The sequence below is a fragment of the Microcaecilia unicolor genome, chromosome 3 (genome assembly GCF_901765095.1).
Source record: "Microcaecilia unicolor chromosome 3, aMicUni1.1, whole genome shotgun sequence".
In the NCBI taxonomy this organism is placed as follows: domain Eukaryota; kingdom Metazoa; phylum Chordata; class Amphibia; order Gymnophiona; family Siphonopidae; genus Microcaecilia; species Microcaecilia unicolor.
In genome coordinates, this window is record NC_044033.1 from 214,999,351 (window position 1) to 215,069,836 (window position 70,486).

General features: G+C 44.2%; 2 protein-coding genes across 2 annotated transcripts; both read left to right on the forward strand.

Annotated features, from left to right (window-relative positions):
• The first annotated feature begins 9,604 nt into the window (after positions 1-9,604).
• On the forward strand, positions 9,605-40,379 carry LOC115466297 (E3 ubiquitin-protein ligase TRIM39-like). Its single transcript, XM_030197462.1, has 7 exons — positions 9,605-9,970; positions 11,885-11,980; positions 17,095-17,310; positions 24,445-24,467; positions 25,836-25,945; positions 29,496-29,525; positions 39,191-40,379. Exons 1-7 carry the CDS (start codon positions 9,629-9,631, stop codon positions 39,916-39,918), a joined length of 1,545 nt encoding a protein of 514 aa, XP_030053322.1. The 5' UTR covers positions 9,605-9,628; the 3' UTR covers positions 39,919-40,379.
• A 1,854-nt stretch (positions 40,380-42,233) lies between these two features.
• On the forward strand, positions 42,234-55,377 carry LOC115466302 (carbohydrate sulfotransferase 6-like). Its single transcript, XM_030197467.1, has 2 exons — positions 42,234-42,289; positions 54,105-55,377. Exon 2 carries the CDS (start codon positions 54,119-54,121, stop codon positions 55,268-55,270), a length of 1,152 nt encoding a protein of 383 aa, XP_030053327.1. The 5' UTR covers positions 42,234-42,289; positions 54,105-54,118; the 3' UTR covers positions 55,271-55,377.
• Positions 55,378-70,486: the final 15,109 nt, after the last annotated feature.

Sequence of the window (70,486 nt, forward strand, 5' to 3'; positions counted from 1 at the left end):
CTAAGCCACTTAGATTACTGCAATGGAATTTATGCGGGATGTAAAGAACAAACCTTAAAGAAACTTCAGACCGCTCAAAACATGGCAGCTAGAGTTATATTTGGAAAAACGTGATTTGAAAGTGCAAAACCCCTCTGCGAAAAACTACACTGTCTCCCAATCAAAGAACGCATCGCCTTCAAAATCTGCACCCTGGTTCACAAAATCATCTACGAAGAAGCCCCGAGTTACATGACAGACTTGATCGACTTACCAATTAGAAATACATCCAAATCAACACGATCTTATCTAAATCTGCACTACCCAAGCTGCAAAGGACTTAAATACAAAAAACCTTACGCATCTAGTTTTTCCTACATAAGCACAAAACTGTAGAACGCACTACCAAAAGCCTTGAAAACGACGTACGACCACCTAAACTTCCGGAAATCACTAAAAACCAACCTGTTTAAAAAGGCATACCCTACCTATCCAACTTAAATGCCTGATCTCTGCAACACAACCAAACTAAAGCACGTAATGGACATAACACAACTCTTCCATTGTACGATTCCCTAGTGTGGCTGTGCCACATGAACTTGATCTTACCACAACATCACCCTGTATTTGTTCACACCGGAGCCTGTAAGGCCTCTCTGGTACTATGTAAGCCACATGGAGCCTACAAATAGGTGGGAAAATGTGGGATACAAATGTAACAAATAAATAAATAAAACAGCAGCAGCATAAAATACTATTTGCTTGTCTTTGGAGTCTCTGAGAAGATAAAGAGTGGAGGAAATATAGGTAAATTCTCAAGGCTGCTCTCTGCTCAGTGGCTAACAACATGTGCATAGGTTTCAGACCTCATATAGGTTCAGGGAAAAAGGAAGGGCAAGGGGAGATACCAATCAGAAAGGTATGCTCACTACTCAGATTTCTTCCTACTGGTAAGGCCAGTTGACTTCTCGTCTCAGGCTCACCTCTCATGAATGTCCAGATCAGGAGGTTGTGGTTGCAGTGAAAGAGAGAAGGGGCTGGACAAGTGTGAGAGTGAGAGAGCTTTCAAATGAGTGTGACATGCTCCTAATGAGAGGCTGGGAGAGGAGACCATGAGTGAGACAGCCTTCAAATGACTGTGACACATTCCTCATGAGTGAGGGAAGGGACTCACAGAATGTGAGAATGAGATAGCCTTCATATGAGTGTGAGACACACACACTTCCAGGGGTGTAGCCAGACACCCAATTTTGGGTGGGCCTGGGCCCAAGGTGGGTGTGCAGAAGAACTCCGCCTTGTCCTATTTGGCCTCTCTCCCTCTCTCGCCTGCATGCCATATGGTCTCTCAAACATCCCCCTCCCCCACATACCTTTTAAATAGCAGATTTTCACAGGCAGCGAGCAGCAACTAATACCAGTGCTTTTTTTGTGCCGGTACGCAACAGTATGGCGTACCGGCACCTTTTTCTCCTCCTGTCCTCCCCTCCCATAATTTCCAGCGATTCTCCGCCTCTCCCCTGCCCTCCCATCGACGTGCAGCGATTTTCCGTCCCTCCCCTGCCCTCACCTCTCCCATATCCAGCGATTCTTCGTCCCCCAGCCGTCCTCCTTCACTGCCTGCCAGCCAGCATCGGACTCAGAGGCGAACGGTGCAGGCAGCAATTGGCTGGCAGTGTCGTAGCTTCCCTCTGCAAGTCCTGCCTATGCGTAAACAGGAAGTTGTAGGCGGGACTTGCAGAGGGAAGCTACGACGCTGCCAGACAATCGCTGCCTGCACCGTTCGCCTCTGAGTCCGACGCTGGCTGGCAGGCAGTGAAAGAGGACAGCTGGGGGACGAAGAATCGCTGGATATGGGAGAGGTGAGAGCAGGGGAGAGACGGAGAATCACTGCACGTCGATGGGAGGGCAGGGGAGAGGCGGAGAATCGCTGGAAATAATGGGAGGGAAGGGCAGGGAAGAGAGAATTGCTGGACATGGGATGGGAGGGAAGGGCAAGGGAGAGAGAATTGCTGGACATGGGATGGGAGGGAAGGGCAGGGGAGAGAGAATTGCTGGACATGGGATGTGATGGGAGGGAAGGGCAGGGGAGAGAGAATTGCTGGACATGGGATGGGAGGGAAGGGCAGGGAAGAGAGAATTGCTGGAAATCAATGGGATGGGAGGGAAGGGCAGGGGAGAGAGAATTGTTGGACATTGATAGGAGGGCAGGGATGAGATAATTGCTGGACATGGAGGGGAGAGAGGAGAATCGCTGGATGGGGAGGGGAGGACAGGGATGAGAGAATTGCTGGACATTGATAGGAGGGCAGGGATGAGATAATTACTGGACATTGAGGGGAGAGAGGAGAATCGCTGGATGGGGAGGGGAGGACAGGGAAGAGAATTGCTGGACATGGATGAGAGGGGAGAGAGGAGACATGCTAGAAATGGATGGAGAGGAGAGCAGGAGATAGAGGAGAATTGCTGGACATGGATGGATGGAGGAGTTGGCTAGGAGAGAGGAGAAATGCTGACTTGGATGGAGGAGAGGGGAGAGAGAATTATTGCTTTATATGGATACAGAGGAGGGAAGAGAGATGAGAAATGCTTGGAGGGGAGGAGAGAGAAGTGCTGGACATGAATGGAGGGGAGGAAAGAAAAAAAAAAAAGATGCACATGGACGGAGATGAGGGAAAGGGAAGAGGAGAAAAACTGCACATGGATGGAGAAAATAGGCAAAAGCTGGATCCATGTTATACCTCCTCCAGTCAATTCCATGGAGGAGGACCCAGCTTTTACTTATGGATGCAGGGCAACAAAAGAAGAAGAAAGGAGGAAAGTAAAGAAATAAATGGAAAGGAAGCCCTGGAAACGGAGTTAAGAGAACAGATAGAGAGCAGCAGAATCAGAGACTGGGACCAATATGGATAGAAAAACAAAGTCACCAGACAACAAAGGTAGAAAAAAATCATTTTATTTTCATTTTAGTGTTTGGAATTTGTCTTATTTTGCACTGGGTATACTGGAGCTGTAACAGTTTACAGAAATTATAATGAAAAAAAATCACATTATTTTTTCTCCTATACTAGTATAATATTTTCAATGATGTCTGTTTATATGCAGAAAACGAATCCAAAATATCAATGTCTCTGGTAACATTCAATAACTTGTACATACAAACCAGGACTTCTAGCCACCAACTTCAAGAGAGTGCTGTAAAACAGTTCACACCAGTATAATGTAATACAAATATTATATGTGTGTATAGAGTACCCTCAGATATTTACCACTATAACTGCAGTCAATAATGCTGCTACAAAGTGGCATAGCACTTCTTTCATCAGGTAACTCTAACAAATTTTTTGGGAGAGCAACATGGATTGTCTTGTGGATTGCTTGAGAGAAAAGAAAAAAGAAGGAGGAAGAAAAGATTTATGCAGCTTTAACCCTTGTCCCTGAGGAAAGTGATTGAAACCCCGCGGAGTCGGGCGGTTTCAGGGGAAGGCAATTGACGAATGTTTCAGCAAGGCAAGATAGTTTTGCCTGGGAGGCAAAAACTCAAGAGATAAGTGCACAGTTTTCACCTAGTATATACAATTTTAAAAGTGATAAGTGATTTTATAGCACTGAGGTGATTGGGAAGCATAAAAAAACGAGCATATGTTGCTCTCCCAAAAAATTTGTTAGAGTTACCTGATGAAAGAAGTGCTATGCCACTTTGTAGCAGCATTATTGACTGCAGTTATAATGTGTGTATAATATTATACACACATATAATATTTTTATTACATTATACTGGTGTGAACTGTTTTACAGCACTCTCTTGAAGTTGGTGGCTAGAAGTCCTGGTTTGTATGTACAAGTCTGTTTATATGCGCCATGGCTGGTATAAGGGGTGTGGCTAATGTGGGTGTGGCTATAATAGGGGCGGTGCCATATGTGGTGACCCCACCCACAATGACTACCGGCACCTTTTTTTCTACAAAAAAAGCACTGACTAATACATACCACTTATGTTGGTCTCACAGCCTTCTCTCTGATGCAACTTCCTGTTTCCGCAAAGAGAGAGCCCTGTGTCCAAGTCCTTGCTCTGAAGGGAGCGAGACCTGTCTCCAAGCACCTGCCCTGAATAAAGAGCCTGTACCTGACTGCCACATCAGTCTGGAAGCCTGCCTTTGTATGAGTGCCTGTCCATAATATATAACACTAGTAAAAAAGCCCCGTTTCTGATGCAAATGAAACGGGGGCTAGCAATGTTTTCTTCTGTGTGCATGTGGGAGTGTGTGTGTCCCTGCCCTCTCTCCCCTCCCCCCTCTGAGTCCTTCACTGTTACAGAGCCAGCGATTTGATTTCGTGCTCTGCTGTTTTCCTTCACTGACTGTTTGTGTTACAGAGAGGGCGGGGCAGACACTCATGGGGAAACCGGATATCTCTCCCCCTTCACACTTCCGTCTGGAGGCTTCATAGAATGTTGGTGTTGCCTTTTATATAGAGAGATATTTTCTCCTAGTTAAATCCCTCTGTTGAGCGGAGTTTATTTGGGAAACCCTCTTGAACTGTGACAGTTCTGTAAGTGTAATACATTACCCCATCACTAGGGAGTTTATACTAAATTATATACTTGTTAGAATAACCAAGGGGTCCTTTTACAAAGGAGTGCTGAAAAATGGTTTTGGGAGTGTGTCGATCCATTTTTTTAGCACGCCTGTAAAAAAAGACCTTTTTTTTCCCCCGAAAATGGACATGCAGCAAAATCAAATTTGCCGCGTGTCCATTTTGGGTCTGAGACCTTACCACCACCCATTGACCTAGTGGTAAAGAATACAGGTGGTAATGACCTACGCGCATCAAATGCCACTTGGCGTGCATCCGTTATGCGGGTCCGAAAATAAAAAATATTTTTTTCAGACGCGTGTATCGGACGTGCGCCAAAAATGAAATTACTGCAAGAGCCACGCGGTAGTCAGGCGGTATCTCCGTTTTGGAGCTCATTGGGCACGCGTAGATGCTTACACAGCTTCGTAAAAGGGTCAATGTTAAACTTCTGATAAGTGTGACACACTCCTAATGGGTAAGAGAGAAGGGGCTCACAGATTGAGTCTTCAAATACGTGTGATACATTCCTGTTGAGTAAGGCTTGGCGTCTTCGCTTGCATAGAGAACAACCGATCAGTCTGCATTAGGGGATCTCCTGTCTCAACAATGATTTTCCATGTGGTGTATTGATCTCTGGGTTTCAAGGAAGCTGAAACAGAACCTTCTCACCTTTCACCTTACTACTACTACTACTACTACTATTTAGCATTTCTATAGCGCTACAAGGCATACGCAGCGCTGCACAAACATAGAAGAAAGACAGTCCCTGCTCAAAGAGCTTACAATCTAATAGACAAAAAATAAATAAAGTAATCAAATCAATTAATGTGAACGGGAAGGAAGAGAGGAGGGTAGGTGGAGGCGAGTGGTTACAAGTGGTTACGAGTCAAAAGCAATGTTAAAGAGGTGGGCTTTCAGTCTAGATTTAAAGGTGGCCAAGGATGGGGCAAGACGTAGGGGCTCAGGAAGTTTATTCCAGGCGTAGGGTGCAGCGAGACAGAAGGCGCGAAGTCTGGAGTTGGCAGTAGTGGAGAAGGGAACAGATAAGAAGGATTTATCCATGGAGCGGAGTGCACGGGAAGGGGTGTAGGGAAGGACGAGTGTGGAGAGATACTGGGGAGCAGCAGAGTGAATACATTTATAGGTTAGTAGAAGAAGTTTGAACAGGATGCAAAAACGGATAGGGAGCCAGTGAAGCGACTTGAGGAGAGGGGTAGTATGAGTAAAGCGACCCTGGCGGAAGATGAGACGGGCAGCAGAGTTTTGAACCGACTGGAGAGGGGAGAGGTGACTAAGTGGGAGGCCAGCAAGAAGCAGATTGCAGTAGTCTAAACGAGAGGTGACAAGGGTGTGGATGAGGGTTTTGGTAGAGTGCTCGGAAAGAAAGGGGCGGATTTTACGGATGTTGTAAAGAAAGAAACGACAGGTCTTGGCGGTCTGCTGGATATGAGCAGAGAAGGAGAGAGAAGAGTCAAAGATGACCCCAAGGTTTCGAGCTGAGGAGACAGGGAGAATGAGAGAACCATCAACAGAAATAGAAAACGGGGGGAGCGGGGAGGTGGGTTTGGGGGGGAAAATGAGAAGCTCGGTTTTGGTCATATTTAATTTCAGGTGGCGTTGAGACATCCAGGCCTCTCTGCAAGCTAGTTTCCTGTGATCTCTATTCAGAGACACACAGAAGCCCTTTCACTAAGCCGCGTCGGCGCCTACGCTCAACCGTCTGCCAAATTGGAGTTACCGCCTGATTACTGCATTGCCCCTGCGGTAATTTCAATTTTGGCGCCCGTCCGCTACGCACCTCCGAAAAATATTTTTTATTTTTTGGCGCGTGGTAGCTACGCGCGTCAAGTGGCATTTGACACGTGTAGACCATTACCGCCCGGTTACTGCATGAGACTTTACCACTAGGTCAACGGCTTGCGGTAAGGTGTCAGACCCAAAATGGATGTGCGGCAATTTTCATTTTGCCGCAAATCCATTTTTGGCAAAAAAAAAAAAAAAAAAGGCATTTTTTGTAGGTGAGCAAGTGCAAAGTGATGCATGTGGGAAAGAGGAACCCGAATTATAGTTACGTCATGCAAGGTTCCACGTTAGGAGTCACCGACCAAGAAAGGGATCTAGGTGTCGTCGTTGAAACCTTCTGCTCAGTGTGCTGCTGCGGCTAAGAAAGCAAATAGAATGTTAGGTATTATTAGGAAAGGAATGGAAAACAAAAATGAGGATGTTATAATGCCTTTGTATCGCTCCATGGTGCGACCGCACCTCGAATATTGTGTTCAATTCTGGTCGCCGCATCTCAAAAAAGATATAGAGGGGCATAATTGAACGAAAACGCCTATCTCCATGGGCGTTTATCTCCGAGAACGGGTCCGTGAAGGGGCGGACCGAATCATATTTTCGAAAAAAATAGACGCCCATGTTTTATTCAACAATGTGTGAGCTGGGCGTTTTTGTTTTTCAGCGATAATGGAAAATGAAAGCGCCCAGCTCAAAAACGAATAAATCCAAGACATTTATTCGTGGGAGGGGCCAGGATTCGTAGTGTACTGGTCCCCCTCACATGCCAGGACATCAACCGGGCACCCTAGGGGGCACTTTTACAAAACCAACAAAACAGGTAAAAGAGCTCCCAGGTGCATAGCACCCTTCCCTTGTGTGTTGAGCCCCCCAAATCCCCCTCAAAACCCACTGCCCACAAGTCTACATCATTACTATAGCCCTAAGGGGTGAAGGGGGGCACCTACATGTGGGTACAGTGGGTTTGGGGGGGTTGGACGACTAATAAGCATTAAGCAGCACAATTGTAACAGGTAGGGGGGATGGGCCTGGGTCCACCTGCCTGAAGTCCACTGCACCCCCTAACAACTCCTCCAGTGACCTGCATACTGCTGCCAGGGAGCTGGGTATGACATTTGAGGGTGAAAATAAAAAGTTGTGAAACATCATTGTTTTGTGGTGGGAGGGGGTTAGTGACCACTGGGGGAGTCAGGGGAGGTCATCCCCGATTCCCTCCAGTGGTCATCTGGTCATTTAGGGCACTTTTTGGGGCCTTATTCGTGAAAAAAACAGGGTCCAGGAAAAGTGTCCTAAATTCTAGCTAAAAACGCATACTTTTTTCCCATTATCAGTGAAATGCGCCCATCTTTGTTCGGCAGATAACCACGCCCCAGTTCCGCCTTCGCCACACCTCTGACACGCCCCCATCAACTTTGTCCGCATCCACGACGGAGTGCAGTTGAAAACGTCCAAAAATCGGCTTTCGATTATACCGCTTTATTCGGTTTTGTAAGATAAACGTCCATCTCCCGATTTAGGTCGGAACTTGGGCGTTTTTCTCGTTCGATTATAAGCAGGATAGTGGAATTAGAAAAGGAGCAGAGAAGGGCGACGAAAATAATAAAGGGGTTGGGATGACTTCCCTATGAGGAAAGGCTAAAGCGGCTAGGGCTCTTCAGCTTGGAGAAAAGGCGGCTAAGGGGAGATATGATAGAGGTCTATAAAATAATGAGTGGAGTTGAACGGGTAGATGTGAAGCGTCTGTTTATGCTTTCCAAAAATACTAGGACTAGGGCCATGCGATGAAGCTACAATGTAGCAAATTTAAAACAAATCAGAGAAAATGTTTCTTCATTCAATGTGTAATTAAACTCTGGAATTCGTTGCCAGAGAATGTGGTAAAGGCGGTTAGCTTAGCGGAGTGTACAAAAGGTTTGGACGCCTTCCTAAAGGAAAAGTCCATAGACCATTATTAAATGGGCTTGGGGAAAATCCACTATTTCTGGGATAAGCAGTATAAAATGTTTTGTACTTTTTTGGGATCCTGCCAGGTATTTGTGACCTGGATTGGCCACTGTTGGAAACAGGATGCTGGGCTTGATGGACCTTTGGTCTTTCCCAGTATGGCAATACTAATGTACCAGAAATTCTGCGCATGCTCAAAACACACGTCTACACCATTTTTCAGCGCACCTTAGTAAAAGGACCCCACAGAGATGTCAAGGGAGAGCAATTTTAAATGGTAAATTTTGGCCTACCTCCCAAACCAGCTCATGCCCTGCCCCCCCCCCCCCCCCCCCACTCCTTCTGCAACACTTCTCTGTCAGCAGTTCCTCCCTGAATCGCTTCAGATTTGGCTGCCTACAGTTCCTGCCTGTTAATCTTGCAGTAGGAAGCGTTGGCAGTGAGATCTGCAGCTGCTTGTGGTCATGTACAAACAAAAGAAAAACTGACTGGCTGGGTTCTGAGACTCCCACCAAAGTCTTCCACTCAGTGGAGGAGACTAAATATTTCTTTCTGATCCTATTTAAATGCAACAATCGCCTCTTCCATTACAAATCCAGCCACATCCATTATCTTTCAAAGGGAAGGTTCTGAACCGTGATTTCATTTGTCAACTGCTTCAAATTATTTTCATTAACATGTAGGTGCTGTATAAAAACCTGTATATATAAACTACTAAAAATAGAAGGTATGTGTCAAACCTTATATTCTTTCCAAAAATACTAGGGGTACGTGATGAAGCTACAAAGTAGTAAATTTAAAACGAATTGGAGAAATGTTTTCTTCACTCAACGTGTAACTCTGGAATTCATTGCCAGAGAATGTGGTAAAGCCGGTTAGCTTAGCGGGGCTTAAAAAAAGATTTGGACAGCTTGGTAAAGGAAAAGTCCAAGGACCATTCTTAAAATGACTAGGGGAAAATCCACTTCTTATTTTTGGAATAAGCAGCATAAAATGTATTGAACTTTTCTGGGATCTTGCCAGGTATTTGTGACCTGGCTTGGCCACTGTTGGAAACAGGATGCTGGGCTTGATTTGGTCTGTCCCAGCCACACAGGTCTCTGCCCCCCACCCCCACCCCCACCCCCACCCAGTCCCTCCAAATGACACACTGATTACTATTTATAACAAATTACTACTCTACCTATGAAAAGTCCGGGCAAATCAATTAAAGTGCAGACAGCCCGCTCAGCAGCTTCAAATTACACAAAAGCCTTCACACATCCCCCCCACCCCCTTCCACCACGGATGAAACAGGAACTAAGCTCTTGCTCTCTCGTTTCCTGTGGGCATCATGGCTGCTGCAAACCCTGCTGAGAGTCTGCAGGATGAGGCTTCTTGCTCTATCTGTCTGGATTATTTTACAGACCCGGTGATCTTAGACTGTGGTCACAACTTCTGTCGCTCCTGTATCACTCAGACCTGGGAGGGGAAAGGCCCAAACTTCCCCTGTCCCCAATGCAGGAGAAACTCTCAGACGAGGAAGCTCAGGCCTAACAGGCAGCTGGCAAATATCACAGAAATAGCAAAAACGCTTTCTCAGTTCTCGGTGAGACCAAAAGAGGAGGATCAACCGGAAAAGCCTGAAGATAAACTGAAGTTGTTTCATGAAGAGGAGGATATGAAGAAATACAAGGTGTGGCTCAGTATGTTTTGTTTGTTTATTTATTGGGATTTATTAACTACCTTTATGAAGCGATTCACAGTGTGTCCTGGGGTCACAGATCTGACACTGTGATCCTTATAGAGGAGGCTGTGCAGGAATACAAGGTGTGTGGCAGTAGCCTAGTGATTGCAGACTTTGATCCTAGGGAACTGGGTTCAATTCCCACTGCGGCTCCTTGTGACTCTGGGCAAGTCACTTAACCCTCCGATGCCCCATGTACAAAATAAATACCTGAATATACGTAAACCGCTTTGAATGTAGTTGCAAAAACCACAGAAAGGCAGTATATCAAGTCCCATTTCCCTTTCCCTGGGTCAAACGGAGTGGAGCAGACCTGGGGAACTAGGTTCAGTTCTTTCTGCAGCTCTGTGTGACCCTGGTTAAGTCACTTAACCCTCCACTGCTCCAGGTACAATATAATACTAAATTGTGAGTCCATTAGGGACAGTGCCAGTACCAGAAAAACAAAATCCGCTTTGAGCCTGCCATGTGTGGGAAAGCGTGGGGTACAAATGTAATAAATAAATAAATAAAATTGTAAATGACTTAGGTCTAGGTGGTATATAAATACTGAAAACAAAATAAATATGTTCTGGCATTGCCCCATTTTGGAAACAGTTATTTGCTTAGGCTTCAAGAATGTGGAACTGTACATGTTCGGTCAATGTTTTTCTCTTGTTTACAAAATTTGTTTTCTTCCTTAGCCCTGGTTTATCAGGGTTGTTTTTTTTTTTTTTGCAAAGGGCTGTCTTGATGGCCATCCATTTGGGAACCTTTTTTGCATCACTATAGTTGCTTATTAAAATTATGATTGCATTATTTGTTAACTCGATGGCAGAGACACTCTCTTAGTTCAGTGTATTGTTATGGTTTTCAGGGGGAGGGGTGGGCAGATAGTTTCATGAAACTTGTTGGTCATGTATTCAGAATTTTTGTGCTATGTTTACTTCTTGCTTGATGACCAGTAAACATTTAAACATAGAGTCCAGTCCTATGTGGATAAGTGCCCTATCTGAATTCTCACCCACATTATTGTAGACCATCCTGGCGCTGTTTGAATAATGGAAAGATAGAGCATAGAGTGTTCTGCCTAAATTTATAGCAAGATGGCACTATTTAGCTGCTAGCTGGACAGCACTGAATATGTAATAAATTTAAATACTTCACTTGGGGGTTTAAAAAATGTTGATTACAGCTTTTGAATATTGAACTGGTACTTAATTTTCTGGTCACGGTAGCTCAAGAAAGATATAGTGGAAGTAGAAAAGGTTCAAAGAAGAGGGGAGGGAACTCCTCTCATATGAGGAAAGGTTAAAGAGGTTAGGTCTCTTCAGCTTGGAAAAGAGATGGATGAGGGGAGATACGATCAAGGTCTACACAATCCCGAGTGGTGTAGATCTACATCGATTTTTATCTCATTCCAAAAGTACAAAGACTAGGGGACGCACAAGGAAATTACATGGAAATATTTTTTCACTCAACGAATAGTTAAGCTCTGGAACTCTTTGCCAGAGGATGTGGTAACAGCGCTTAGCGTATCTGGGTTTAAAAAAGGTTTGGGCAGGTTCCTGGAGGAAAAGTTCATAGTCTGCTATTGAGAGACATGGGAAGCAACCGCTTGCCCTGGAATTTTTAGTATGGAATGTTGCCATGATTTGGGTTTCTGCCAGGTACTGTTTGGAAAACAGGATACTGGGCTAGATGGACCATTGGTCTGACCCAGTATGGCTACTCTTATGTTCTTATGAGCTAATTAGCAGTAGCACACATCATTACGGCTTTGACCCAGTGTCTATTCAGGCATCTTCAATAACCATTCAGAATCCAATCATCTCGTTTTAAAATAATAATCACATTCTAACCAAAGATGTTTAACGTTCACAGGAAAAAGTTAAAATGCACCTGGAGCCTTTGAGAAAGAAGCTGAAAGAACTTCTCAAGTTTAAACGTCTTGAAGAGAAGAAAGCTGAACAGCTGAAGGTGAGTGTCTGTCTCCTTCTGAGCCAGTTGCTGCAGGGACTTTGTCTCACTACATTAGTTCTCTGAATCATATCAATAACAGAATAATAACATTCACTCAACTTGTAATTAAACTCTGGAATTTGTTGCCAGAGAATGTGGTAAAAGCAGTTAGCTTAGCAGGGTTTAAAAAAAAAGGTTTGAATAATTTCCTTAAAAAAAGTTCGTAAGCCATTATTAAGATGGTCTTGGTCTTGGGAAGATCCACAGCTTATTTCTAGGATAAGTAGCATAAAATCTGGGATCTTGCCAGGTACTTGTGACCTGGATTGGCCACAGTTGGAAACAAGATGCTAGGCTTGATGGTCTTTTGGTCTGTCCCAGTATGGCAGTGCTTATGTTTTTATGTTAATCTGCCTATATTTGCCATATGAAAAATATCTCTTGGTCCCTTATTACATAGTAGATGACTGCAGAAAAAGACCTGCACGGTTCATCTAGTCTGCCCAACAAGATAAACTCATATGTGCTACTTCTTGTGTATACCTTACCTTGATTTGTATCAGCCATTTTCAGGACACAGACCGTAGAAGTCTTGCCCAGAACTAGCCCCACCACCCAATCTCGGCTAGGCTTCTGAGGATCCATTCCTTCTGCACAGGATTCCTTTATGTTTATCCCACGCATGCTTGAATTCCGCTACCGTTTTCCTCTCCACCACCTCCTGCGGGAGGGCATTCCAAGTATCTACCACTCTCTCCGTGAAAAAATACTTCCTGACATTTTTCTTGAGTCTGCCCCCCTTCACTTTCATATCATGTCCTCTTGTTCTACTGCCCTCCCGTCTCCGGAAAAGGTTAGTTTGCGGATTAATACCTTTCAAATATTTGAACGTCTGTATCATATCACCCCTGTTTCTCCTTTCCTCCAGGGTATACATGTTCAGGTCCGCAAGTCTCTCCTCATACGTCTTGTAATGCAAATCCCATACCATTCTCGTAACTTTTCTTTGCACCGCTTCGATTTTTTTTACATCCTTAGCAAGGTACGGCCTCCAGAACTGAACACAATACTCCAGGTGGGGCCTCACCAACGACTTATACAGGGGCATCAACACCTCTTTACTTCTGCTGGTCACACCTCTCTATACAGCCTAGCAACCTTCTGGCTATGGCCACCGCCTTGTCACACTGTTTCGTCGCCTTCAGATCCTCAGATACTATCACCTCAAGATCCCTCTCCCCGTCCGTAACTATCAGACTCTCCCCGCCTAACAAGTGCATCACTTTGCATTTCTTCGCATTGAATTTTAATTGCCAAACCTTAGACCATTCTTCTAGTTTCCGCAGATCCTTTTTCATGTTTTCCACTCCCTCCCCGGTGTCCACTCTGTTACAAATCTTAGTATCGTCCGCAAAAAGTCAGACTTTACCTTCTAATCCTTCGGCAATGTCACTCACAAATATATTGAACAGAATCGGTCCCAGCACCGATCCCTGAGGCACTCCACTACTCACCTTTCCCTCATCCGAGCAAATTCCATTCACCACCACCCTCTGGTTTCTGTCCGTCAACCAGTTCCTAATCCAGTTCACCACTTCAGGTCCTATCTTCAGCCTGTCCAGTTTATTCAAGAGCCTCCTGTGGGGAACCGTGTCAAAAGCTTTGCTGAAATCTAAGTAGATTACGTCCATAGCACATCCTTGATTCAATTCTCCAGTCACCCATGTCAAAGAATTCAATGAGATTCGTTTGACACGATTTCCCTTTGGTAAAACCATGTTGTTTCGGATCTTGCAACTTATTGGCTTCCAGGAAATTCACTGTCCTGTCCTTTAGCATCGCTTCCATTACTTTTCCAATAACCGAAGTGAGGCCTATCGGCCTGTAGTTTCCAGCTTCTTCCCTATCACCACTTTTGTGAAGAGGGACCACCTCTGCCGTTCTCCAATCGCACGGAACCTCTCTCGTCTCCAAGGATTTATTAAATCTTTAAGAGGACCAGCCAGAACCTCTCTGAGCTCCCTCAATATCCTGGGGTGGATCCCGTCCGGTCCCATGGCTTTGTTCACCTTTAGGTTTCCTAGTTGTTCATACACACTCTCTTCCGTGAACGGTGCTAAATCCACTCCACTCTCACATGTACTTTTGTCAGTCCATCTCGGTCCTTCTCCAGGATTTTCTTCTGTGAAAACAGAACAAAAGTATCTATTTAGCAAATTTGCCTTTTCTTCATCATTTTCTACATAGTGGTTTGCAGCATCTTTCAGTCTCACAATAAATAAATAAAATAAGAAAAAGAAACATGGACTGATCTCCTTATTATAAGAATTATTCTTAGAATTTGATGTATGAGTGGGATGTTTGTATGATAGAGTATGGTGTGTATGTTGAAAATTTTTTTTAAATATTGGAACAGCATAGTGAGTAAGATTTTTTTTCAAGATTATAAAGGTTAAAAGTAACTTAATAAAGATTGGTGATATAAAGAATAATAGTTTGAGAATTTGTATAATATACTAAGTACAACTAGTAAGTGCAAGTATACCCAAGGAATAACGGTGATTTTTTTTGTATATAGATGCAATGGTGGCTTCAGGCCATTAGGTGGAGTAGTTGAGGAGTTAGAGGCACCATCAGGCCACCATCATCTGCTGAATGGAGATGAATTGAGTACCCAGTGCTGGAGAGGGCCTAGGCATGCTCAGGCAAGACCTAACCTAGGCCTCCAAGCAGTCTGTAGATCTGTGCTGCCCCATGGGTCAACACGCTTGATGTGGTGGGCAACTTCAGCGGCAGAGTCAGCGCCAGTGGGTGGAGCCTTATGCAACTGCACTGTCCAAGGAGGATTTGGTAACACGGTACTCAGTGCCCACCTTCATTGTCAGTGCGTCGGCAAGCTCAGTGTGGAGGGCAGCGCTGGATGTGCAGACACTTCAAACGACGCTGCTCCTCCGTCCCTGAGGAAGAACCAAGCACAGGCAACACCACCGGCTAAGACAAGTGGAACCGAGACAAGGCCTTGGGTAGAAAGGACAGGACTGTATGTAACACCACTCGACCCTTACAGAACTCCAAAGACAGTGACCTATAAGACAGCATCTGTAACTCCAAGACTCGCCTAGCCGATGCTACAGCTACCAAAAAAACACCGTCTTGAGCGTGAAATCCTTCACCATACAGGAAGACAAAGGCTGGAAGGGAGGCTTCGTAAGGACCGAGAGCACCAAATTAAGATCCCAACGAGGAAAGTCGAACCGACAGGGAAGACAAAGGAGGTTCGTACCCTGCAAAAACCTTACCACGTTCGGATGGCTCACTAGTGACATCCCGTGAACTCGCCCTCGAAAACAAATGCACTGTCTGAAGAAGCTGCAGTGGCGTGTAGTTGCCATGGAGATAAGCCACCCAGCCAGGCCAGAGGCCTGCCTTTTTAACTAAGAAGAACCAAACAGAGAACTTTGCAGACCAGGGCTGTCACATAATTATGAGTACTAGAGACATGGTAAAAGGAAAGAATTCTTTAAAAATATCAGCTTATGTGAACCATGTGGCTGTGCTGATGGGAGCAAGTTGTTGCACTTTGAGCACTGCAGTGGATATCATGATAAACTTGGCGTATATATCATACATTAGAGGAAAACTTATACAGAAAATATATAGCACTTTTTGTACAACTTGCTGTTCATCTTTTATCCCACATTTTCTTAGCTTGTGTCAAGGCTGATTGATGGCCAGACTGGATGGGTCATATGGCCTTTATCTGCTGTATGTTTCTAAAACAACTTATTTCAAGGTTACTTGTTTCACGTTTGCAAAAAAGCAGAAGTTAGAACTTGGTGACAGACGAAAGGCAGGATGTTCCTAGCCGACCACAAGAAGCCATGATATTGGAAAATAGCCTTAGCTATGCTTTGTACATGACACATTGACTGAGAATAGACAAATCTAAATCCATCCATTTCTGCTCACTTAGCGTTAGGTTTATCCTGATCCATGTTAAGTCTTAAATAACCCTTATCCAGGTTCCACTCTTAAACTCCCATGAAGCTCATCTAATGTGATCATGTCTTATCTGTATCTTGTGAAAATTCTAGAATACAGTTTTGGATTCTGGTGACAAAAAGCTCAGCAGGACTTTGATAACCAGGGCCAGTGTAATCATAGGAGAAGTAGGTGGCCACCGAGAACAGGGCAGAGCTGCAGGCTGAAGAAAATGTGGATGACGGGGGGGGGGGGGGGGTGTCTTCAGACCCCGCCAGCTGGATTAGTACATAAGTACGTAAGTAGTGTCATACTGGGACAGACCAAAGGTCCATCAAGCCCAGCATCCTGTTTCCAACAGTGGCCAATCCAGGTCACAAATACCTGGCAAGATCCCAAAAAAGTACAAAACATTTTATGCTGCTTATCCCAGAAATAAGCAGTGGATTTTCCCCAAGTCCATTTTAATAATGGTCTATGGACTTTTCCTTTAGAAAGCCGTCCAATCCTTTTTAAAACCCTGCAAAGCTAACCGCCTTTACCACATTCTCTGGCAATGAATTCTAGAGTTTAATTACACGTTGAGTGAAGAACAAATTTCTCTGATTTGTTTTAAATTTACTACTTTGTAGCTTCATTGCATGCCCCCTAGTCCTAGCAAACAGGGCCAGATACTGGAAGGGGAAAGAGGAGCTAGATGCATAGATACTGGGAGCGGGAGGGAATGGGAGAAGCAGGAAGCACATTCTGGGGAAGAGAGAAATGCAAGGTTGGTTGGGGTAAGAATAGGAAAGGAAGGAGACCTCTGCTCACTTAGAATTAAGATATGTGTGCAACAGTGGTACTGGGCTAGGCGAAGATGGAGAGAGAGGGGAGATGTTGGGCAAGGGATGGCGGAAAGAGGGAAAGGGGTATGCTGCTGGACAGAGTGAGAGGAGAGAGGGAATTACTGGGGGGATGGGAGAGAGGAGGGAGGCTGTGTTGGTCTGGGGTCAGGGAGCACAAGACTGAAGAGTCACCTAGTGTGTTCAGTACCCTTGCATCAGTCTTGCTAGTAACAATAGAGATTTCTTATTCATTGCAGGACCTGAATCCAGAGCTCTGGGCAACCAAAACTGAGAATTCTCTCTCTCTCTCCTTGTTCAAACCAGAGCGAGACAGAGATCAAGAGACAGAAAGCTGAGACTGATTTTGAGGAGCTGCACCAGTTTCTGAATGAGCAGAAGCAGATTCTTCTCCGGAGACTGGAGGAAGAAGAGAAGAAGATTGCTCAGAGAATCGGGGAAAATGTGACCCTGCTAGAAGGGCAAAGCTCCTCCCTCACACAACTGATCTCCGAGATAGAGGAGAAGAGGGAATTACTGAAGGTGACATTAACAAATATATTTCTAAGGGACTTACACATCTTAAGGAATAAGGGAATTCAAGTAGCAGATCAAAAGTGTCATAAAATAACCGTGGCCATTTTTCAAAAGCCCCCTCCCATAACATCCCTTTTTTATAGCCCCTTCCCATCCACAACATCCCTATTTTTTTTAACAGCCACCCATAGCATGCCCCCCTTTTTTTTTTACAGCTGCTCCCTCCTGCCCCCCCTTTTTTTTTACAGCCCCTTCCTCCAGAAACCCCCACACTCACCTGAGGTAGGAGGAGTATGAGCTGCAGCGAGAGTACCTCTTCAGGGCCAGTGCTGCCGCCGCTCTCTTGCTGGTGCCATGCTTTTTCAAAACGCCACCGAGACTTCAAGTGATAGTCTCACGAGATTACCACTTGAAGTCTCGGTGGCCGTTTTGAAAAAGCATGGCACCAGCAAGAGAGTGGCGACAGCAGTGGGGCAGGAAAGAGGGGGGGTTCTTTTCTACCCCCGAAGAGGCCACTAGACCACCACCAGGGAATGCAGAGGTAGGCCGGGCAGAGAGTTGGGTGAGCGGGTGGGGTGGCAGCTGAGCGGCGGAGGGTCTGTCCTTTACCGCAGCCATGCAGATTCTGCTTGTAAATGTTGAATGCGTGACTGGGGTATTTTGCACAAATTCTGCTCTCCACAGTTGGGCAGAATTCTGGCAGGAGTAAATATAGGAAGCATGCCCTGTATAGAATAGTGTTTAATGCCGATTTTCTTTGCTGCTTAATTTTGAGCATTATTTACTGAGGGGTCCTTTGTACTAAGGTGCGCTGAAAAATGGCCTGCGTATTGTAGACGCAGAAAAAAACACAATGTCTTATACTCACCTCACAACTAAATTCACCACCATAACCACACCAAACTTCTCCCATCCCGTCTCAAACAATCTGAAAATTCTTGGAGTCCCCATCGACCGAAATCTCACACTTGAAACCCACGTGAAGAATACAACTAAGAAGATGTTCCACTCCATGTGGAAACTCAAAAAGTGTAAAACCTTTCTTCCCGAGATCCATTTTTCGAAACCTGGTACAGTCAATGGTGCTAAGTCACTTGGACTATTGCAACGCACTCTACGCTGGCTGCAAAGAACAGACTATCAAGAAACTTCAAACAGCCCAGAATACCGCAGCCAGACTCGTATTTGGAAAAACAAAATGTGAGAGTGCAAAACCCCTAAGAGAGAAACTTCACTGGCTCCCACTTAAAGAACGCACTGCGTTCAAGATCTGCACGATTGTTCATAAAATCATTCACGGCGATGCCCCGACCTACATGCTAGACCTAGTGGGCCTCCCTCCCAGAAACGCTAAAAGATCAGCTGCCCATTTCTTAATTTACACTTCCCCAGCTGTAAAGGATTAAAATACAAGCTAACACACGCGACCAGCTTTTCCTACATGAGCACGCAGCTGTGGAATGCACTACTAACTAACTTGAAAACAATTAACGAAATAACTAGCTTTCGCAAATCTCTGAAAATCTATCTCTTCAACAAGGCCTACCACGAGAATCCATAGCCTAATTATAACACTTCACCCTCATTCTGAAAGTCATCGCCCTATAACTGCTTGCTTAGATCTTTTTTGTCATCCATGATCTTTTTGTAACACCAATTGTATCTGTTACCCTGGAATGGCTATGCCATAACAGGTCTTTGTAAGCCACATTGAGCTTGCAAATAGGTGGGAAAATGTGGGATACAAGTGCAATAAATAAATAAAATAAAAATAGACGCGTGTTTTGGGTATGCGCAGAATTATTTTTTAGCGCATCTGCAAAAAAACGCCTTTGTTTGCCAAAAATGGACGTGCGGCAAAATGAAAATTGCCACGCGTCCATTTTGAGTCTGAGACCTTACCGCAAGCCATTGACCTAGCGGTAAGGTTTCGCACAGTAACCAGGCAGTACATAAGTATTGCCATACTGGGAAAGACCAAAGCTCCATCAAGCCCAGCATCCTGTTTCCAACAGTGGCCAATCCAGGTCACACTATACCTGGCAAGATCCCAAAAAAGTACAAAACATTTTGTACTGCTTATCCCAGAAATAGTGGATTTTTCCCCAAGTCCATTTAATAATGGTCTATGGACTTTTCCTTTAGGAAGCCGTACAAACCTTTTTTTTAAGCTAACTGCCTTTACCACATTCTCTGGGAACAAATTCCAGCGTTTACACGTTGAGTGAAGAAAAATTTTCTCAGATTCGTTTTTAATTTACTACATTGTAGCTTCATCACATGCCCCCTAGTCCTAGTATTTTTGGAAAGTGTAAACAGACGCTTCACATCTACCCATTCAACTCCGGTAACAGTCTATGCGCATCAAATTCCTCTCGATGCGCGTAGCTGCCGCGCGTCAGAAAATAAAAAATATTTTTTGGACGCGTGTAGTGGATGCATGCCAAAATTGAAATTACTGCAAGGGCCACGCAGTTACTGGCCGGTAACTCCAATTTAGTGAGCGTTGGGTGTGTGTAGAATCCTACGCAGCTTAGTAAAAGGTTCATTGGACCTGATTCTATATAGAACACCTGAAAAATCGGTGCGGAATCTAGGCATATTCTATAAAATCCACGTAGAATTAGGCGCGGTATATAGAATACACCTAGGTGGTTTGTAGTATATGCCTAGCGGCAGGGCCGCCGAGGGGCGGGGCAGGGGAGACAAAATTCCCTGGGCCTCCAAGGGGGGCCCGGCGCTACAGTCTCCGATCTCACGTGCCCCGAGGTCGTCGCCGCTGCCGCGCCGCAGTCCCCACCCGCCCCCCTCTGTCCACCACCGGGCTGGGCCCCCTGCTTTGAAATCATCACAACGCGTCACCTGTCGCCTCCGTGACTGAAAGCGCAGCAGCGGCAGATGTCCCGCCCTCGTCTGATGTAACTTCTGCGAGGGTGGGACACAGGGAGGGAAGGCCCGAAGGGAGGCAGATCTGATCTGCTGCTGCTGCGCTTTCAGTCACGGAGCGAGGTGTCAGGTGAGGCGTTGTGATGATTTCAATGCAGGGGGCCCGGCCCGGTGGCAGACAGAGGGGGACGGGTGGGGACTGTGACGCGGCGCCCCGGGGGGGGGGGGGCAGGGGTGGCCTTGCCCCCGGCCCGGCCCAGTCTCTCGGTGGCCCTGCCTAGCGGCCATGATTGTGCCTAAATGTAGATGTGTCCATTTATGACACGTAAACTTGGTGTAAATACCAATGCCTAAATTACGCATGGAGCAGGTGTATTCTGTAACCCTGCATGCAAATTTTTGGAACACACGTGACCCACCCATTCCACGCCCATGGGCACACCCCCTTTTTGGTTGCACGTATTAGATTTTACGTGCACCATGTTACAGAATACGCTTAGCAAGTTGTGCATGTACATTTTAACTAATGCCAATCAGTGCTGTTAACTGCTTGTTAATATCCAATTATCTGTGCTAATTAGCTAGTTAACCAATGAAGTTAGGTGCATTATTATAGAATGCGCTTCGATTTCTGCATGGAAATTAAGGCGCGATATATAGAATCCGTGGGTATATGTCTTACAACAGCCTGATTTCATAGGATCAGGTAAAGTGAAACTATCTAAGGATTCCTGAAGTTGAAAAGCAGCAAAGGGTTCAGAAGTCTTTGCTAAAAAGGGATTACTGGCTATTGACCTAAATTGAAAAAGCAGCCAAAGTATAGATTCTGAAGGCAGGAGTAACATCATCGCAGGACATGGAACTAAATCAGGTTTGTACAGCCTATGGGCCAGAACCCAGCCCACCAAGTGCTTATTCTTGTCTTCCAGAAGCTTGACAATTTATGTGGTGCATACAGTGGGATTCTTGCTTCTCTTCCGTAACTCGGTTCTGTCAATTTGGATTGTTCTTCTGGTTTCAAGTGTTGCGAGACTTGAAATCGTGAGATCAAACCAAACGTCAGGCACTCCATGGCTCAAGCTTGCAGAGAGCCAGTGTAAAGCACCCCTTTGCCTCTGAGGGGAGTTAAACACATCGGAGGGGTCAGAAAGCCCTTCCAGCAAAGGAAACACTCCAGATTATATTTTTTCTCTTTTATAATAATGCTAAAATTTATTAGAATAAACAAATGATTACAATAAAATTCTTTTATCCCAGTGTTACAGAAAATTGAATTCTTATTTATATAAATCTAAAATGTCAGCAAAAGCAAAATGTCTCTCCGGTGGCTTCTCTATGTGTTTCCCTGGAAGCTTTCAGGTCTGACTGCTATAAGACATGCTTAGTCAGATACTGAAGCTTTCCTTTGTCTAGTCTCTTAACATCTTTTATATTTTTCTCCTATCTGGTATTTTTCAACCCTTACCTCTAAGGTCACCTTATCATACCTCTCCTTTTTTGGTATTTTTTTTTCCATTATTCATCATTTGCTCTTTATAACCTCAAATCGCCCTGAATTTTTATCACTCATATATGTCCTTCACTGATACAGACGCTTGTTATTTCCAGATTTTGTAGCTCATGACTTGGGCTACGTCTGCCTGCTAACTTGTCCCTGAAAAAGCCAAGAAGACAAAGGCTAGCTGTTTGTTTGCCCTGCTAGATCATAGATAAGGGAATAAGTTACATACACAGAGATGGCTGATCTCTGCAAAATTAGACACCAGACATCACTATACTGAACACCAGTATGTAGTGGAGAAGTAGGAATCCTGCTGTTTGTTCTGCAGCTGAAGCCAGCTGAGGGAAAAGAAAGTGGATGAAGGCTTGGGGGAGGGGGTTACATAAGTGATGGATACTGGGTGAAGGCTGGGGGGTTTACATGAATAAGAGAGACTGGGTGAAGGCTGAGGGGAGGAGTTACATGAGCGAGAGAGACTGGATGAAGGCTGAGGGGGTTACATGAATAAGAGACTGGGTGAAGGCTGAGGGGGAGGAGTTACGTGAGTGAGAGACTGGGTGAAGGCTGAGGGGGAGGAGTTACGTGAGAGACTGGGTGAAGGCTGAGGGGAGGAGTTACATGAGAGAGACTGGGTGAAGGCTGAGGGGAGGAGTTACATGAGTGAGAGACTGAGTGAAGGCTGAGAGGAGGAGGTACATGAGAAAGAGTGAGAGTCTGACTGAAGGCTGGGGGTGTGTGACAAAACAGTGTGTTTTTAAACCTGTAAATTTGCCTTTATTAACTCTTGAAGTACATTTCTCTAGTTTGGCCAGCAGGTGGTGCATGTTTTATGTTAAAGCTGTTATAGAAAAGTGCATGCCTTTTAGTTTCACTTAGTGAAGAAGTGAATCTACAGTACTGTGAGCAGTATACTTTTAAAACTTGTTGACTGGGCTCTGATTGGCCTAAAGTTTGAAATTACCCGGCAGTTGTTAAAGAGAGCAGGACTTTGCTTAGGCTTAGTAAACAGTTATATATCCTGATCTTCCCAGGTACTTTTCAGAAAAGTAAGCAAATGTATAGTTAGTGTTATAATTGATCCATATTTCAGTTACCTGTTTTTGCTTGCTAATTGCACTATTTTGTACCACTGTTCGATTTTTTTTAAAGACAATAAACAATATTTAGTTTGTCTCTCTGTGTGGACTGATAAAGAATCCTGGTGGTTTGTGTGAGTGCTTTCTGGGAAATGTGGGACCACTGGGAGTGTGGCCCCAGTAACCTAGAAATCAGTGGGGATAATTTGAGAGTGGGAGACTCACCCAGAGGCGGTTGTGACCCAGTCGGTGGGAGGAGAGTGCTAGTGTAGAACACAAGCAGCAGGTGCAGGCTGTGCTGGGGATAGACTAAGTGGCCATGGGGTAACTCCAGGCAGGTGGCTAGGCGTTTCGTGATGGGGGGGGTTACATGATTGAGAGAAACTGGGTGAAGGTTGGGGGGGTTACATCTGCGAGAGAGACTGGGTGAAGACTGGGGGGGGGGGGGTTACATAAGCAAGAGAGAGACTGGGTGAAGGCTGGGGGAGTGATGATGCACTTTCATATTTTGCTACTCTTTAACGAAACATGCAGCAAAATACGATGAAGCTTGTTTTAACCCCTCCAAATACTGCAAAATGTAAAACGTAGCCCCTGATAGAAAAAGGTTGGATAAGACTGATCTAAATCATCCTATTGCACTGGTTAAAGTTTCTTTGCTCCATACATAGAGTGTTAATATGACTGCACAGAGCTGTATATTGTGTTGCACAAACTGATTAACAGCCAATCACAATCCTAAAGGGTTGTGTAAGGAGTGGCCTAGTGGTTAGGGTGGTGGACTTTGGTCTTGAGGAACTGAGTTCAATTTCCACTTCAGGCACAGGCAGCTCCTTGTGACTCTGGGCAAGTCACTTAACCCTCCAGTGCCCCATGTAAGCCGCATTGAGCCTGCCATAAGTGGGAAAGTGCGGGGTACAAATGTAACAAAAAAAAAAAAAAAACTGTAGAAAAGCGGGAAACCAAGGTATTTACCAAGGTCTGACCAACAGAACATTGATATCTATATAAGATTTTTTGTCCGTGGTCTAGTCTCTTTCATAGGGTTTTCATTCCCACTTTCTTGCAGTCAAAAAAACTGCCCATAATAGAGCCTTATATTTCAAAAAAGCATTTCCTAATTGAAGCCTCATTAGCAGGAAATCAATACCCCCATTATGATTAAACTAGTGGTTCCTGATGAAGCCCTGAAGTGGGTGAAACGTTTTGGGCCCCGTTGAAGAAAAAATGTGCAGTTGAAGTGGGGTTATTAAGCCATCTATACTATAAGCTAAGTTAATTTATGCTTTAGTTTTGGCTGGTTTAAAGTTTGTATACTCAGAAATGCTTTTTTTGAAATATAAGGCTCTATTATGGGCAGTTTTTTGATTGCAAGAATGAAAACCCTATGAAAGAGACTAGACCAAGGACAAAAAAATCTTATATAGATATCAATGTTCTGTTGGTCAGACCTTGGTAAATACCTTGGTTTCTGAGGGTTTTTCCTGCTTTTCTACTGTTAGTTACTCACCTTACACAACCCTTTAGGATTGTGATTGTCTGTTAATCAGTTTGTGCAGTATTAGATTACCTCATTGGGATTAACAGCTCATACTGTGTTTTGACATTAATCTGTATATTGTGTTCTCATAAACTGTGAAATCTAACTAGAAATACTTTTTCTCATTTCTCCTCTAGGATGTGAAGGATCCTGTGAGTAGGTATGTTCATTTTCTGATCTTTTCCTTGTGGCTGAATGATGTATTTTATTTTTATTGGAAACTAGTAAAAAAGCCCCGTTTCTGATGCAAATGAAACGGGGGCTAGCAAGGTTTTCTTCTGTGTGCATATGGGAGTGTGTGTGTTCCTGCCCTCTCTCCCCTCCCCCCTCTGAGTCCTTCATTGTTACAGAGAGAGCAATTTGATTTCCTGCTTTGCTGTTTTCCTTCACTGTTTGTGTTAGAGAGAGAGAGCGAGGGCGGGGCAGACACTCATGGGGAAACCGGATATCTCTCCCTCTTCACACTTCCGGTTGGAGGCTTCATAGAACGTTGGTGTTGCCTTTTTTATATAGAGATAATTGATTGGTGAGAGGGAGAAGAGAAGTCGGATTGAAAATCAGAGAGAGGCGAGATTGAGTGAGGAGAGGGAGAATTAAGGTATTGAGGAAGCACTGGGGAATGAAGGGGAAGAGATGGAAGAAAATGACAGAGCTTCCCTCTCTTTCCCATCTAGGCTCTCCTTTTTTTTCTCCCTGTACTGGCACAAATTCTCTCTCACCAGTCCCCCTGATTTCTCCTCTCCTAACCTCCTATTTGACTCTCCATGAATCTCCTTTCCATCCCCCCAAAATCTCCACCCCTGTGGATCTCCTTTCCACCTCTATATTGCCAGTGTTCCTGCTCCACAACCCTAGTTCAAGTGGGGTGTTGGAAATAACTATGTGAATTGAGATGGAGAAGAGATTAGTCAAACACCTCCCCACACTGGGGAAGAAGACTAATCCAATCCTTCTCCATAGTGGAGATGATGGTAGAGCCAGAAGACTGAGTAGACGGACAGGCAACACAACTGATTTAAGTGATTCTGTGAGGCCTGGCAAATTCTTGATAATACAGTAAAGTCTCGATTATCCGACCTAAACTGGACTGACCCGTTGTCGGATAAATGAAGGTTGGATAATACGGAAAACAACGGTAAACCCTGAAACAATGCAGAAACAAAGACAGTATAAGTAAGGTCCTGGCTCACAACGGTGGTAAAAGTAGGGTCCTGGGTTTGGAAAACGGAAAGAGAAGCTGCATGATATCACTGGGGGGGGGGGGGGGGGGGGACTGTCAGATATGCCAGGTCAGATCAACGAAGGTCAGCTAATCCAGATTTTCAGACCTTCAGCTGTATAATCATGGAGAAACAAGGGCTCATAGTAGATCTCATTTCTTCCATCTCTATCCCTTAAGGGTGAACATCTCCCAGAATAATCCTATTGACAATCTAATCCATAGGTATATCATTCTCCCTCCACCAGTTTAGTTATTCCCTGGGTGTGAACATCTTCAGAATAATCTCAGTGACTCTTGTACCCACAGGTTTCAAAAAATGAAGTTTCCTAAACCAGAAACTGTGTCGATTGATCTGAAAATGGGCTTTATATTGAGCTACCCTCAGCAGCTGAAGAAATTGGTTACAGCATTTGCAGGTGAGAAATTAGAACAATGTAGGGCGCCTTTTACAAAGCCATGGCAGTCATTACTGTGTCTTCCTCCTGCCGTGAAAGATAAAGCTTTTTACATCCCATTGGCCTGGACTAGTCTAGCAGGATGAGATGGAAGATGAAATTTGTTCTTCCTTGATAATTTCCTTTCCTTGATTCCTGCTAGACCAGTCCAGGGCCCACCCAGGAAGGCTGGTATTTGGGGGATCTCTTGTGACATGTTGGAGTTTCATGACAGAGCCCTTTCTGATAAGTCTCTAAGGCCTGGTCAGCCTGTACATGACCAAAGATTCAGACGAAAGGGGGTGCAAGGTCAAGCTGTGTATTTGCAGAACGTCGCAGAAGTGTAGGTGGAATGGGACTATTGAATACCCATGGTTGCCAATGGGCATAGGAAGTTAAACACCACAGCAGTTCCAAGTGACACACTGTTTGCCTTGTGGCTTAGAGATGTTTGTTTACGAGTGCTTTGATGGGTTTTCTAGCTTCTGCTTTACCAACATGTTTTGCTCTTATGTAATTTGCTGGCTACGGCTTTACAAGCTTGTTTTTCTACCATGACATTTGGAACATGGAACAATAATGTGAGGGTGGATGGAGAAGGTTTTTGTGTTTTTGTTCATTACTGGTTTTGGCATTAACATACTGGCAAATTCAAGACTGTACCACTTTTTTATATAATGATGTCAGTGTAGAATAACGAGCACAAAATACAGCCTTTTATTAGTGCTGTTTCCACCAGCTACAATAATTTTGGAGCTGTTTTAGTGATATTCAGTTTTGATTTCATGGTATTTATATCGATAATAAAAGAGGGATCGAGAGTACAAAACAGAAACAAAAAAAAGCACACAGGGGCCTTCAAGACTGGGACAATGAGAGGAGATGTATTTGAGGGATGGCCCGGCACGGGCTGTGTTTCGGTGGAGATCCTCCTGCGTCAGGGGTGGAGAACGTCCGGGGTTGCTCGTTGTGTCTTGAGGAATGGTGGTATTGCCGGTTTCCTGGTGGGCGACTTGCACGGTTGCAGAGAGAAAGGACGCTTATCAAGTATCTAGATAGTGTCTTTTCTCTCTGCGATTGTGCAGTCGCCTGCTGGGAGGCCAGCAGTATTGTCTGGTGCTTTCTGTCATTCTGCAGGACGCCACGAGTGACTTTGGACGTTTTTGTCCCCTGATGCGGGCGGATTGCTGCCGGGGCACGGCCTGTGTCGTGTTGTCCTTTGGGTGGATTTCCTTTCATTGTCCCAGTCTTGAAGGCCCTTGTATGATATTTATATCTACATATGGGAAGCTTTCAAATAAATTAAAAAACTGTCAAATAAGTTAAAAAAAATATTTTGTTCTCTACCTTCTAAGGCACTGCCTATCCAACTGGAACAGCTGTTGACTTTTTACAGATGGGCCACACATAGGCAGTTCGTTATTTCTAATAATCTTTTATTATTGTTTTCAATAGTGTTTGCTATTGTTTTGGGTGAACCAGTGTGGTGGCAAGCTCCTCCTACTGACTTTAACCCATATAATGGGCTAGATAGCCTTGTACTCTCTCCCGTTGTCAATCTAACCTCCGTGGTTTGATGCATATCTCTGGCATTTAGGTATGAGCACTTCCACCAGTTCTATGGCTGGCACAAATGCTTGCACATAACATCCTACACATGTATTTTTATTTATTTTATTTTAAAGCATTTATATCCCACATTTTCCCACTGGTTGTAGGCTCAATGGGCTTACATAGGCTAAATCAGGAATACAGTACTAATGGCATATTAAAACAGTAAATTAAAGTTTGGTATTATATTAAACAGTAGAATAGTAAAGAAAATAGATTCAAGTGTTTCTGGATTGAGACCAAAGAAACTGAACTGATTATGATGCATCTAGAGAGTAGACCTTTTTGAATAGGATGGACATTAATAATTTTGTAAACTTTAGATAGTTCTGGGTTGATTTAACTAATTTAGGTAAGGCATTCCACAGTCGAGTACCTAAGAAAGGGAAGTTGGAGGCATATGTAGATTTCTATTTGAGGCCAAAACAATCCGGATAGTGTAGGTTTAAATAAGATTGGGAGGAATTAGATCTGTTCCTGGGTGGCAAGTCAACTAAATCTAGCATACAATCTGAAACAGTGCCATAGATGATTTTGTGAATCAAGGTGCAGGCCTTGAAGGCAACTCGTTCCTTGACAGGAAGCCAGTGTAATTTTTCCCGAAGGGGCTTGGCAGATTCAACTTTAGATTTTCCAAAAATCAGTCTTGCTGCCGTGTTCTGGGTAGTCTGAAGTTTCTTAAGTAAATGTTCCTTGCAACCAACATAGATACCATTACAATAGTCCAATTGGCTCAATACCATTGATTGTATCAGGTTAGTATTGTATAAAGGATAGTAGTTATCTAAATATAGGTGCTCTGTTACTGAATTGCCTTCTTAGGGACTCTCACCAAATACAGAATAAGTAACTACAGACTAGTAAAAGAAAGATGCAGTCAAACATTAAGTGGAAATCCCAAGAAACCAGGCTTTTGCCTGCAGGCTTCCTTCTGTTTCTGATGTCCTGCACGTACAGCGTGCAGGACGTCAGACTCACAGAATGAAGCCTTGCAGATCAGCTGATCTGCAAGGCTTCGTGCTGTGAGTCTGACGTCCTGCACGTACAACATGCAGCACGTCAGAAACAGAAGGAAGCCTTTTGCGAGAAGAAGAGGACCTTGACTGGCGGGGGTTGGGGTCCCCTGCTAGCAAAGGTAGGCGACGGCGGGTTGGCAGTGGGAGGGGGGCTCGGGAGGGTCGTCGGCAGGGGGAGTTGGCAATGGCAGGGGGGGGTGCCGCCGCCACCCAGGGGGTGCCAAAAATGTGCCCCCTCACCTCGGGCTCTGCCCCCCCCCCGCCAAAGTCTGGCTATGCCCCTGCTTTGTGAATACGTATGACTTATGCATACCAGAAGTATTTGACCTGTGCATAACAGAAGAAAAATTAAGAATAAGAATGATTGTGAAGGTATGAAAATAATTGAAAAAAAAATATGTAAAAAAATGTAAGTCTAAGATACTATGGGATTGATGAGGATTACAGTACCACTTCTATAAGTATGCTTGGCTCATGAAGAAATATTTAGCCAATTAGGAGGTGGACGCGTTTATCTGACAGATCCTATTATGACTTTCTGATCATCTGGACCTGGGTAATATAGAGGTTAAGTAAATTGAGAAGTTGAGCATATGGAGAATGATTCATTGAAAGCTCCCTTCATTATTTAAAGTTACATGAGTGCCTTATTGCTGTTTGTAACCCATAAATAATGTCATGTTCTTACTTTGTAACAGAAGAAATGTCATAAGTTCACTGATGGACATTAACAAAATCTCTAACATTTCTCTGTTTCTATATTTTTTTATCTACAAAAATATCATATCCTGCAAGAATTGTTAAGTTTAATTCAAAGTTTATCACCATATATATTTTATCATCACATCTTTGTCTTATTTGTCTTTTCTAAAATCTAATAGCAATTCATGTTTCTTTTAATGCAGATTGGTGGGAGGAATATGGCAAAAATGCAGGTAACTGAATCTGATATACAACCAATTATACACAAGAATCAAATAAGTAACATAACCTCTGACTGGAATCTCACAATATGGCCAGTATTAGAGATCATTATTTCTCCTGTGAAAGAGTATGTGTTTCCTGCTTATACACTGCAGGGTCAGGGAGTGATTCTTCTGGTAAGGACAGAAGCAGCTTTCTCATTCAGGTGCTGCTGATACCAGGATCTCCACTTCTCACAACTAAGAGTTCTGATTTTTCTCATCATTGTCTAAATTGATTTTGTGTTCAGTTAACCTGCTACCTGTATTGTGCTATTGTGTATTTACTGCTCACTTCTCCAAAGGAAAAACAAAAACAAACAAACACAACTCACCTTAAAACCTTTTTTCTGCTTTGCTGCTTTGGTCTTCTCTTGCTATCTTTGCAATAATTTTGCCTTGCTCTCATCTGTGTTTTGTTTTCAGGTCTAGCTCTCTACTCAGGCCTTGGGCATTTACAGTGGATGGTTTATAAGGTGCATCTAACTGCAGTTTTAGTTAAGGCATTTATAAAAAAAACAAAAAACTTGCGAATCTGAAAGTGGGCAAAGCTATGGGGTCGGATGGATTACCTGTCAGGATACTTAGGGAGCTCACAGAAATCTTGGTGGGACCCCTTGAGGATTTATTTAATAGATCTTTAGAGACAGGAGAGGTTCCACGGGATTGGAGATGAGTGGATGTGGTTTCTCTTTACAAAAGCGGTGACAGAGAAGTGGGAAACTATAGGCCGGTAAACCTCACATCAGTGGTAGTGGTATGGGTGTACCAATAAACCAAAAAAAAGTGAGGTAGATTCAAGGAGGATATCAAGTGGTTTTTATTGGAAAAACAGCTTAAAAAAAACGACCCAACACGGCCGTGTTTCAGCCCAAAAAGGCCTGCCTCAGGGGCAGGGGCGTATCTGCGTGGGGCCACAGGGGCCTTGGCCCCCGCAGATTTCGCCCTGGACCCCCCTACCGCCGTTAACTCTCCCCCGCCTACCGCCAACCCTTTCCCCGCCTACCGCCGTCACCTACCCCGAGGTCCGCTCCTGCCGGCTTTTTAAACTATTACTTCAGCTGGCGGGGGACCCCAACCCCCGCAAGCCCAGCCGAGGTCTTCTTTAACTTCTTCATCCTCGTGCTGTTAAAGCTCCATGATGCATCCTTCCAGTTGGACGGAGTTTGACGTCGCAGCACGTTGACGTCCGTACAACGTGCTGCGACGTCAAAATCCGTCCAACTGGAAGGATGCATCATGCAGCTTTAACAGCACGAGGATGAAGAAGTTAAAGAAGAACTCGGCTGGGCTGGCGGGGGTTGGGGTCCCCCGTCAGCTGAAGTAATAGTTTAAAAAGCCGGCAGGAGCGGACCTCGGGGTAGGTGACGGCGGTAGGCGGGGAAAGGGTTGGCGGTAGGCGAGGGAGGGTTAATGGCGGTAGGGGGGAGGGTTGACGACGACGGGGGGCGGCGGTAGGGGGGGGTTATAATGTGCCCCCCCCAACTCTAGCCCCTGCCCCCCCCCTACCGCCGAACCTCAGATACGCCCCTGCTCAGGGGTGTGGTGAATCTCTGATGTTATAGTAGAAACGCTTAACAATGAGATTGTGGTTGAGGTACTTGCTGTTAAATCCTTGTGATATCCTCAGCAGAGCAAGAGCGCTGAAAAAGTAGCCGTCCAAACGGCAAGAGTCAGTAACGCAAGACTCCTGAGGCAGGCCTTTTTGGGCTAAAACACGGTCGTGTCTGGGTCTTTTAAGCTGTTTTTCCAATAAAAACCACTTGATATCCTCCTTGGATCTACCTTACTTTTTTTTTTGGTTTGTTGTTCATGTGAGGTTTGCTCTTCCTTTTTGTCTTTGCTATGGGTGTACCAGTGCCAGGAGTTAAGTCTATTCTGTAACAGATTCAGGGAGCCAAGAAGCTATTAGAATACTAGCGTAACCCGCCATCGGCACATTTAACATTTATGTTTATTTAAAAACTTGATATACCACCTTAACATAGCAATAGATCAAAGTGGTTAACAATAAAATATCCAAACAAGAAAACAGCACCACTGGCCTTTAAAAATGGAACACAGTTCTTTAATGAATGAACCTTGACAAAAAGACTCGACACGGGCCGTGTTTCGGTGACTAGCACCTGCGTCAGGGGTCACAGTAATGACGTGGAAAACTTGGGAAATAACTCGAATATATTCCTCTACAATATATTATTCCTTACCCCGTTTGGATACAGAAAGTGAAAGTGCCTTGTTGCTTTGTAGCTTTTACTATATGAGACGTGGGGTCACCGAAACACGGCCCGTGTTGGGTCTTTTTGTCAAGGCTCATTCATTAAAGAACTGTGTTCTATTTTTAAAGGCCCTTGGTGCTGTTTTCTTGTTTGGACTTTAGTTTGTACTTCGTTCCCTCTCTTTTGTTATTAACAATAAAATATCAACATAAAATCAAGAAAGAAACGCCATTCCAATCATTGACAATCATTCAAACACAAATTAGGAAGGGTAATGATACACAAAGAAAACCACAAAAACCCAGTTAAAAATTGTCAGTCACGGTGTGTGCAGTCCAAATCGTGAAAATACGATTATTCAGAATTAATTTGGAAAGCCAATTGAAAAAAAAAACGAGTCTTTAAAACTTTGGAAGGGAAAGTTTTGATCCGATACCCACTGGTAGATTATTTCATAAATATGGTGCCAAAAGACAGAATGCAGAATGCCGAGTCAACTCATATCGTGTTGGTTTAGGAGATGGAAGCAACAAACGATTAATGTCGAGTAAGCGAAGAGAGTGGGATGGTGTATAGGGAATGATGAAACGTATGCTGCAGGGACGAAGCCAGACCTTGTGGTGGGAGGGGGCCAGAGCCCGAGGTGGGGGGGGCACATTTTGGTCTGCCGCGAGGGGGAAGAGAGCGCAGGGCAGGCAACATGGTGGTGCTGGAGACCGGCGTTGGACAAGGCTCTTCAGCTGGTGGGTTTTGGAGACCTCCACCAGCAAAACCAGGGGCCCAGAGGAAATTTGGGGGAGCCCAGGCCCCCTTGGCCCCACATAGCTACACCACTGGTATGCAGGACTACCAGAATAGAGTGTCTTAAAGGTTAAAAGCAGAACCTTAAACAAGATACAATACAAAACTGGTAACCAGTGACGTTCATGAAACAGAGGAGTAACACAGTCGAAACGTTTTGCTTTAAACAACATATGAATTGTGGCGTTTGAAGGGTCTGAAGTCAGCGTAGTTGGAACTGTGGAATATCTGCGTAAACAGTGTTGCAATAATCTAGGCGGGAGATAACAAAAGCACGAAGTAAGGTATGCAACGATTTAAAATCTAAGTAATTTCGGATGGAATGCAAACGACATAACCAGAAAAGGCCAGATTTTGCAACATTAGAAATTTGCTTATTACATTTGTATTTTCCCACCTATTTGCAGGCTCAGTGTGGCTTACGTAATACTGTGAAGGCGTTCGCCAAGTCCGGTAAGGAGACAGATACAAGGTGATGTTGTGGTAGAATAAAGGTACGTGTGTATCCGGTACTATGGGGGTTGAAGAGAGGAAGGTTATATAGTGTCCAATACGATCTATGGTTTTGCTGTGTTGTAGAGTTTAGGCATTTATATTGGATCAGTAGGGTATGCCTTTTTGAACAGGTTGGTTTTTAGTGATTTCCTGAAATTTAAATGGCCGTATCTTGTTTTCACGGCTTTTGGCAGTGCGTTCCATTGTTGTGTGCTTATATAGGAGAAGCTGGATGCATAGGTTGCTTTGTATGTGAGTCCTTTGCAGTTTGGGTAGTGGAGGTTTAGGTATGTTCATGACAATCCGGATCTGTTTCTGGTTGGTAGATCTTTGAGGTCTGTCATGTAGCCTGGGACTTCGCTGTAGATAATTTTGTGGACCAGGGTGCAGATTTTGAAGGTGATACGTTCTTTGATTGGGAGCCAATGCAATTTTTCTTGGAGGGGTTTGGCACTTACGAATCGTGTTTTACCGAATATCAGCCTGGCTGCTGTGTTTTGGGCGGTCTGGAGTTTCTTTGAGTTGTTCTGTACATCCCACGTAGATTCCGTTACAATAGTCTGCATGGCTTATCTAGAGTTTAGAATCAATTTGAATCCCTAATTAACGGAAAGAGTCAACGGCAATAATATGATGTCCAGAAAATTCCAGTTGAGTCAGAGGTGTGCTAAATGGACCGGTAATCCAGCATGCCACTTTTTTTTGCTGAATTCAGTACAAATTTATGAGATGATAACCAAACAGACAGTGCAGAAAGTGCCTACTGAATATGAAGATGTAGAGTAAATCAGAAGTATATCATCAGCATAAATGAAAAATTGAATATTATAGTCTTGAAGTAATGTTGCAAGTGGACTGAGGAAAATATCAAAGAACAGTAGTTACATCAGCTGTCGACATGGCATAACTGATGATGAGAAGAAACAAGAGAGGCAGAAGACCTGTGATGAAAGCAGACCAACACACATAGATAATAGTAGCAAGGAGTTTTAATTCTACCCAAAATACTTAGGCCTGACAAGGCCACGTTTCGCCAAAGGCTGTGTCAGAGGCAAAACCAGAGAGACAAAGTTTAAACACATTTCTCTGTAGAGTAACAATCTAGGTGAATTCTTGCTGCAAGATTAATTCACCTAGATTGTTACTCTAGAGAGAAGTGTCTTTTTGACTTTGCCTCTCTAGTTTTGCCTCTGATGCAGCCTTTGGCGAAAGGTGGCCATGTCAGGCCTAAGTATTTCTGGTAAAATTAAAGTCCTTATTACTGTTATCTGTGTGCTGTTTGTTCTGCTATAACTGATGATGAATAAGTTTGGCAAGGGCACATGTAACTTAACAGCATTCTGTAACTTATCACAGTGGTTCCCAAACGTGGTCCTGGAGGCACCCCAGCCAGTCAGGTTTTTGGGATATCCACAATGAATATTTATGAGAGAGATTTGCATGCAGTGGAGGCAGTACATTCAAATCTCTCTCATGAATATTCATTGTGAGTATCCTGAAAACATGACTGGCTGGGGTGCCTGCAGGACCAGGTTTGGGAACCACTGACTTATCACATAATTAGGATCTGTGTCCATGGTCCACCCATGCTTTGCCCCTATGTGTGGCCCCCTTGCAGTTACACACTATGCCACTTATGTGCCAAGTTGTAGAGTAGTGCGTACGTGGTGTCACGACACCGCTCACCAGTAGGCGTGGGCTGGGTATCTGTGAAGACCTCCTGTAGAGCATTGTCCACTCGTAAATGTATGTCGAGTATCCATGAAGACCTCCTGTAGAGCACCGACCACCTGTAAGCATGGGCCGAGTATCTGTGAGACCTCTTGTAGAGCACACCCACCTGTAATTGCGGCCCGAGTATCTGTGTGAAGACTTCCTGTAGAGCATTGCCCACTCGTAAACATAGGCCAAGTATCTATGAAGACCTCCTGTAGAGCACTGCCCACCCATAAACATGGACCGAGTATCCGTGAAGACCTCCTGAAGATCACTGCCGACCTGTAAGCGTGGGCTGAGTATCTGGGGAGACTTATCCATAGAAGGCCTCAGCTCCTAGTAGCACACACCTAGTAGGTCACTTAGAAGACCCTCAATCCCCGCCATGACTGGGCCTCTTTGCCTTTAGTGGGATTTAATACCAGTTCCAGAAAAAGTTGCCAAAACATCCAAAACAAAAGTATTTAGAAAACTGTTGGTTAACTCGCACAAATCTCAGAAAAAATGTTCTTGAAATAGGGTCAGGCCTTGTCTTGGTCTGCCCGCCTGCCGCCATCCTTATGGCCTGAATTGCTGCTTCAACCACTTGCTGGCAGGAAAATACTGTCCCTAGGCTTATTCCAAAATATATATGAAAAAAAACCAAAACTTTACATAGGTAAAGTGCACAAGAGAATTCCATATCTTCCAGCAGCTGCTGCAGTCTCCAGGTTTTACTCCAGCTTCCTTCTGCTGGCATCCTCACAGGGAGACTGAGCTCTGAAGCATCGTTGTCTTCTTGTGCTGTAGACTCCTCCCCAAAGCTCCACTCTCCAGCCTGATTGCAGGGGAAAGCTCCACCCTCCAGCCTGATCGGAGGGGAATACTGACTTATTGCTCCTAATGGGGAAGCTAGATGGCCTGCCTTTTGAGTCTTAGGTGATTTCCCTCTTCTTTCTCTCCAGAGATTAATCTTGCATTTCGTGGGGTAATTCTGTTCTGCCATCAACTATTGCGATTTTGAGCTGATTCTTTGGTTTTAGTTGCTACCTCCACCCTTTTCTTATGGTCCTGGGTTTTCCTAAGTGAGGGGACATAGTCCCTGTCATACCCTTTCAAATGTTTGTTAATAGGTTTTTGATATACCGCCCTTCTGAATGGCATAGCCGTGCACTTCCACTACCTGCTGGGAGGAAAAAGTCCAGCTGTCAGTTTTGTCACTGACTACTGCAATTCTCTTTATGTAGGTATTTCTGCTAAATTAGTATTCATCTTATTCAGAATACGGCAGCTAGATTGATCTATTGTGAGTCTAAGTTTGGCCATGTGTCTCCACTGTTTAGAAAGCTGCACTGGCTCCTGGTGCAGGCCCAAATACATTTTAAGGTGGTGTGTCTGATTTTCCAAACTCCAATGGATTGGTCTCTTTGATTAATTTGTTGGGTTTATGTATAGAAAGTCATAAGTATAATTTGCTTTGGGGATTCCCCTCTGTTAAAAATGTTAAATATAAATCGTTATTAACAAATTCATTTATATACTCATCAGCGAAACTCACATTTGCCTAATGAGATTTGCTGTTCTTTAAGTTATTTTTGCTTTCGAAAGTTGGTGAAATCATATTTATTTCCTAAACTTTTGAAAAAAGGTTTTTCTTTTTGTTTTAGTGATGATTATATTATACTGTAATTCCTGGTTATTATACCAGTAATCTTTTTTGTTACCCCACTTTGAACCTTATTAAGGGATTAGGCAGGTAATAACTCCTTTAAGATAAGATAACTGTTGCACAACTGGTTTAGCTATCAAGTGAATGTTGTTAGAGACACTTGGGGCCAATAGGGCTGTCAGTTATGGGAAGCCCGGCTGTTAATTAACCAATTAGAGCTTCCCTTTCACTACCTCATTCAGACATGGTATGAATAGAGCCAGTCCATTGGTGAGTTCTGGAAACCTGATGTCCAACAGAATCATTCAGATCTATGAGGCAGCCAGTGAGTAACAGGCAAGAACAGAGTTCACAAGGAGGTTGAAGAAAACAGGAGACGGGATGACATCAAAAAGTTGATGCCAGTTTGGTTAGTCTATGTTTCCCATTCCCCATGCGCATTTGTCATCTAGCACACTCAAAACAAAGCAAGCAAACCTTCTTTATGGTTGGTAGCATTTTTATTTAATCTCACTTATATTTTTAAATATGCCGGCTTGCACAGCATACAGATGTACACAGAGGAAGTATAATAACAGAATAACTTTTCATAGAGTAGTAATTTGTTACAAATCGTAATCGGTGTGCCATCACAACAACAAAATATAAGAATAGCAATGCACTGCATTAGGGGTTTATAGCCCATTTAGTTATGTTCCAACATATGAGAGAGATTTTATTTTATTTATTTATTTGTTGCATTTGTATCCCACATTTTTATATGTATGAAACAAAATATTTATTTTTATTATTTTGACTTATAAAACCACTTGTCCCTGAAACGTGCTCAAACAGTATAATCCATTTGTGTACCTAAAATGAAAATTTCTACAAAAGAGATGAGGTGAAGATGTGATTCCGTGTTTACTTCCATTTAATTTCAGTCTATTCCAGGGGTGTAGCCAGATAGCAGATTTTGGGTGGGCCTAGGCAAGAAGTGGGTGGGCACCAAGTGTTCTTCCCCCCCCCCCCCCCCCCCCCCCCAAAAAAAAAAAAAAAAAATATCTAAGCTGGTGGAAAAATGTTTCTCTCCACCTTGGCAGTCTGCAGCAGGCATGCGCTGAAAACTGAGCATCCACAGGTGCCAGTAACATGGAGCACACCATTTTCATTACCATCAGGGGGAAGTCTTCAGCTGGTAGAGCTTGGAATCAGCTACTGCTAAACATGTGCTACTGTTGGGTGGGCCCAGGCCCACCTGTGGCTACGCCACTGGTCTATTCCATCTTTATAACACCAGGCTTCCCAAGGCACTGAAATCTGGCCATCTGTATTGTATAGAACAGTGTAGAAAGATGAGCACAAAATACAGAGTTTATAAGTGCTGTTTCTACCAGCTACAATAATCTTTGAAGCTGTTTTAGTGATATTCCATTTTTATTTTGTGATATTTATATCTGCACTCGTGGAACCATGCCTGTTTCCTCAACAATGAAACGGGCCCTAGGAAGTCTGTCGTGTAAGCTTTTTTTTTTCTCTCTCTCTCCCCTGCCCTCCCCTCCCCTCCATGTCCAGCAATTCTCCTCTTCCCTGCCCTCCCATCCGTGTCCCGTGATTTTCTCCTCTACTGTCCTCCCATCCCATCCATGTCCATCAATTCTCCTCTGCCCTGCCCTCCCCTCGATGTCCCGCGATTCTCTCCTCCCCTCAATTTGTACCTGAACATTCTCTGACTGGCTGGCGCTGGCTTCTGTTCTGTTTGTAACATCCCTCTTGACGTCAGTTCGCCTCCAGCGTTCCCTTCCCTCTCACTGTTCCGCCCTCTGACGTCATTACGTCTTGACGCGAGGGCGGGACAGTGAGGGGGAATGGAACGCTGGAGGCTGGCTGACATCAGGAGATGTTACAAACCCAGGCAGCCAGACATGGAACGTTGGAGGTGCAAATTATTATATAGGATATGGGAAGCTTTCAAATAAATTAGGGGTCCTTTTACTAAGGTGCCCTGAAAAATGGGCTACACTAGTGTAGGCATATGTTTTGGGTGCACGCAGATCCATTTTTCAGCACACCTGTAAAAAAAAAAAAAAAAAAAGCCTTTTTAAAAATTATTTGCCGAAAATGGACGAGCGGCAAAATAAAAATTGGCGCGCTTCCATTTTGGGTCTAAGACCTTATCACCACCCATTGACAGCGGTAAGGTTTCACGCGGTAATCGTCTATTTGTGTAGAATGACGATTACCGCCCGGTTTCCGCCATGCGTAGGAAAATACGAATTATTTTCCGGTGTGCTTAGCGGATGCACATAAAAAAAATTTAATTACCACCCAGGCCATGCAGTAGCTGGGCGGTAACTCAAAATTGATGCAGGTAGGACACACGTACGTGCCTATACGTAGGGTTACCATATGTCCGGTTTTACCCGGACATGTCCTCTGTTTGAGGACATGGCCGGGCAACTGGGCGGGTTTTGCCAGCCTGCCTGTTTGTCCGGATTTCTGGACAAACTGGCAGGCTGGCGGGCGGGCGGGCAGGTCTAGTGGTGTCCTTTCTTCCCCTCCCCTTACCTTACTATACTGCCCTGGTGGTCTAGTGACCTCTTCAGGGCAGGAAAGAGCCCCCTCTTTCCTGCCCGGAGTGCCTGCACACTGTTCCTTGCTGACTCCGGTCCCAATTCAAAATGGCCGCCGAGAGTTGAAGCGGCCTTGCGAGACTTCAGAGTGTGGGGAGCTAATGAAAAACATCTGCTCATGTTTATTAATGTGTCTCCTCCCTGCAGTGAATGTGACTCTGGATCCAGAAACTGCTCATCCTGATCTCATCCTGTCTGAATGTCGAAAAGGTTTCAAGCAAGGAAAAACACGACAAACGCTGCCGTACAATTCTAAGAGATTTGATACTGATCCCTTTGTGCTGGGGTGTGAGAGCTTCACCTCGGGGAGACATTACTGGGAAGTGAATGTGGGGGATTGTACTAGCTGGATATTGGGGGTGTGTAAAGACTCTGTGAGAAGAAAGGGGAGGATCATACCATTACCTAGCGAGGGATACTGGGCATTGTCATTGTGTGAGGACGAAGGTAAATACTCAGCCCTCACTTCTCCTGTAACCGACCTCCGCCTGAAACCCCGGAAAGGGGAGTGTTCAGAGGATATCTGGGATGAAAATGAGTATTACTGTGCACAGGCTATGTGGGATCAAATTGAAGATGGCTATCTCGATGATATGTGGGATGAAAAGAGATTCTGGAGGGCTCTCAGTTGTGTCCCCCCAGAAAAGGGACCCCGGACAGTGGGGATTCTGCTGGACTATGAGGCAGGAAAGGTTTCATTTTACAATGCGAAAAAGAGGATTCCTCTCTTCACCTTCACCGACACCTTCACTGAGAAACTCCGACCTTTCTTCTGTACTTATTCTAAAGAACGGGGCTCAGAAATAGCATTGTCAACCTCTCTCCGTGTCTCTGTCCCTTGCACTGTGTACATCTTGGAAGATTTCTTGGCCTAACGTTTTGTAGCTGTGAAATGTGTGGGAACCCTTCAGTGTTAAGGCCTTCCTGAGTCAGTATGTCAAGCCCACCATTTTGAGGCTACTTTAACTCCTATTCATTTGTTCAGTACTCGTGTCTGTTTTATCATTCCCACCTAAAGTAATTCCTTTATCCCTTAGTTGTCCTGTTTTTCTGTCTTGATTAGATTATAAGTTCTGTCGAGCACGGACTGTGTCTCAAATGTTTAGTGTACAGTGCTAGTAGCACTATAGAAATGATAAGCCGTAGTAGTAGATGAAATATAATTAATAGCATGAAAATCTACATCTAAGCATGAATTAGATTGTAAGCTCAATAGGGCAGGGACTCATTGTACTTTCAGGTAATTTGTGTAACATCTCACTGTCTTATATGTCATGTCATAAATACTGAAACAGTGGCAATTGGAATATTAAGAATAAAAGCTATTTTCCTTTCACCTTTCTGCTTGTCATTCCTCTTAACTCCTTTCACAACTTTTTTTCCTGGGAGATCCACATACAGCCCTCTATGGACAGAGTAACATTCATATAGATTGTAAGCACTTTGGGTCAAGAATTATTTGGAAGTAATTTGAAGAATTTCTGTGGGGCCTGCAAAGTAATTTTCAAAAGAAAGCACCTAAGAGACTTTCCTTGGAAAATTCAGTGGCCTGCAGTACCACAGGTACTTAAGTACAACCATGTCCATCCAGAGGCCTGCCAGTACCCAGGAAGTCCAGGGGAGGGGAGCACAGTTGTCTTTGCTAGGTGGTGGGAACTCAAATTTCAGAGCTCAAAATGCTACCACACCCTCTTCTCTTACTGTCTGATGGTAGGATTCTTTCAGTGGAGTCGGAGGCAAGAGTTGCTTGGGCTTCTCCTGGAGACCTTTTCCTTTGTGGCCTCCATGAACCCTTCTGCTTAACCTCCTTCCTGCCTGAATCCTGATCCTCGCCCCTCTGACTCAGCAGTTTACCACCACCTGCTGTTAGGTGGTTCAACTTCAACCTCAGTGAGGGAGTGATCCTATGGAAACCCAGCCATGTATCGTCCACTCCCTCACAGGGACGATTTTGGCATAACATCTCAATTTGGACTTAGATGACTTTTTGAAAATGCCCCTCCACGTCACTATTGTCTATGCCCATAATAAAAAATGCATATTTTAGTTTACGAAGTAAACACAGTAAAATTTAAAATATGTTTAAACGGAGAAAGAATTAAAGGAAACCTTGAAATAAGACCAGAAGAGTCGGGCAAGTTTATATTCTAAGTTGTTTAGATAAACTCCGTCGAGCAATATCCATAGGTTGGACTTTGAAAAAACTTCAAACACAGATACCTGTTCCCAGTGGCGTACCTAGGTTGGCTGCCACCTGGGGCGGGTTGCCACTATGCCCCCCCCCCCCCCCCCCCCCCCCCCCAAAGTGCATCGCCTACCTCCCCCCCCCTCCCCTGAAGCACATCATCCTCCTAACCTCCTTGATCTTCACCACCTGGGGATGCGTGGAACAGTCATGCAGCTGTCGACTCCGCCAGTCCCCTGCTGTAGAACAGGAAGTAACGTCAGAGGGGGGCAGGGAACCGGCGGAGCTGACAGCTGCACAACTGCTCCGTTCACCCCCTTGCTGCCTGCTCCTGGGGCGGACCTCCAGAAGGAAAAGGTGGGGGTTGACAATGAGTTTGATTATTTTGCTGACCTATTATTGAAGTTTATGAGGCAGATATTCAAAGAATTTATCTTGTAACTTTGAGTTATACACCTATATGGGCCTCTCTGGAAATTTACATGGGCTGAGCTAAATTTATACTCAAAAGTTCACTAAATTCCCAAACTTTTAGGAAGGCAACAGGGCAGATTTAGGGTGAGGGAAAAAGTTAGGCTTAGAACTGACTTTCAGCACTAGACACCATAATTAGACTCATATATCCAAGTACATGAATAGCAGGCTTAAATTTATAAGCGTACGCTTTAGGCCCCTAAATTAAGATTAATTATCAGCTGAAAATACAGTAGGGCAAAAATTTAGGAGCTTAATTTAGGGCCTTAAGTTTAGGAGCTCAGTCTTTTTTTATTATTGGGTGCTATATTTTAAAATTAGGTTGTTTTTTTTTTTTTTTTAGCACTGTTACTTCGACTTGGAATAGCAGCCGTTAAGGGTGTGCAGTCACACAGTGTGAACGCAAACAAATTCAGTCATTGGATTCCTAGAAGCCCTGGAGCTATGCCTTTACTTCTGAGTAGAAGGTCAACACCAGCCTGTCTGCTGCTGGTTAAGATTTAGGTAGCTCCGGGGTTGGCTGCTGGAAATCACAGAGCAGGTATTTGGTGGATTCCAGATTGTAGTGTCAGATCTGACTTCCTCTGGTAAGTACCCCCCCCCCCCCCCCCCCCCCGAATGTATACGATTCATGTTCTGTGTAAGCTGTGAGAGGGTGAAAGGCAGGGACTGCTCCCCTCTGAAATACATGAAGGTAGATTAGAGCAACTTCCAGGTGAGTTGCTAACAGCAATGAGTTTTGTCTGATCTCAGTCTTCGCTGTATATGAAAATAATCTCTATAGTGTTGTCTGGTGTCTGTGGAAGACGGAGTTAACGCCAGTGACACTCTGTGCTGTTGATACTAGAGAAAGCTTGTGCCACTGAGGCTTATGCCATAGTGATGACAGAATATACACAAGAAAAATTCCCCCGTCTTTGGTAAAAAATCAAATATGCTTCTCTAGAACCTAGAACCAAGACTACCGCTACCTAGACAAAATAGCTAGCACCCACTAAAACATACATGAATGTGTTTACTTTTGCTTTTCTTTCTTTTTTTAACAAAGTTTTTTTCAAAAGAATTTTTTGTATGAGTACCCTCAGTAAATTCCACTGTTTACAGGCAATTACATTTCTATTGCCCAAGGGCATAGCACTTCTTTCATCAGGCTACTTTTTTTTTTTTCTTTGTTTGTGTGCGTGCTATATATATCATATTGTGATACAACTACAAAGTTTTAAAAGGATTGAACTAGCCTGATCGATCAAACGATCGTAAACATGAACTTATCTTTATCATTTTGTCGGCTCGCTGATTCCTAGCTTCACTAACTCAAGGAACAGGAACAACTGTAACTCTCCAACTGCCTTCCCCTGAAAGCACTTTCAATCCATTTAAAACTTTGTGGTTGTATCACTATGATATATAGCACGCAATAAATAATCCGCAAACTAACCTTTTCCGGAGATGGGAAGGCGGTAGAACTAGAGGACATGAAATGAGATTGAAGGGGAGCAGACTCAAGAAAATTGTCAGGAAGTATTTTTTCACGGAGAGAGTGGTGGATACTTGGAATGGCCTCCCGTGGGAGGTGGGGGAGATGAAAACGGTAACTGAATTCAAAAATGCACGCGTGGGATAAACATAAAGGAATCCTGTTCAGAAGGAATGGATCCTCAGAAGCTTAGCGGAGATTGGGTGGCAGAGCCGGTGGGGAGAGGCGGGGCTGATGTTTGGGAGGCGGGGCTAGTGCTGGGCAGACTTCTACGGTCTGTGCCCTGAAAATGGCAGATACAAATCAAGGTCAGGTATACACAAAAAGTAGCACATATGAGTTTATCTTGTTGGGCAGACTGGATGGACCGTGCAGGTCTTTCTCTGCCGTCATCTACTATGTTACTATGTAATAAATATTTCTATGGGCATCTCAGCGTTTAGCACCAGCTGATTTTTAGCATGTGCTAAAACTGCTAGTGCACCTTAGTAATGTTCCATGTGGCAAGCTGTGATTGGTCAATTGTGTGTCAGGTGGTGCCACTGAGGCTCAGTTGCCTTGGAAACTGAGAAGAGCTGAAGCGCTGCTGAGCGTCTCCTGCATGAAAACTCGGTTAGGAAAAAAAAAATAGGATTTTTCTGGGAAATGTGTCCAGTGTGAAATGATACTGGTTTTGGGACTGTGTGATGCTGGTGCAGGACTGTGAATGTGACAGAAGCCTGAGTGGCTTGCCTGTTTAGGGAGTAGAGAATGGCACGGGGACAAAGTTTGTTCCCGTCCCCGTGGGTTCTGTCTGAATCCCCACCCTGTCCCCACAAGTTCTGTCCTCGTGCCCACCCCGTCCCATGGGCTCTGTCCTCATCTACAGAAGCCTCGAACAATTATGATTTTATATTTAAATCTTTTTATTAAAATATAAGAAGGAACAATATGCTGTGCAACTATTATGTATAAACTAGTAAAAAAAGCCCGTTTCGTAAACAAATGAAACGAGCACTAGCAAGGCTATAGAGAGAGTGAGAGTGTGTATATGTATGTGTGTGACACAGAGAAAGTGTGTGTGTGTGTGTCTCTGTGTGAAAGAGAGTGTGCACAGGTAGGGTCAAAATGAAGAGACAGCAGTGAAATTTTACATAGGACAGCTGAACCATTTGAGGCGTGTTTGTGTGTCTGTGAGAGAGTGTGTATATGTGTGTGGGTGCATGTGTGTGTGAGATACAGACAGTGTAAGTGTGTGTGCGTGTGTGTAAAAGTGAGTGTGAAAGGGTAGGGTCAAAATGAAGAGACAGCATTATAATTGTACATAGCACAGCACAAACATTTGAGGCAGTTCTTGCCTTATCTCCCCTGCCGCCCCCTCCATACCCAACGATTCGTTCCTTGTCTTCCATCCCCTCTGTGTCCCGTGTGTATGTGTGTGTGATTGAGAGTGAGAGAGGTGCTAGCAGTCCCTGTGATAGTGGCAGGTCAGTTGCTCATTATAGCCAGTTAAGAGTAAAAGTGTGTGTGTATGTGCTGGTTTTTTTCCTTCCCTCATATGCCCTCCGTGTCCGTTGTTTGTGTGGAGAGCAGAGATCTATATGGTCCTTTTAGCGTTGCTGTTGACGTCGTGTAGCTACTGTTGCTGCTGTTTTTCATTGTTCCGCGATGTGTCTTATGTCACGTTCCGTCGCTTAGTAATGGGTTCGCGATGCGATTGGTTGAGTGTCATTGGTCTGCCCTCGACGTCATGACGTTTTACGGGGGGCAGGGCCAACACTCATGGGCGAATTCCTGGTTTCACCACCATGCATTTAGAACGTTGGGACTTGTGGAGGCTTCAGAACGTTGGAGGTGCGTTTTATATAGAGAGATTACAAATAGAATACAATAATAACAGTGAGCACCACCATCCAACCCCAACAATAGCTGATTTCTACTACCCCAAGGAATCCTAATCCACCCTGTTAAAATGTCCAGGGGTACAAAATACAACCCATTCTATATGCCCTAGAGGGGAGAAAAATGCCCTATGAAGCACTGTCTTGCTCTTCTGTCTTCCACAATCCTTCCTTCAATAGAAGATGTCTTCTTAGAAGATGTGCTGATAGCAGAATGTACAGCATCCCCCATGCAAATTTTGCTAGTTGTGGCCAGCATGTTTGCTTGTTTTGCCAAAAAAATCAAAATGTCATTGTTTGCATCACTCAAACATAAATAACAATCCAGTTCATTAACAGCCTTCAAAGTAGAAAATGACATAGGGACAAAGTTTGTCCCCGTCCTTGTGGGCTCTGTCCCCATCCCCGTCCTTGTGGGCTCTGTCCCTGTCCCCACCCCGTCCCCATGGTATCTGTCCCTGCCCTGTCCCCGCAAGCTCTATCCCCACCCCCGTGGTTACTGTGGTTCCCCGTCCCCATGTCATTCTCTAGTAGGGAGTTCAAATTGTTTAAAGATGCTGCTTTGGTTTTAGATACCTCCTGAATGAAATATTTGTGAAAAACAATGTGAAGAGTGCAGTGTTGTATAGTAACTAAGTAAATATAATTAGTTACTGTATTTAAGTAAATGTTTTGTTACTTTTATGTGTAAAGAAGAACAGGAAGCATTTTGTTACTTTTACTGAAGTAATAATTTCACCAATTTTTACTACTTTTACTCAGTTACATCTGATGCTTGCAGTTAAAAGTAAAAGCGGAAGTGAAATGTAGATGACGATTCCACAGTACACCAAATGAAACAGCAAAACCGGGAACAGGATTTTATGTCACATAAACAATGAGGTACCTGGTCAAAATAGCCCCGACAAAATGGCCCCAACAAAAAAGCTCCTGACATAATAGTCCCTGACATAACAGCCACTGTCAAAACGGCCTGCCCACAATATAACCCTTGACAAGTTAACCCCCCCACCCCCACCCCCCCCCCCCCCCCACAAAAGGGCCCGATCAGGCTGCCCAGAATATGGACTGCATTTTTTCCCTAATCTTACCTTGCCAAACAGAATAAGGTTGGTAAGACTACGAAAATGATGACAATATTGTTTTGGTTTTTTTTAATTAGCAAGCTGATGGAAGAATAGTTTCTGTAAATAGCAGAACAGATCATGAATACCAGTTTGTAGCTATAGGATGTTGTTTATTTATATATGCTTTATGCAATTGAATGCTTGTAGGAGTCTTTATCAGTGAAGATTTCAGTTGTGGTTTATTATATTTTTTGTGATATTTTTTCTTAGGGGGCTGTTTTGTTAAGAGGGCTATTTTGTGTAGGAGCTATTTTGTCAAGGGTTGTTTTGTGGGAGGGGCCATTTTGTCAAGGGCTATTTTGTTAGGATGTGAAATGTCAAGGGTTATTTTGTTACAAGGCTGTTTTGTCAGGGCTTTTTTTTGTCGGGGCTGTTTCGTCAGGGCTATTATGACTGGGTGCCAAACAATGGATCATCTCATCTTAAATTTTGCTGTTCAGTGAATATAGCCTATGTGGAGTTGCCTATGTTTGTTGAATTTGTTGTTGGTCTCCAGCCAAACAGAACAGTGATAAGTTGGGTCACTTTAAAGCAGAGATGAAGTTGAAGCTGGTTGCAATTCTTGGTGAACAGACATGGAAAATTTTACGTGGGGGTGACTGTCCATTGGATTGATAAAGCCTTTAGACAGGAAGTCTGCTTGTCTGGCCTTAAGACTGAAGGGTTCCCACACATTTCACATTCTGGCATCAGTTCTCAAAGATATTCAAACAGACTTTGCCATCAGATGAAAAATAATTAGAACAACAACACACAATGATTCAAACTTTGTGAAAGCCTTCTTTGTAATTGGACGGCATGAAGATGATAATGAAGATGAAGGTGAAGATGCAAGTGATGAATTGGACAGCACTACTTCTAATGCAGATGATAATGACAATACTGATTGTCACGGAATGCTAAGCACCCACCTAGGGCTAACCCTGCAGCCACTTAGAGGGTATGCCCTCAGCACTGCTCAGGTCCACCTGCACCTGCCGCTTGTGCTCTATACTAGCACCCCCCCTCTCACCGACTGGGTCCCACTTGCCTCTGGGCGAGTCTTCCATTCTCAAGTTATTCCCTGGTGATTTATAGGACACTGGGGCCACACTTTTAAGGGTCCCACAGTTCCTAGAAAACACCCACAGACCCAACACACAAACCTCCAGGATTCTTAGTCCAGGACAACAGAACTAATGAACTAACAGGTTTATCATCACAGTATAACAGTGAATGCTTCAAAACAGGTGAAAAATGAACAGCAAGCATTAACAGGTAACTGAATAAAGATCAATGTTAAAACTATCTAACACTTGTTACTACCTGGGTAGCACCTGGGGAGTTTCAGGAAATTAACTGCTCACAAGTCTTGAACAGGGTCTCAGGGCAGAGATGTTCACCCTCTGCTGTCCCTAGCTGAGACTGGGGAAAATCCAGTACCTCCTGACTAGATTTGATCTCCAGAGCCAATCACAACCCAGGGCACCAACTTTAAAAGTATCTGGCCAATGGTACTGCAGATTGCCTTTCCACAAGTTTAAACTGAACCCCCCCCCCCCCCCCCCCCGATTTCTCTGCAACACCTCTAAAACACAAAACAAATGCCATCTTCCTGCCAATTAGGAGAAATAAACTTCATGAAATTATTATTACAATTCACAGGCTTGAAAACCCACTGTTTCGTCACAATGATGATAAAATATTCTTTGCTATACGGAAGTCAAGTGTTTCAGAGATTCCCTCAATTAATTCTTGCAAACCCAGACAAAAGACATCAGTAATGTTGCAACCTGGCCTGATTTGAAGGAACGTTTATCACACTGAACACTCCACTTTCTGCTAGTGCGATTGTTGAAAACCTTTTTGTCTGTGCTGGATTAATGACTCGCAAGCACTCACATGAATGACAGCTGAAGATTAAAAGAAATGATGGAGTGTCTGGCCCCCACACAAGAGAGACTAAAGTCCTGCCAAGAAAGGCCAGCAGATACATGGAACCTGGATCTCAGACGCCACAAAGTAAAGGGAAGGAAGAAAGGATTTGGGGAAAAGTAGGCATACTTACCTGGGTTAGGGAGTTCACTGTGGTACGTGGCACTGGGTAAATTACCTGGGAAGAGAAAATACAACACAAAGAATCAGTTCTTTAAAAGGGGAACGGGATGGGAAAACTGATTTAGGGTTATAGCAATAACATGGAATAAAGAAAAGCACTTATCTGATTTGATCATGTGACTCCACTATTGAAGGACTTGCATTGGCTGACAATTGATGCTCACATTGAATTTAAGGTGGCATGTTGGGTCTTTAATATAATCAATGGCTGCTGTCCTCAAGATCTTATTCAGTTGATTACTTTTCCTGTTATTCATTCTGCTTCTCATTTTAGATCTCTATTAAAACTGGGTAGTCTTTTGGCATCTCAGGTTCATTATAAACATACTCACGAAGTGGCAGCATAGGATGAATGAGCTGGGCATATGTGAACTTAAACATGCTTCTTTGAAAAACACACCGTAGTGAGACTGTTACAAATCTTTGTGGCTAACATTCCATGCCTTTTCTGGTATGGTGTGATGAGTGATGGCTATTTCATTTCTTTCTTTGCACACATGACTGCTGTATTTGGAGCTGTCAGGTGCTGTATAGTTTCTTTTAGCCTTTTCATTCTTTTTGTGTCCCCTATTCTGTTTTTCATCTATTTCTAATTGTTTTCTACCATGTACTTTCGCACCCTCGACGTTTGATCCTGTGCCATGCTTATTGTCTGAGATGTTTGTGAGTGTGGTTGTATGGAGGAGATTGATTTGGTTGTGGATGTGGTAGAATCAGGGCTTTTTTTTGAGCAGGTACTTGGGGGTACTGAGTACCGGCACCTTTTCCATTGTCTGCTAAAATTGATCCATGGTCCCCAAGTTTTAATGAAAAAGCTCAGACTCTGCACACCAATTCTGGCTTGTTATAGATTCTGTGACTGGTTGCAGGGGGCCTGGCTATTGTGGGGTGGGTCCCTCAGTGATCACCCCACCCCTGAATGGTGGCCTGTCATTTGAGTACCGGCACTTTTTCATTAGGAAAAACGCACTGGGTAGAATGTCTGTTGGGGATGGATGAGAGCGGGTGCGTACTTGTTTTTCAAACAATTTTCAAAAAGCTGGAGGGGATTGGGGACTCCTATTTACCTTTCTAGTGCTCACGAGTTGGTATTGCTGGGGTTGGAATGCTTACACTTTATTATGGAGCTCTCTGCGAGAGATATTTCCTTAGCTGTTCATACTCCTTTTATCAGATGTACTTTTTTTTTACTGTGAGCCAATGTACTTTTATTGTTTGTATTTTTTCTTTATGGTGTTTTGTGTTCCCCAATATTCTCCCCTTCAATAAAGATATTTAAAAAAAAACATACTCACGAAAGTTCATTTAGTTACCGGCCTAGTAGGACATGAATTCTGTTCCAATCCAAATACGGACACTCCCTAATTACATGTTGTTTAGGAAGCATTGAAAACTTATTTGTTTAATAAGTACATGGATGATTAGTAGTATATGTTTGGTACTGAATTAGTTGTTATTTTTTCTGTATGTAACCCGCTTTGATTCCAGTATGATTTAGGCGGGATATAAAAAAAATACAGGAATAGAATAGACTAGTTTATTTTGAAGTCTGTGAGTTGCTTGCAGAACAGGTCATTCTTTATGTGATCGCAAGGGAAAGGTTCCTTTTGTAAGAAGACAGCTGTTTTCTAGTACATATGTTGGTGGCAGTTAGTTAACACATATGCATAAATATTTTTATTGCCAAATTTGGTATTGCTGTTATTGTTCCTGAGTAAAAATGTGTTATTGAATTTGGACTTCTGTTTGAATTTTGAGGACAAATAAAATTGTTAACCACCTTTATGGGTCTATTTTTCTTTTTATTTAAATTTAAAATTGTCTGTCTTGACCACATTGAACCAGGTTTGGGAGCCATGACTACAAACATCACTTGTTGCCCCAACTTGGTGACTGTGGGACAGGGCAGCATCTCCCCTTTCCCTCCCTATCTTCCCCTCAGTGGCCAGTATCTTCCCCTCACTATCTATCCAGGTAACCAGCATCTCCCCTTCCCCTCCCTAAATTACTCCTCCCCCCACCCCCGGAGGCTAGCATCTTATATCCGCTTTCTTACCTTGTATGTTTGACCATCTTCCCCCTGCTGGGCCTGCCCTACCTCCTCGTAGACCTGAAACTGCAATGACAGTGCAGCAAAGGCTTTTCAGTACAGTTCCCTCTCTTGCCCAATGCAGACTTCTTGTCAAAGGGGAAGAACGCAACATCACTTCAGTTCAGGCCTGTTGCCATGCTGAAGTAGCATTGATCTGCCATACTAGAGCTCTGCCAACCTCTCCCACTCAAATATTGCCTTCCGAGGCAGATGTCTAATCTGCAAAGTGGCAGGGCCAGCTCTGGGAACAGCTCCCTGTGCTTTTTCCAGCAGACTCCTGATTCCTCCTGGGATTCCTCCAGCACTCTCAAGGCCACCAGTCCCTATATCTAAGGCCTTAATTAGTTCAATCCAGAATTTAACATTAACATATCAGTTCTTATATACCGTAGCTCTCCATATAAGGCTCAGAGCGGTTTACTCACCGGGACCATCAATACTCAGCAGAAAATATTACAAAATTAATCAAATTCATTTTAACTCACAACTACTTCCGCTTTAACAATGATATCTATCTACAAATAATGGGCACTGCGCTGGGCACCAGGACAGCACCCCAATATGCCAACCTTTTTATGGCTGAGCTGGAAGAGACATTTCTGAATACACACCAGACCAAACCTCTAAAATACTACCGGTACATCGATGACATTTTTATGATTTGGACGGAGGGTGAAGAAACTCTGAAACAATTTTATTCTGCCTTCAATCCTATAATCAGATTCAAAATTGACTACTCCCCAGAAAAAGTCAATTTTTTGGACACCACGGTCTCAATCAGTGATGGCTGTATACAAACATCTATATACAAGAAACCCACAGACAGATGCAGCTACCTCCACAACTCCAGCTTCCATCCTTCACATACAAAAAGATCCATCATTTACAGCCAAGCAACAAGATACCACCGTATCTGCTCTGACCCAGGGGACAGAGACAGACACCTTAAAAGCCTGACTGCATCCTTCAAACAGAAAGGCTACAACCCCAAAATAATCTCCAAGAATATTGCCTCCTCCCTCAAAACACCCAGGGAGAATCTGCTACAGTACAAGGAGAAAAAATCCACAGACAGAATCCCCCTTGTAGTGACATACAATCCAGAGCTGGAAAAACTGAGGAAAATCATAAGAGATCTACAACCTATACTCCAGGAGGATGAATTACTGAAAGAGATATTCCCATCCCCACCAGTACTGGCCTTCCGACAGCCACCCAATTTAAAACACAAGCTAATCAGAAGTAAACTTACATCACAGACTGAAAAGGAACAGAAGGGCACACTTCCCTGTAATTTATCCAGTTGCAAACTATGCCAAAATATTTCACAGGACCCCACAGTCATCCACAAAGGAAAGATATTCAACATAAAGGAATCTTTCACTTGCTCATCTTCCAATGTGGTATATATCATTCAGTGTAAAAAATGTAACGAAGGATGCTATATTGGAGAAACAGGCCAGATGCTTAAGACAAGATTCAATTTACATGAACAATACTGGTGCCAGTAGGGCTCCCACCCCTGTTGGTCAGAATTTTACAGGACCAGGACACTGTACCAGTGACTTCACAGTGAGAATCCTGAAAGGTAACTTTAAAACCATACAAGAACGTAAGACCTTTGAAGTCAGAATGATTGAATATTTTAACACCCAACAGAAAGGACTTAACAAGGATCTGGGGTTCCTAGCCCATTATAAACCATAAAGTTGTATTTCTCTGTTGATCACCCCACCCCTCACCTATCCACACCCATCCTGTTAGAATATCAATGATATGCTTTGATGTCCCCATGCATACCTCCTACCCACCCCCATCCTCCCACCCTGTCAGACTGTCATAGTAATGCTTGAATGTTTTCACTTATATACACCGTCAGCTAGCACATTTGCTTATTTCCGATCTGACGAAGAACGGCAACCTTCGAAAGCTAATCAAGAAATGTATTAAGTTATGTCCAATAAAAAAGGTATCATCTTATTTTCTTTTCCATATTTTATTTTGTTTGATTTCTATTGATAACCTTAAGAGTGGACTAACACGGCTACCACACTCCTCTACAAAAAGAAAAAAAAATACACAAACACACAAAACAAAAAATCCCATCAGCAAATATTTATATCCAACATACAAAAAACAAATCATAAAATGAATTATACCCATAAATAATACTTAGAAAAGAACCAAGATTTGAGGGATTTCTGAAAGCGCAGATAGTTAGTTTCAGTCCTAATGGTGATAGGCAGTGCATTCCACAAGGGAACCACAGCCAATGAAAATAATCTCTTCGGACCCTGTTTACTAACCCACGCTGTAGGTGTGATAACCTTTTAGCGCGCGCTAATGCTAGAGACACCACGGGTGTCTTTAGCATTAGCGCACGCTAATATTTTGTGCATGCTAAAAAGTTAGCGCGCTTACAGTGCGGCTTAATAAACAGGACCCTTAGTAGCAGAAACCAAACGAGGTTTAGGGAAAAAAGGGGAACCCTTAATTTATTCACATGAATAGATCTTCTTGTAGTTCTACAGGACTGAATAGATATCAGAGTAGAAAAATACTCAGGACAGAAGCCATTAATGATCCCACCGTAGTTAATAAACATGAGGGCAAATCTTCCATGTCATTACCTCATCACAGCACGTACAAAGGGTCTTTTATTACAGGGCCTCTAGCTTGAGAGGGCCAAAAGGCACCTATTTGCAGCCTATTTTATCAAAACATAGGCACCCATGTGCCTTCATAAAATACTAGCACAATCCTGCGGGTATCTCTGGTAAAATACCTGAGCAAGTATAAATACACACACGACAGAGCCGCCAAGAGACAAAGCTAGGCCCGGGACAAAAAATCTTCAGGCCCCCCCACTGCAGCCACCACCACCACCACCACCCTTGCCACTGCTCTCCCCCCACCACTGCCGCTTTGCTCCCCCCCTTCCTCCTCCCCGCTAATCTCACCTACAGGTTCCTGCTGCCAGCAGCGATTCACAGTCATAGGCCGTCTCCAACTCCGAGGCCTTCCTTCTGCCACGTCCCACCCTGTCTACTGCAACTTCCTGTTTTGATGCTAAACAGGAAGTTGCAGTAGAGAGGGCGGGATGCGGCAGAAGAAAGGTCTCTGAAGGCCTGATACTGGGCCAAGGGAATTTTGACTCTCCCCGCCCTCTCAGCGGCCCTGACACATAACAATATCCACAACTGCATACATTTTATTAAAATGTGTGTAAATCAGGACCGGCCCAAACACTACCCCAGCGCACTGAGGGGTAGATTCAAGAAAGAACGCCATGTTTAATGAATAAATAAATATCCAGCATGTCACCCCTGCACTCTTGCAAACCTTGTGCAATCCCATTCAAGACTGCAATTTCTACACAGTGTTTATGCAACTCTATGCAATACTCCTGCAAACCTCCACCCAGAATGAGCTGGTGACCTCTGAAACAAGAACAGCCTCGCAGGTTTGGAAGGGGAAGAAAAACTGTAGGCAACTAGAAAACAACACATAGAAACACCCCAGTCCTTGCTTAGCAGTGAGGTCATTTAACAACCCCTCCTAGTTTAACACTCCCTCCTAGAGGGCTTGATCTCAGGCACTGTCTTATGGATATGTGAAGAGTTTTTATGTGGACACTTTCTGTCACTTGCTTGAGATTCTGAAGGTGCCAGAGTTGGATGGATACCAAGTTTTGTCCGTGACCAACTGTTCTCTGTTTTCCCTTTGCAGCCTTAAGAAAAGGAATGTTTCCAAGGGTCCGCATCTTCCGAGTGTGCCTCCTGATTCTGGTGTCTGCTCTGATAATACTGTATTGGGAAAGACAGCTCTGCCCTGTGCCTGATCAAGGACCTCAGGGAACAAGAGTGAAAACTCGGCTCCTTATCCTCTCCACGTGGCGAGCTGGATCCTCCTTTGTGGGTCAGCTCTTCAACCAGAACCCAGATGTCTTCTACTTGGTGGAACCAATCTGGCATGTGTGGAAATGGTTAACCATGAAACAACCGTATATTATGGCACTTCCTGCAAGGAATCTGCTCAAGTCCCTCTTTCTCTGTAACATAGAAGATCTGACATCTTATCTGTACAAGGATGACTTCATCTCCGACTTCATCATGTGGCAGGAGAGCAGGGCCCTTTGTTCTCCTCCAGCCTGTAATGCCTTCCAGCGCACTGACATCATTGACAAAGTGATATGCACAAATCATTGTAACCAAGTCCCATTCCAAAAAATAGAGGAAGCATGTAGGACCTATAGCCACATAGTGGTGAAGGCAGTGAGGTTCCTGGACCTAAAGGTGCTCTATCCACTTCTCAGAGATCCGTCCCTGAATCTGACAATCTTTCATCTAGTGAGAGATCCACGAGCCATCTTCTCCTCTCGTCAGTTTATAAGCTTGAATTACAGCAATGCAATCTTAAGCAACAGCAACAATTCAGAGACCAATGACAACATAGTGATGCAGAAAGTTTGCGATGCCCAGGTGAGGATTTACAATGCTGCCATGGCGAGTCCTCCCCCATTCGCTAGGGACCGCTACCACCTGGTACGCTTTGAAGACCTGGTGCAGAACCCACTGGATTACGTCAAAGAGTGGTACCAGGCTTTAGGCCTCACTATGACCTCCAAGCTGCAGTCCTGGGTCTACGACATCACTTCCAGCCACTCTGAGACAATTCCAGAGGCTGGATTGTTGATGCCCATCAGAAGAGTGTCCAAAAGGACTGCCAAGTACTGGAGGGAGAAACTGAGCTTCCAGAAGGTGCAGGAAGTTCAGCATCTTTGCAGGGAGAATATGGAGGTGTTTGGTTACCACCCTGTCCGTTCTGAAGAGGAGCTAAAGAACAGTTTGCTAGAGCTGGTGGTACCCCAAAAGAGCTTTCAGGAAGAGCATTAGGATGTTTCAGCCTTCTGCATGGCCTGGCCACTGAAGTGATGCACCATCCTGCACTAATGAAAGGTTCATTCAGTCCCTCTAAACAGTCCCTCCTTTTTCTTATCTGGATGTTTTGCAGGATCACTCAGCTCTTCAGTACAGACACTTCTGTTTGCAGGGCAGTGGCTTAGCCAAGGGTGAGCCTGGGTGGGCCCAGGCCCATCCAATTTGGGCTCAGGCCCACCCAGTAGCAGCACACCTATGATGTGGCTGGCAGGGATCCCCAAGCCCCACCAGCTTCCAACAATTGTCCCTCCTGCATACCTTGTAAATAGCAGATCTTCACTTCCAGTCAGCAGCAACTGATACACACTGCTCACACCAGCCCCACAGCCTTCCCTCCTATGTGTTCCAGCCTATGTGGAAGCAGGAAGTTGCATCAGAGGGAAGGCTGTGAGGCCAACATGAGCAGTGTGTATTAGTTGTTGCTCGTTGCCGGTGAAAATCTGCTATTTAAAAGGTATGCAGGGGGAGGGGGGGGGGAATGTTTGAGAGACCATATGGCATGCAGGCGAGAGAGGAAGAGACCAAATCACTTGTGGGACAAGGCAGAGTTCTCCTGCCCACACATCTTGAGCCCCGGCCCACCCAAAATTTGGTGTCTGACTATGCCCCTGTTGCAGGGATACTTGACCCATTGTTAATAGACTGTACCATGGAAAAGGTTTGTGTAATAGGCACAAGCTTTGCTGTGTAGCAATAATTTAAGTAGATGGTGCTGTATATGCTCTCTCATAAGTACATAAGCACCGCCATACTGGGAAAAGACCAAGGGTCCATCAAGCCCAGCATCCTGTCTCTGACAGTGACCAATCCAGGCTTGAAGAACCCGGCAACCCCCCCCCCCCCCCCATTTTTTAAAAATAATGTTCAATGGACTTTTCCCTCAGGAATCTGTCCAAACCCCCTTTAAATTCCGTAAGGCCAGCTGCTGTCACTACATTCTCCGGCAATGAGTTCCAGAGTCTAACTACACGCTGAGTAAAGAAAAACTTTCTCCTATTTGTTTTAAATCTACCATATCCTAGCTTCATCTTGTGTCCCCTGGTTTTGAACTGAATAATAAAGATGTGAATTTTGACTATTTTTAAGTTAACAAGCACATCTACATTAGGATGTATAAAATTCTGGTAGTATTTTAGAACAGAACAGGTGTGATGGAAAATATTAAGGATTGCTTTTCAGTCTTTCTTTAATCGATAAATACGTTTTAAAAATCTTCTGTCTTTGATCAAAAGTGACTTTCCTGGTATATCTCAAAGAACAGGCTGGAATGTAAGGCACATCTCAAGAACAATGTATGAGATAAGGCACATTTTAAGAACAATATATGAGATAAGGCACATCTCAAGAACAGGTTGGAATGCCTCTGAAGCCAGCTTGTGCAGGAGGGAGGCGGGGCATGCTTGAGGTTTGGGAGATAAGCCACCTGGCCAGTGGTTTGTTTACCTGAACTGAGAGCATATGACTGAAACCTCATGTACATTCCTGGATAAGTTTTAGCTTAATAAAAAGGGGGCTTTTTGCAACAGAGCATTGGGGCTCATTCTGTGGATGGATGGATGCATCATATAGAAAAGACTTGTTCCTGATGATATGGAGACTTCGGGCTTTCGCTGCAACGGGCCCCCCAGCTGATGAGATAAGGACCTGAATGATGTAATTCCTGACCAGTGATGTTGTATGTATATATATTGTAACCAGGTACCTCTCATGTGCAGCCAAGGATAGAATAATCTCCTCCAGCCACAGGCTCCCGGTACAATGAAGAAATAGATGTCCACCAATAACTTCAATCTTAAGGATTTTTATTCCATGCAGGTTTCTAGTACACAGTTCCAACAGCAGCATAGCACATACCAGGATTCAATACATGCTTACAGGCTTCAGTCTGGGCTCTTTATCCAATGCACAAACAGTAATTCAATTCCCAAGACAAACAGTTCTTTCAGTTCATCATCACAGTTCAGTCACCAAGCAGCAGTTTCTACCTTCTATCCTCTTTACCTTCAGGAGAGTTCAATATTTTAGGGACTCCTTCTACCCAAGGGTTTTCCCCTGCATCAGCTCCACAGTGAATTCAATACTTTTGGGACTTCCTGTCACCCAAGGAATTTCAGCCTGCTTCAGAACTTTAGGGACCTCCCTGCCCAAGGGTTTTCAGCCTGCAACTGCTTCTTTCCTTCTGCTTCTCTCTCCTGAACTGAACTGAACTCCTCCTGGGACTCCTTCCCACCTGCCTAATCAATCCCTGGCTTCAACTACCACAACCAATCATGCTCCTTCCATTAGCTTCCCCACACCCAAACCAGCTGAGTTAAGCATTAGACTAATGAGACCAATGATGTGCTCCTGCACACAGGGTTTCCTAACTCTCTTTCTGCCTAGTGGCAGCCCCTCTACACCCATGTCTTTCCTGATTGCAGCTAGGAGTCCAGTCCGGGTTCTTCATCTCCCCCTCTGGCTCCTTGCCTGCAATGCCTTCTGGGACTTGTATTTCAGACTGAAACTGCCTTAACCCAACTATCCTGGATGTGACTTTATCACTATATATATATATATATATATATATATATATATATATTTATTTATATTTTACTTTTCTATAGCCTTCCTTTAGTAATGTACTCGATTAGTGTGTTTATTTCTTAATCATTGTGATGCAGTAACAATAATGACTTATACACTCTCCATTTAAAGTACTAATAAAGAGTTTCATTTACCCAATACGAATCCAAAAGAATCTGTAGTATTTTATTCTGTGAGCAGTCTGTGGTGATCAAGTGAGCAGGCTGCAATACCAAAGCAATACAGTAGTATTTGCCGACCATAGAGCCTGGCCTTAAAATGTATGCAAGAATACATGTGTATATGCTATTAAGTGTGGTGGAGCATCCATTTTACAAAAATAAATGTGGAAAAATAATCAGTGGGGGAAAAATGGGAAAGTACACATTTTATTTATTTATGCATTCTTATATCCCACTGTTACCCCAAAACAAGTTTCGGTTCAAAGTGGCTTACTGTTTACATTATTAGTTGAGAATTACAATAGAATGTCCATTATTACATGAAAAGTAGTCTGTATATTTGTCTATAGAATTTTCTGAGAGGTTAGTCTGTGTTTTTGTCTGTAGCGTTTTCGGGAAGGTAGTTTTGAGGAGGCAGGGCGACGATTTATGAAGTCGTCTGAAGGGTATTGATGAGGTGATTTGTAAAGTGGGATGTTGATTTTTGAGGAGGTAGGAAATGTTTGTGCCGACACATATAGGTCATAACATTTATTTTATTTATTACATTTGTACCCCGCGCTTTCCCACACATGGCAGGCTCAATGCGGATTTTCTTTTTCTGGTACTGTCCCTAATGGGCTCACAATTTAGTATTATATTGTACCTGGAGCTGTGGCGGGTTAAGTGACTTAACCAGGGTCACACAGAGTTGCAGAAAGAACTGAATAGCAACTTAAGGGGCCCTTTTACTAACCTGCAGTAGAAGGGGTCCTGTGCTAGTGCCAGTGTGTGTTTTTGATGCATGCTGAGGCCCCCTTTTACTGCAACGGGTAAAAGGCTGTCTTTTGTTGTCCAAAAGAATTAGCCATCCAGTAAGTGAACCTCTTACTACACGGCCATTTTGGGGTGGGAGCCCTTACCGCCACCCATTGATATGTAGGTAGGGTCTCCCGTTCTAACCTAGCGGTAACCGGGCAGCGCACGGCACTGCCTGATTACCGCTGGGTACGCCGCAGCGCTACAAAAATAGAAGATATTTTTGCAATGCCTGAAATGGTGCGTTCTGGGAGTAGGAACTACCCCCAGGCTCTTACAGTAGCCCGGCAGTAGTTGCGGATGGGCATGTGGCACGCTCATTCCCATGCATTAACCCTTTAGTAAAAGGGTTCCTAAATGAGTAAGCCGTTTTGCAAAAATACATGTATCTGTTATAATGGAAACACAGAGGTAGGAATTGTCCTAACGTGAAGGCAAACTGTCTTCAGGCTGCTGCCAGCAACTCATGTACTGTTCATAGGACTGTGGTTTCGGGAGGGAGGGAGAGGGAGAAGGAAGAAGCGATGCTGAACCCATGGGGAGGACATGTGGAGGGAGGAGAGAAACACTGGGCCAGGGGGTGGAGAGAGAAGGGGAGAGACACTGGACCAAAAGAGGGAGGGAGGGATGGCAGACCAATTAGGGGAAGGGGTGTGCTACAGGTGACTTATATTCTGCAATATCTCCATTTGGATTCACTGCGGATTACAATCAAGGAAGAGAAGCACCCTAGTCAGGTGGAATTACATTACATGAAAAAAGCAGAAAAGCATAGCAGACAGGAATCAGATCAAAATTAGCAAATGAAAACACATACCTAAATTAATCAATACCAACGGCAGAAAACATATGAGCTTTCAGGTGTTTCCTAAATAAGAGATAAGACAAAGTCAATCTTACAAAATTTGGCAGCCCATTCCAAACCTTACACTTCAGGAATGATGTGGCAAAAAAAAAAAAATCAAAATAATGCACCAAAATAATACAACATATTAAACAGAACAATATTTGCAGTATTCTGGAAAGTGTCAAAGTTAAGTACTTTGACACTTGGCTTCCAGTCAGTCCTTGTTCCCTAGTCTAGCATCTTCCAGATGACCATGTGAACAGTGGTGTTCTGTAACACTGTAACAGAGCAACCATAAAATGATTTGCCTATCAAGTGTTTTTTGGGGGGAGAGGGGGGGGGTAGGTTGCCAAATGGCCGTTGGGCTTCAGACCTGCTGGCCTTTAGTTTATTGTTGAGTTACAATGGTTAGAATATGTTTTATTAGTATGAGCTATATCTATTGCTTTGAACAGCAGGGCTGAGAACCAGGGAAGCCAGGGTTCAAATCCCACTGCCACTCCTTGAGATCTTGGACAAGTCACTTAACCTTCCTCACTTTAGTTTATTGTTGAGTTACAATGGTTAGAATATGTTTTATTAGTATGAGCTATATCTATTGCTTTGAACAGCAGGGCTGAGAACCAGGGAAGCCAGGGTTCAAATCCCACTGCCACTCCTTGAGATCTTGGACAAGTCACTTAACCTTGCCTCAGATACAAACTGTAAGGTCTCCAGAAAGAAAAAGTTCTACTGTATCTGACTGTAACTCACACTGAGTTACAAGCAGTGGCGTACCAAGGGTGGGCGGTGGGGGCAGACCGTCCCAGGTGCACGCTGCAAGCGGGTGCAGGAAGCAGCTGCGTGGCTGTCGGCTATGCTGGTTCCCTGCTCCCTCTGACGTTACTTCCTGTACTGGGGCAGGGAACCAGCGGGACTGACAGCCATGCAACTGCTCCCTGCACCCCCAGGAGGTAAGAGCGATGCACTTGGGGGGGGGGGGGTGATGCCCCGGGGGGAGGGGGCACAGAGGCATTCCATCCTGAGTGGCAGCCAACCTAGGAATGCCACTGGCTACAACTGAAAGAGGCATGAGCTAAATGCAAATCCAAAATCCAGTACTAGGCATACTGTGAAGTAATACAAAAATCTACAAAATCACTCAGGACCTATAAAGCAATTCTACCATACCATAACAGTGCTAACTTCCAGGAGTTATACAACAAGGGCCTTTCTAAGAAAAGGGAGCACCATAAACATTGTATTGAGTAGTATAACATCAATACACCTATTGGAAAACTAAACAAGCTGAATTAGTACAGATCAATTCTTTACAGATACTCGATCTTGAAAGAATACCTGTCCTTTTTTTTTTTTTTAACAAACGAACACAGGTAATCCCTCGTCAAAAATAGAATAAGTAACCACAAATGAAAAGTAGAAATATGTAGACAAAAGTTAAACCAACCCTCCAAGAATCCAGGCTCTGGACACAGTGCAACACCAGAGAAACAGGAACAGTGATGCATGTCCCTTTGTACTGTGCAAAATATAAAGAGAACAGATGAATATTTCAAAAACTGACATATTCCAATTGTTACTTTAAAAAGTAACAAATAAAATGAAAAAAATAAATAAATAAATAAATAAGGTGATATCTATTTATTGAACTAACTTAGGGGCCCTTTTACTAAACCGCATATAGACGCCTATGAGTGCCCAATGTCACGGCCATTGAGGCTTGTTACATGAGGCTCAATGCCGTAGAGTGTAACCCTGGCACATCAAATCACCTGAAGTCTCTATTATTTTTATGAAGTCTCTTTTATTGAATAAATCACAGATAATTTACTCACAGATAGATGTTCAGGATACAGAGACTTCTTAATCTGGAGGCTGTGGGAGGTGGAGATCTGAAGAGAGGTAGTTGTATTGCAGGGGGAGGGGAAGGTAGTTGAACAGGTAGAAATAGTCCAAAGCTGGGTGACTGGAATGTGCAATATCTCATTTGGAAGGAGATATTCTCAGGGTAAAAATCCAGGTTCTTTACAGGGAGTTCTCAGCAGGACAGAGCTGTCTGGAGCAAGATGGTGTTAGCTCCATGTCCCTGGCTAGAATGGTGAAAGAAGCCCCTCGGGGCTGAAAGGACAAAGAAGTGGTGGGGCTTCACACAGGGAGGAGCGGATAGAGACCAATGGGGACAGAGCCTGCCATCGATAGCAAGGGGTGGTCCTAGAGATAGGAGGGAAAGGTCATACCTGGCTGACCTCTCAGGACAGAGATAGTAAGACTGAACAGGAAATGATGGCAGGAAGACAAAAGAGCCAAGCTTGGCAGAGAGAGAAAGGAGGTCTGGGCAGCCTCACAACCAGTGGTAACAATTCTTGCACAACCAAGCAAGTGTGGTTGCACTGCCTGTGAACTATATTACCCATAGTGCCTTGCTCATATATCTTTACAATGAGAGACTGCAGCAGCGAAGTCCTTAGAAATGAGAATAACAGTAAAGGCATTACACACATTTTAGGATCACGTTATAAACTAGTGCGAGGCTGTCGGAGGACAGAACACCCAATGCATGCCAAATTGGAGTTACCGCATGGCCCTCGAGGTAATTTCAATTTTGGCGTGCATCCGCTACGCGTGCCTGAATAATATTTTTTATTTTCTGGCATGCAGCAGCTTTGCAAATCAAGTGGCATTTGACGCGCGTAGGTCATTACCACCTGGATTCTTTACTGCTAGGTCAATGGCTGGCGGTAAGGTCTCAGACCCAAAATGGATGTGCAGCAATTTTCATTTTGCCGCACGTCCGTTTTCAGCAAAAATTTTAAAAAGGCATTTTTTGTAGGTGCGCCAAAAAATAATTCTGCGCGCGCCCAAAACACGCGTCTACACTACGGCAGGCCATTTTTCAGCACACCTTAGTAAAAGGACCCCTTAATCAATATATATAAAAGGCGAGTGTCGTACTCACTCGCAAATGCGCAGTAGAGACCTTCTCTGCCCCGCCCCCGCGTCAATACGTCATGACGGGGAGCGGAACAGAGAGGGTCTGTACTGCGCATTTCTGAGGGAGGGACACCGCCGTCTAACGCTCTCCCCACCCGAGTCGCCGCCGCCACCCACCTTCTACCCGGTCGGGCCCTCGCTCCACTATTGAAACAGCGAGGGTCTGGGAACGCAGCACTGAGCTCTGCTGAGCTGCCGGCATCACCCTTCCTTCTTCTTCTCTGCCTCTGTCCCCGCCCTCGACAACATTACGTCACACGAGGGCGGGACAGGCAGAGAAGAAGAAGGAAGGCCGACGTCGGCAGCTCAGCAGAGCTCAGCGCTGCGTTCCCAGACCCTCGCTGTTTCAATAGCGGAGCGAGGGCCCGGCCGGGTGGAAGGTGGGTGGTGACGGCTCGGGGGGGGGGGGGGGGCGCGAATTCAGAGGGGGAGGGGCAGCGGCGAACTCCGCACCGGGGGCGGGCCTTTCAACCCCCCCTTCCTATAATAGCCCGTTTTTACGGGCTCAAAGGCTAGTATATATATATATTTTGACTATCTTTCAGAGGTCAAAACCTCCTTTCTTAAGTCAAGACACACATCTTATATCAGTAGTATACTGTCCTGACCTGAAGGAGGTTTTGGCCCAGTCAAAAAGTGTATTTAGTCCAATAAGAAAGTAACACCTTCTTTTCCACTTTTTATTTTATTTATATTTATTAACTTGTAAAGTGGACTATTACAGCTACCACATTATTTCATTCTAAATTAAAAAGAAAGTAATATTCAGCCCACGGGGGCCAGCATTTTTTTAAAACGCTGATATTTGTGGGCAGAATTAACGCCACATATTCAGCAGCTAATTTAAGTGGGGCTTCCCGCCAAAGCTTATGTGATTCCTGGTCAATATTCAGCCAAGGCCTGCATACGACAGTTATGTGGGCCCTGACTGACTATTGGCCAGGCTAAGAATATACTCCCGCTATTTGGGGAGAAAGGTTTTTTATTGCCAATTTTATTAATGTTTAGAATCTTTTGGGAGGAAAGACCTCAGAAGCCTAACATGCTCAGTGCCTCAGCACAGACAATTTCAAGCATTCCATAGGCGACCTGCTCAATCGTTGGTCTAAACCTCCGTTTTCAACTTTTTTTGTGTGTATTTGCAAGTGAAATGCACACATCTTTATAAGTGCTTGGAGATTTTTTTATGCTCTAAAGTTTTGGCGTTTCACTTGCAAATATACAAAAAAAGTAGAAAACGGAGGTTTTAGACCAATGATTGAGCAGGCCGCCTATGGAATACTTGAAATTGTCTGTGCTGAGGCACTGAGCACGTTATGCTTCTGAGGTCTTTCCTCCCAAAAAATTCAAAACATTAATAAAATTGGCAATAAAAAAGCTTTCTCCAAAAATAGCGGGTAAAGGTTTTAGTATATTCTTTGTGAGGGTATCACAAGAACTCAAGTAAATTTGTGCACAGTTTAGGGTTAAGTGATTTCTGTACATCTGTGCCACAGTTTGTGTATGAAATGAATATTGGCCAGGACCAGCATCTTTTTTTTTTGTTTTACTGTTCTGTCCTCTGACAGCCTTGGACTAGTTTATAATGTGATCCTAAAATGTGTTTAATGCTTTTACTGTTATTCTTACTTCTAAGGATTTTCATTGCTGTAGTTCTCACTGCAAAGATACCTGAGCAATGCATTTTGCGTAATGTAGTTCACCAGACCTCCCCTCTTTCTCAGCCAAGCTTGGCTCCTTTGTCTACCTGCTATCATTTCCTGGTCATTCTTACTATCTCTGTCCTGAGAGGTCAGCCAGGTACAACCTTTCTCTCCAATCGAAGGCTGTCCTCTAGGACCACCCCTTGCTACCCAATAGCAGGCTTTATCCCCATTGGTCTATTTACCCCCTCGTCCCTGGGCCTATGTGATCCCTTCTTAGCCTCTCCCTCCCCCTCGCCATGAGGCATTCTCCATCTTGCTTCAGACAGCACTTGTCCTGCTTTACTCCTTGGAATGAACTTGGTTTTTTACCTTGAATATATCTTCTTAATGAGACATTGCACTCTCCAGTCACCTAGCTGAGATACTTCTATCTGTTCAACTATTCCCCACCTCTGCAATAAAGCTGCCTCTCTTCAGATTTCTACCTCCAACCACTGACACAGCTCTCAGAATTACGGAGTCTCTGTGCCCTGGGGCAACACTTCTGAACATCTGACTTTGAGTAAATTATCTGTATTTATTCAATAAAAGGAAACTTCAGAAAATAATAGAGACTTCAGGTGTGCTCTGGTGTGCCAAGGTTATACTTCAAGATATTGGGGCTTTAAAATTAAACAAGTCTTAAGAGGCTTGACATTTACCCTCAGCGATCCTACTCCCACCCTCTGATGTAGGATCCTTGTTCCCTTCCCCTCCCCCCCAAGCACCACTTACTGCACGGCCATTTCAGGGGGAACACTTACTGACACCCATTGAGGTGGCAGTAAGGGCTCCTGTGCTAACCCAGGGGTAACCGGGCAGCACACGGTACTGCCCGATTACTGCCGGGTAAACACCGGCACTACAAAAATAGGAAATATTTTTGTAGCACCAGAAATGGTATGCGCTGGGGGTGGGAACTACGTCTGGGTTGCTGCAGTAGCCCAGTGCTAGTTCCTGTTTGGCACGCGGTAAGCCCTCAGTGGGTTTACCGCTGCTAAGTAAAAGGGACCCTAAGTGATTAGGGCTGGAATCTATTTAAGGCACAGCGATCAATTTACACACATAGTAACATAGTAAATGGCGGCAGATAAAGACCTGTATGGTCCATCCAGTCTGCCCAACAAGATAAACTCATTTTACATGGTATGTGATACTTTATATGTATACCCGAGTTTGATTTGTCCTTGCCTTTCTCAGGGCACAGACCGTAGAAGTCTGCCCGGCACTGTTCCCGTACTGAAAGTTCTGAAGCTAACGTAGAAGCCCCTTAAAATTTACACTCCAGCCCATCCCTATCTATTCAGTCACAATCAGGGCATAGACCGTAGAAGTCTGCCCAGCTCCTGTTTTGTTTCCAATTACTGGCATCGCCATCCAATCTCCGCTAACATTCAGCAGAACCATTCCTTCTAAACAGGATTCCTTTGTGTTTATCCCACGCATGTTTGAATGCCATTACCGTTTTCATCTCCACCACCTCCCGCAGGAGGGCATTCCACATATCCACCATCCTCTCTATGAAAAAATACTTCCTGACATTAGTCCTGAGTCTGCTCCCCTTCAACCTCAATTCATGTTCTCTAGTTCTACCGCCTTCCCATCTCTGGAAAAGGTTCGTTTGCGGATTAATACCTTTCAAATATTTGAATGTCTGTATCATGTCATCCCTGTTTCTCTTTTTTCCTCCAAGGTATACATGTTCAGGTCAGCAAGTCTCTCCTCGTACGGTTTGCAACTGAAATCCCATACCATTTTTTGTAGCTTTTCTTTGCACCGCTTCCAGTCTTTTTACATCTTTTTTTTCCCTCTTTTTAAAATTATTTTATTTATTCATTTTATATTACATTTATGTCCAATACATAAATGGGAAAGAAAAGAGAAAATATCAATTAAAACAAACATTAAGGAAAAATATCATCTTTGTTAGTCCACATTATTGTCCACAATTGGGGGATCCAAGATCAGGAAAACAATCTCAAAGAAAATAAGAAAAACACAGAATGGTTAATCTTACAATTCATATTTTCTGAGGGAGGAAGGTTAATCGGTAATTGCAGCCGGTACAGTGGTAACTTAAAGGAAGTTGCTGCAGAGGGTTCTTCATCTGTTCTTTTAACTCCACAAACTCTTATAATTTCCTGGGTTCAACAAATAAGTAATCAGGAAATAAAACACTTACAAGGGAATCGCTCTAGGAAGGTCCCACCTAGGGCAATGATTCTTGTCTTAAAAGCCAAGAGTTCACACCTCCTATTCTGCGATTCCCTTGATATGTCAAGAAATATATTTATCTTTGAACCCAAAAAAACTATCAGCCATATGTCGGAAATACAATTTCAAAACATTGTTCCTATCTAAATCAAAGGCAAAAGACACTAATAATATAACTCTATATACAGGGTATTTTAGGAAAATTTATCTTTCTCAAGTTATTTTTCCTTAATTGGTTCTCCAGAAGTTCCAATTTTTTACAAGAAACATAATTGTCCTTCATTACCAGATTAACTGATTTTCGTAGCGAAACCATTTCCAAAATCAAAGTCTTTATTTTTTTATCTTGGACTTCCACTTTGTTAGATAAGTATTGATATAATCACATATTTATTCCTAAAAAATGTTGACATCTGAAGAAGAGAGTTATTCACACTCTGCAGCACTTCCCATAGTGCGTCCATTGTGACACTGTTTGTCTTCACCAGGTCCAATTTCTCCACAGAAACTGCTCAAGATATCTTCGGGGGGAAGAGCTCACTCTCCAATCCCCCAGTTGGTTTATTATCCGGAGTCAATGCTGTGCCAGGACCTCCTCGGATCGCGTGAAAATCCTAACCCTCTTCGGGCGTTTCCACTGTCGACCTCCATAGCGAAGCGTTACTGTTTCCGGGTCTTGGAGAGGTCATGCCAACAGGGGGACTCAAAGTCATTCCCTCTCCACTGAGATTCGGCAATAAAGCCTTGCTGTTCCCCGAAGCAGAAACCGATATCCCCGACATTATGACCCTGAATCTCTCCAAAGTAGACTGAGAAGTGGTGGGAACCCCAGCCGTGTTCGAGGAGGACAACACCACGGCTTTGCCTTTCTTCTTCCCCATTCTCTGGGGAGCACGCCTACTTCTTCAGGTATTCTGGTGTAAAACGGGATCTCAACTAACGTACATCCTCCCTCTTTGTCTGGTTTCTCCTCAGAGGCCTGTCTGATATGGGTAACCCTTCAGCATAACCCTCTGAGTCATTGAAACACGGAAGCCCCTCCACCACTTACAAGGTGGTGTTCCTTCGGAGGGGGTCTTTTTACATCTTTAGCAAGATACGGCCTCCAAAACTGAACACAATACTCCAAGTGAGGCCTCACCAACAACTTGTAGAGGGGCATCAATACCTCCTTTTTTCTACTGGTTATGCCCTTCTCTACGTAGCCTAGCATCCTTCTGGCCACAGCCATCGCCTTGTTGCATTGTTTCACACTCTACTCAATTGATTAACGAGCCAATTAGTCATGATAATTGGCTGATAACAACCAACCATCATCACTAATTGGCAATAATTGGAATTTACGCGTGCATATTTTTAGATGTACTGTAAAAGGAGGCGCATGCGTAGCTGAAAAGGGGGCACAGCCATGGGAGGAGTGTAGCTGTGTCAGGGGTGTCAATCACATTTATGCTTGCTGTTATAGAATTCAGGGGAACACATGTGCATTTAGGCACCGGAGGGCCATTTTTACTAAGCTGTGGTAGGCTCTATGCATGTGCGGCGCGTGCCCAAATGAGACTACCGACAAGGCAGTGCGCCCCCCTGGCTGTAATTTTAGATTTGGCACGCGCCCATAATGCGTGGATGAATTATTTATTTACTTCCTCCTACGGGCGCCAGTTTTTTTTTTGTTACATTTGTACCCCGTGCTTTCCCACTCATGGCAGGCTCAATGCGGCTTACATGGGGCAATGGAGGGTTAAGTGACTTGCCCAGAGTCACAAGGAGCTGCCTGTGCCTGAAGTGGGAATCGAACTCAGTTCCTCAGTTCCCCAGGACCAAAGTCCACTACCCTAACCACTAGGCCACTCCTCCTCAAATGGTAACTGGCACTTGGTGTGCGCTGAGTGCTCACTGCTCGTGTAACGCCTGAGACTTTACCGCTAGACCAATGGGTGGCGTTAAGGGGTCAGGCCGGTTTTGGGTGTGCGCTGATTTTATTTTTACCACAGGTCCTTTTCCCGTCCCATTAAAAAAAAAAATGCCATTTTGTGTAGATGCAGTAAAAACTGGCCTGGCCCAATACAGTCGCTTACACTACCGCAGGTCACTTTTTACTGTGGCTTAGTAAAAGGACCCCCAAGTTTTCTGTGGCATAAATGGCCAAAATGTACTTGCTTTCCCCTGGCCTAGTGTGTGCTGTTCTATAAACTGTGTCTTACTGTATACATAATTTATAGAATAGTGCTACATGCGTTATTCTGACGTGCCTACATTTAAGATCGACGCCTTATATAGAATCCGGCCCTTAGTGGTTAAAGATAGGCCTGCTATTTATGCAGCCTATCTTAACCGCTCAACTTAGCCAGTTAGCACTGAATATTCATGCTTAACTGGCTAAATTGCACAACATAGCCAGCTAGTACCGGGCAAGCTTCTACGGTTTGCGCCCCGAAAATGGCAAGGACAAATCAAGATCAAGTATGCATATGTAGTATCACAGTATACCTTATATCTTGTTGGGAAACTGGATGGACAGTACCAGTGGAGCCAACTTTTCAAAATGATTGGGGGTGCTGAAATTTTTTTTAAATTTTTTACAGGTGGTGCATTCTCCCTCCCTCACCTCCCCCTGTCCCCCTCCCTCTACTCCCCCTCCCTCTCCTTTCCCCATCCCCCTCCCTCTCTTCCCCCTCTCTCCTCCCCCGTCCCCCTCCCTCTCCTCCAGTCCCCCTCCCTCTCCTCCCCTCCTCCTCCTCTCCCCTTCCTCCTCCCTCTGAGTTCCAGGCCCTCTCTCCCTCCCTCCCTCTCTCCCTCCCAGTTCCAGGCCCCCCCACGCCCTCCCTCCCTCCCTCCCAGTTCCAGTCCCTCCCAGTTCCAGGCCCCCTCCCCCCCCCGTCCAAGTTCCAGGCCTCCCCTCCCTCTCCTCCCTCCCTGTTCCAGACCTCCCTCCCTTCCCCACTCCCTCCCTTCAAGTTCCAGGCACCCATCCCTCCCTCCCTCCGAATTCCCTCCGAATTTTAAATGTCATCTTACCTCGTCGGGGTTACAGCAGCAGCAGCAGTGAAAAGTGTGCAGGCTTGGCGCTTCAGCCTTCCCTTCTCTCAGCTCTGGTCCCGCCCTCATTTCCTGTTTCCGCAAGGGCGGGACCAGAGCTGAGAGAAGGGAAGGCTGAAGTGCCGAGCCTGCATGCTTTTCACTGCTGCTGCCGCCGTAACCCTGACGAGGTAAGATGACTTTTAAAATTTGGAGGGAGGGGGCCTGGAACTAGAAGGGCGGGAAGGAAGGACTTTTAAAATTCTGGGCTGGCGAAGGGAAATTCCGGTGGGTGAAATATTGGGGGTGCTTGAGCACCCACAGCACCCACAGAGTCAGCGCCTATGGGTCTTTTATTTGCGGTCTATGTTAGGCATTTGCCTCATATCTATGCAATCGAAGCAGGCCTTATTGGAGTAGCTACACATCACAATCTCTGTGCTTCGTGCTCTAGGATTCAACATCAATATGAAAAAGTTCTTTCTCTCCCCAACATTGTTAGGCCTGTCAGCTTATATGCTCTGTTGAGCCTTAGCTTTTACAGGTCTTAATCATGGTTCATATTTCATAGTTCATAACTAGCACTATAGAAATAATAAGTAGTAGTAATAGTAGTAGTACCCATAATATACAACATATAGATTGGGTCACAGATAAACACTATCCATGTAAGAGCTCAGCTTTTTTTTAAATATTGGGCCCTGTATTTTAAAATGATTTTTTTAAGCACTGTTTTTTTTGATAGCAGCCGTTAAGGGTGTGTAGTCACACTGTGTGAACAGCAAACAAATTCTGTCATTAAGTTCCTAGCAGCCCAGGAGCTTAATGGCTTTAATTCTGAGTGGAAGGTCAACACCAACCTGTCTGCTGCCAG

What these genes read in the sequence shown, in the direction of transcription:
- LOC115466302 (XM_030197467.1), top strand. Translation starts at nt 54,119, where the DNA reads ATGTTTCCAAGGGTCCGCATCTTCCGAGTGTGCCTCCTGATTCTGGTG.
- LOC115466297 (XM_030197462.1), top strand. Translation starts at nt 9,629, where the DNA reads ATGGCTGCTGCAAACCCTGCTGAGAGTCTGCAGGATGAGGCTTCTTGC. An exon ending in AGGATATGAAGAAATACAAG is followed by an intron (nt 9,971 to 11,884) that starts GTGTGGCTCAGT and finishes TAACGTTCACAG; the next exon opens with GAAAAAGTTAAAATGCACCT. An exon ending in AGAAAGCTGAACAGCTGAAG is followed by an intron (nt 11,981 to 17,094) that starts GTGAGTGTCTGT and finishes TGTTCAAACCAG; the next exon opens with AGCGAGACAGAGATCAAGAG.